This window comes from Humulus lupulus, chromosome 4 (assembly GCF_963169125.1).
Source record: "Humulus lupulus chromosome 4, drHumLupu1.1, whole genome shotgun sequence".
In the NCBI taxonomy this organism is placed as follows: domain Eukaryota; kingdom Viridiplantae; phylum Streptophyta; class Magnoliopsida; order Rosales; family Cannabaceae; genus Humulus; species Humulus lupulus.
The window spans coordinates 109406454-109478542 of record NC_084796.1 but is presented as its reverse complement, the minus strand read 5'-3'; the positions used below and the strand labels follow the sequence as shown (position 1 = coordinate 109478542).

The 72089-nt window shown below is 36.0% G+C and overlaps 2 protein-coding genes and 1 long non-coding RNA gene across 7 annotated transcripts; 1 reads left to right on the top strand and 2 right to left on the bottom strand.

The window, feature by feature from the left end:
• Nucleotides 1–36500: 36500 nt before the first annotated feature.
• LOC133830714 (tip elongation aberrant protein 1-like) lies at nucleotides 36501–42753 on the bottom strand. Of its 3 annotated transcripts, none has more exons than XM_062260763.1 (11): nucleotides 42307–42753; nucleotides 41553–41702; nucleotides 41109–41276; nucleotides 40419–40571; nucleotides 40194–40271; nucleotides 39694–39858; nucleotides 39433–39600; nucleotides 38662–38848; nucleotides 38334–38544; nucleotides 37461–37653; nucleotides 36501–37178 (listed from the first exon to the last, which is right to left on the bottom strand). In XM_062260763.1, exons 1-11 carry the CDS (start codon nucleotides 42509–42511, stop codon nucleotides 37123–37125), a joined length of 1734 nt encoding a protein of 577 aa, XP_062116747.1. In that variant the 5' UTR covers nucleotides 42512–42753; the 3' UTR covers nucleotides 36501–37122. The 3 variants fall into 3 exon arrangements, with proteins under 3 accessions (XP_062116747.1, XP_062116745.1, XP_062116748.1); XM_062260761.1 differs by having other exon boundaries at nucleotides 40119–40271; nucleotides 42307–42751; XM_062260764.1 differs by lacking the exon at nucleotides 42307–42753 and adding an exon at nucleotides 42159–42179 and having other exon boundaries at nucleotides 40119–40271.
• Nucleotides 42754–48092: 5339 nt separating this feature from the next.
• LOC133829117 (uncharacterized) lies at nucleotides 48093–62791 on the top strand. Its single transcript, XR_009891541.1, has 2 exons — nucleotides 48093–48437; nucleotides 62729–62791. It is a non-coding gene; the product is annotated as an uncharacterized LOC133829117 (long non-coding RNA).
• On the bottom strand, nucleotides 49563–59905 carry LOC133830713 (uncharacterized). Of its 3 annotated transcripts, none has more exons than XM_062260759.1 (10): nucleotides 59794–59905; nucleotides 59359–59427; nucleotides 58629–58685; nucleotides 51685–52347; nucleotides 51385–51582; nucleotides 51204–51293; nucleotides 51011–51118; nucleotides 50659–50913; nucleotides 50004–50557; nucleotides 49563–49855 (listed from the first exon to the last, which is right to left on the bottom strand). In XM_062260759.1, exons 4-8 carry the CDS (start codon nucleotides 52330–52332, stop codon nucleotides 50755–50757), a joined length of 1203 nt encoding a protein of 400 aa, XP_062116743.1. In that variant the 5' UTR covers nucleotides 52333–52347; nucleotides 58629–58685; nucleotides 59359–59427; nucleotides 59794–59905; the 3' UTR covers nucleotides 49563–49855; nucleotides 50004–50557; nucleotides 50659–50754. The 3 variants fall into 3 exon arrangements, with proteins under 3 accessions (XP_062116743.1, XP_062116742.1, XP_062116744.1); XM_062260758.1 differs by lacking the exon at nucleotides 58629–58685 and having other exon boundaries at nucleotides 50004–50422; nucleotides 50501–50557; XM_062260760.1 differs by lacking the exon at nucleotides 59359–59427.
• Nucleotides 62792–72089: the final 9298 nt, after the last annotated feature.

Below are 72089 nucleotides of genomic sequence, written 5' to 3'. Positions count from 1 at the left end.
CTACCATTTTTATACCATGAGCTTGATATTCACATAGGACCTGGTTAACAACCAATTGAGTATCACTGTAGCAATGGATGGCCTTTGCTTTGAGCTCGAAGGCTATCCGAAGACCTACTAATAACACCTCGTACTCATCCTCATTATTCGATGCCTTAAAGCCAAACCTTAACGTCGAATGGAAGCGATTTCCCATTGGGGTGATCAAAATGATTCCTACCCCTGACCCATTTTCATTAGAGGATCCATCGTCGTAAAGTCTCCACAGCTCGCGGGCTGAGGTTACGACTTCCTCGTTGGAGATTCCTGTACATTCAACAATGAAGTCTATCAAAGCTTGCCCTTTGATCGTTGTTCTAGGATGATAGCTTATCTCGAACTATCCAAGCTTGACAGCCAATTTCAACAATCTCTCAGATGCTTCGAGTTTGGATAATACTTGTCATAGCGGCTGATCAGTTAACACATGAATATGATGTGCTTGGAAATAGGGTCGAAGCTTTCGAGATGTATGTATTAGGCCCAAAGTCAGTTTTTCCATTAGTGGGTATCATGATTCTTCCCCCAGTAACCTTTTGCTGATGTAATAAATGGGTTGTTGTACTTTCTTATCCTCCTGAACAAGTAGTGCACTAATGGCATGCTCGGTTGTGGCAAGGTACAAGTACAAGACTTCCCCTGTGATTGGATTAGACAAGATTGGTGGCTTGATGAGATGTTTCTTAAGGCTCTGGAATACGAGTTCGCACTCGTACGACCATTCAAATTTCTTGCCCCTTCTCAAAAGATTAAAGAAAGAAAGGCACCGATCTATAGACTTCGAGATAAATATACTTAAGGTCGCCATCCTTCCAATTAGGCTCTAAACATCTTTATGTTTTTTAGGCGAGTTCATGTCAATTAATGCCTTAATCTTGTAGGGATTAGCCTTTATACCCTAAGCATTCACTATGAATCTGAGAAACTTTCCCGAGGATACTTCGAATGAGCATTTATATGGATTAAGTCTCATATTGTATTTTTGGAGTACATCAAAACATTCAGTGAGATCGTCCACATGGTTACAGTGATGTTTGGACTTCACTAACATATCGTCCACATAAACTTCCATATTATTCCCTATCTACTCAGCGAACATCCTATTCACCAGTCTTTGGTATGTAGCTCCTATGTTCTTGAGCCTGAAAGGCATTACATTGTAGCAATACAAGCCTTTATCAGTCATGAAGCTCGTATATTCTTGGCCAGGTGCATGCATGGCTATCTGGTTATATCCAGTATAAGCGTCCATGAATGACATGATGTCGTGACCTGCAGTGGCATCTACGAGCTGATCAATTTGAGGCAAGGGAAAGCAATCCTTGGGGCATGCCTTGTTGAGGTTTGAATAATCAATGCAAGTTCACCACTTTCCATTGGGCTTCGAAACCATCACAGGATTGGCTATCCAATCAGGGTAGAAAGCATCTCGGATAAACTGATTTGCCTTAAACCTTTCAACCTCATCTTTCTGGGCTTTCTTCCTATCGTCGTCCAGGAGCCTCCTTTTTTGTTGATTTGAAGGGAAACTCTTATCTATGTTGAGTGCATGGCTTACAATGCTCAGATTGATACTTACCATATCCGAGTATAACCATGCAAACACATCTTGGTTTTCTCTCAAGAAGCGAGTTAATTTATATTTCCCATTTTCAGAAATATTTTTCCCTATTCTCACCACCTCCGTGGTATGTTTCTCATTGAGCTTCACTTCTTCAAGCTCCTCAATTAGTTCGAGATTGGCCCTTTCTTCTACCCTAGGGTCGATCTCTTCTTCGATTTCAAAGATGGATCCGTTCATTTCCCAAATAACAACAAGTGCTTGTGCACTTGTTTGGTTCTTTCCTCTCATGGAAATGTTATAGCATTCCCGTGCAGCGAGCTGGTCTCCCTTCAGCGTCCCAATGCCACAAGACATCAGGAACTTGATGGCTAAATTCCTAACAGACGACACTGCCCCCATCCCAATTAGGGTTGGTCTCCTGAGCAGTACGTTGTAGGCAGACGAGGTTCCCACCACTATGAATTCCATCATCTTGGTCACCAAGACTAGATAGTCTCCCAAGGTTATGAGGAGCTCGATGGATCTCGTGTTGGCAATCCCTTCTCCTGAAAATCCATACAACATTGTTGCACAGGCTTTCAAATCTAGAAGAATGAGTCCCATCTTTTCTAGAGTGGACTTATAAAGGATATTGATTGAGCTCCCATTATCTATTAGGACTTTGCGCACCCTTTTGTTGGCAAGCTGAAGCGTGATGTCCAGAGGGTCGTTGTGGGGAAATTGAACTTGCAAAGCATCTTCTTCTGTAAAAGTAATGGGTTGAGACTCAACCCTTTGTTGCTTTAGAGCTCGTGGTTTAGGCTCTTAGGGAGAATCGTCTCCAGTCTTGAACTCGTTCACGTATCTCTTCTGGGCATTTCTGCCTGATCCAGCAAAGTGTGGGCCTCTGGAGATGGTTACCACTTCCTCCCCATCTATTGGGGGAGGTCGATCGTCCTCCTGTGTTTAGGAGGTGTTATTCTGTGGGGAAGGTTGCGTCGAAGCTACCCTCTATCTAGTCGATGCCCTAGTGGTATTTTGGTTTCTTATGTATTGTCTGAAATATCCTCTCGAGATCAGGCCTTCGATCTCGTCTTTTAGTTGTCGGCACTCATCAGTGGTATATCTGACGTCCCTTTGGAGTCTACAGTACTTGTTGGGGTCTCCCTTTGACTTCTAATTTTGCATTGGGTCAGGTCGCCTAAACGATACCTGATTCTCATTTGCGACAAAGATATTCTCCCGAGTTTCAGTGAGCTCGGTGTAAGCCGTATAAATGGAGAAGTACTTGTTTCCCTTCTTCATTTTCCCCCTGTCTGCCTCTAAGTTATTCCCTTCATTTTTCTTTCTTTTTGAAGGTTTATCTCCTAAGGGTCGAGATGTTGATAGGGTAGCCGAGGTCGAAGTTGAGTAAACATTCTTCGTTGTAGTTATAATGGGTTGAGGGGTCAATTTTAATGTTGACCTCGCCTCTTCTATATTGACGAATCTCTGAGCCTTTTTGTTGAGCTCGGTTATTGTTCTTATCGGTTTTCTCTGCATATCATCCCAAAGGGGACTTCCTGGAAATATTCCATCTCGAACAACCATAAGATGACCACTGTAACGCCCTACTTCCTTAGAGCCGTTACCAAGTGAGTTTTAAGACAAAACAGTGTGCAATGAACTCGCTAACCGAGGTTTTTAAAACGAAAGTGTGACTAATCAAAAGTTAAGGCTGTAATCTTTGAAAATGCGTTGTTTCATTAAAAACCTCTAGTATTAAACATTTGGGATCCCAAAATAAGGTTTGAAAACTAGTTACATCTTAAAATAAGTTTACAGTTGATTAGTTATAAAAATCATAGATTATTACAGCCATTTCTCGAATAAACCCCCAACCAAAGCAGTCGGGCAGGCCAAACATGTACGCGTCGCTTCACGCTCTCCGTACTCATGGTTGGTTGACTCAATCTATGCCCTTACCTGCAACACAGAGCACCCGTGAGCCGAAGCCCAGCAAGAAAACTCATGCAGTTCATAACATATGCAAATTATACAGTTAATCATATCAGATAGTCCACAGATAAACAGGTCAACCATTTGACTTAAGCAACCGGCCATGCCGCCCCAGAAGCCTTACCAAAGCCTGGGGCTCGGTCCTCACCGTAAGGATATCACCTGTATCCATGGGGTCCCACCCTGACTACAAGCACTTCACGTGCTATGTGGTACTTCCGGCCCCACTGTCGTTCTCGGCCTTTCGCCGTTCTCGGCTCCTCGTCGTATCATTCAACTATAATCACAGATAGTCTAACTCAAATAACATTTGAACATATATCAATTCAATCAAGTCTGCATCCTAACATGTAATGCAATATGGGGCCGTGCCCTGCAATCACACTATGGGCCCATGCCCTGTCCTATGGGTGCTATAGTTTTCTTACCTGTCAATTTGATAGCTTTCAACACTTGACTCCTTGAGCACGATCCCACTCGAGCCTTAGCGCACACCTAAACACAGCCATAGGTCAAAGTCAACACCGAACCCCAAGTCCGAAAACCTAGCCTCGGGGCCAATCCCGAGCCCCCCGGGAAGTCCTAGATCCACAAAACAAGGTGGTGGAATCGAGCCCTGAACCCTAGGTCAAAATCCCTCAACGAAAGCCCAAAAACCCCTTTCTGTGAACAGTGCAGCGCTACAGCGCTCTAAAGAGGGCGCTGTAGCGCTACAAGCAGAACCACACATCCCCAGAAACAGGGCCTAGCGCTACAGCGCCCAAAGACTAGCGCTAGTTGCAGGCAGGCAAAACCCAAATTCCATTTCTGCGATTTCTTTGAGCCAATCTCAACCCAAACTTCCCCAAATCTTTACCAAACTCAAAATCAAGCTTATAAACACCCTCCACTCATCCCAAGCATCCCAAATCCTCAAAACCCAAGCACATTCAACCCAAATCTCAAAATTCACCATGATCAACCCTAAACCCAGAAATTCAGTCAAACAACAAAGTTAAAGGCTTAGAATTCATACCGTTGATGCAATTTCGACCTTGATTCATTTCCTAGACCTTCATAGCTTGCTCTTCCTCAAAGCTTGCCCAGAATTTCCCTATAATTCCCATCATCTCAGCTCAAAACACAGCTCAAACCAGCCAAACCCTTAAAACTGAAGACTCTAAAAACTTACCTCAAAAGTTGATGTGTTCTTGCTAATCCTTGCCAAATCTTCAAGTATAACCTTAAGATCCTTGATGCTCAGCCTATCCTAGCTCTCCACTGAGCTTTGCCCCAAGAAATTTGAAGAGAGACGGTGCTAGAATCCTCAAACCGCCCCTTTGGAAAAACCCTCTGTTTTTCTCTCTTTTCTTTTCTTCCTTTTTCTTTCCTTTCCTTCAGATTTCTCACACTATCTAACAATCCCACTCACTATATAAAGCCTCATTAATCAATCTCTAAAAGCCAATTGACCAAAATGCCCTCCCTATTAATTCTAAACCCTTTTTGTCCAAGTAGGGCCATTTTAGTCATTTTACCCAATTCCCGCTAATCCTCAAGTGTCTCTAATATTTTCCCGCTTGCTTCCCAATACCTGAAAAGTCACCAAATAATATTCCTCGATATCAAAATAAACCCCAATATACTCATTAACTTCCTATTTATACCTCCAGGCTCGCCCCGAGCCGGGTATAAATCTCCGCCTCGACTTTCCGCTAGTCTGCTCACTTGGATCGTCTCGAGTCATAACTCACAGATACATCCACATACCAATGTGGTCTCAACAATCATCACATATCAATTCAGTTATGCCCAAAATGACCAAAATTACAATTATGCCCTTCTAACACAATCCGGGCCTACATGCATACTAATATACATAGTCATGCATCTCAAATAATCAAATAGTCATATAACACGCCTTAAATCATAACCATGCATTTAACTCATAAAATCACACATAAATCCCAACATGCCCTCCTGGCACACTAATCAAGGCCCTTAAGCCTTATTAGCGATTTTGGGTCGTTACAACCACTATCATCAACATTAAGGGCTCGCACCACCTTGCCAGGTAGCTTTTTAATGACTATCCCGGCTGTTTTCTGACAATGGTCAAGGTTGAGGCCTCGGGCTTGATGCCTACCATGGCCTTGAATTGTTTTTTAAATTCCTTTGTCAATTGATCCTAAGACGAATGTCTTTTGAATTTATCAAACCAGTTTTTCGCTGGTCCTGTTAAAGTAGTTGGAAATAACATGCATCTGAGCTCTTAGCCAACGCTGCTGGCTCGCATGATGGTTTTAAATGTGCTCAGATGGTTGTACGGGTCTGAGTTTCCGTCAAAAGGAGCTACATGTGGTATCTTGAATCCATAAGGGAATGGTGTGTTTGATATATGCGAAGCAAAAGGCTCGAGCTCGTCATCGAAGTCATCGGCCTTGTCCTTATTCCTTTCATCCTGAAGGAGCCTGAACGCTCTTTCGGGCTAATTAATTCTCTCCTGGACCAAGTTCACTGGAGGCTAAACTTGTGCTTGTGGTAGCAGGTTATTGTTTATGAAAATTCTATCTCCCTGTTCCGGTATAGGTTTATACTGGTTCCCATATATTGGGTGCATAGGTTCTTTTTGGTTGTTCAGATGTGCACGTAAATCGGGGTTCGAGGGATTAGCTCGCCCCCGGTTCTGGTTTAGATGATCTTGAAGATCAGGATTATTGTCATAATTCCCAGTATTCCTAGGTTCGGAATTATATGTGTAACGTCCCAAATTTTCAAGACTCGATAATGCAGAAATATAAATGTTTTCATGTAACAAAATGTCTCAAAAACCCGTATAAAAATAACTTTTTAAAAGTCGTATGGCCATAATTAATATTTAATTCAAACATAGTTTATGAAGAGTAAACTGAGCCTAGTTTATGAAAATAAAACAACATTTCCAAAAACAAAACAGCTTCCCAAAAGGTTGCTCCACGTGTACATCCACAAAGTAGACTCCAACGCTCACTGCTCTGCTTTGTCCTTGTTCTTACCTACAACGGGAAACAACTAGGTAAGCGAAAACGCTTAGTAAGTTCAACTTTAAAACAAAAGCATGCAAAGAAGAAACGTGGTCACTAACCACTGGTAACAATATCTTAACAGAATTAGGGTTCTGAATCCATCCAGACCTTAAACAATCAATTCCAAGAACACAAACACAGTGTGACAGGGATCAGCTGTCTAGAATATGACGGATATCTACCAATCATATTTTCTGAATCAGCACCCACTAGACTAACGTCTCTAAACAAACTTTCTATGATAGTGTATATATGTTCATGTGTCTCTATACTAACATACAATACAATAGTCGTTTCATGTTGTAGCCACACAATAGAAGTTGAATTACTTGGAGTCCTTACCTCTCAGTAGGATTTCACCCTCCAACGTACAGTCCAGTTACGCTTAGCCAATACTATAGTTATCCATACAGTATACTCGGAGTAATTATGGCACTCATAATTCATTATTATTATTGTGGGCAATTTGGTCATTTTCAAAATCATTTGTAAGGATTAAAGATCCTTATTTGGTTTCAAACCCATTCAAGGAATTCATACAAAAATGTTTGAAACTAAACCCTAAGTCTCGGGGAGACCTATCCTATGGTATTGATACCTAGGCTCGGGTATCACAATAGTATTTTCCCACAATCCGCTAAAATTCTAATTCTTTAAAAGTATCGCTATTAACCCGTACTATCAAAAAGTCAGTTAAATATATAGAAGATTTTAGTCGGTATTATATCCAAAAAATACTAATTAAATTCCTCAATTATTTTTCAAGAAAATAATATCTTAATTTTCCTTTTATTTTTCTTAAGGTTTTAATCTTTAAACACCGTTTTAAGAAAATCGCCTAATTTTAACTTAATTAGGAGAAATCGTTAATAATTTCTTATCTTGACTAGTTAATTCTCCTAAGTTAATTAATCAAGTTTTCTTACTAGAAAAATAATGTACTAAATGATTTTCTCAAAATGTAGGATTTTTAAACCCTCTTTTTATTTATTAACTTATTAATAAATTAAATCTTTTATTTTTAGAAAGAATAAAAATTCTTTAATAAAAATAATTCTCACTAATCTCAAAGTGGTATTTTAGGTCAAAATATTTTTAAGACTTACCAAGTTTTTATCTTGCAATATGCAAAAATGTACTTTTATCTTATGTTCCAAAATCTCATTTTTGCACCAAGTGTGAAAACCTCATTTTTTCACATTTTTAACTACATACTTTGTTAGGTCATAACTTGAAATTTACTTACCCAATTTCTACCAAAATTTCTCAATCCCATGTTTGGTATACCATTGAGGTCTTTGTAAAATATTAGATGAAAGGGAGCATTTTTTATAGGTGAAAATATTTTCCAAACAATGAGGTAAAAATGACCTTATTTTCAAGTCTTTATATTTCCCAAACTTTAGCACTTAATAACTCTCAAACTGTTCAGTATTTTGTTACCAAATTTTACAGTGGAATAATAGGTTATGCCAAGAATATGTGCACCAAAATTTAGAAAAAATTCGGTTTATTTGCCCTATACAGTGGCTGTCCAAACTTGGTCCCGAAATTAATAATACGAAAAAAAAAACTGTTTTTTACCTAAACTTTGAAATAACATAACTCACTCATTTCTAAACGTTTTTTAGTGTTTCAAAAGCTCAAATTTATGTACTCCATCTCAAAAACATCATAGTATAATTTATTTTTACAAAATCAGGTTATAGTGGATGCTTGAACACTTGGAATCACGGCTCAAATCTTGTATTTTTGTTTTAGGGTTTTCAACAAAACCCTTAGGGATTTTGGGTTCCTATTTTCAAAAATCAACATACAAGCATCATAATTATTATCAAGCAACTACCATAGCCTTATTACATCACCAACAAGAAACTTTAAGCATTAAATACACAAAATAATGCTTTAAAATAAATCTATACAAAAACAACCGTAAAAAAGTAAACTTTTTACCTCTTGTTGTTCTTGCTTGGGTTTTTGATGTCTCTACTAGCTTTAGATCCTTCAAAACTCTTTCAAAACCTTAAACCAACTCCCCCAACAACATATATAGTTAGTTATTGAAAGATCTATGGTTAAAAACTTTGCAAATGTCAAGTTTTTGAAACTTTTACCTTAGGGAAACTCTTCCAAGGTCAAGGCTTAAGCTTCCAAGGTTTCTTAGGGCTTTTGTTAGTTGAAAATGATGAGAAAACTTGAGAGGAAATTTTTGAACAAGATGAGAGTGAGAGGAGAGTGGGGAGGTCAGTTTTGGGGGGTTGGAAGAGCTTATACAATTCTAAAAATATCTAAAACATTTGAGTGTTTTTCTTTACGTCACTTTGTGTCATTAACCTTAATCAAATGTGATTAAAGCTTAATCACTTTTCTATCACCTTTTTCACTCATATAAAGTTTTAAAAACAAAACTTAACACATAATAATTAAATTAAATGTCTCTCACATTTAATTTGATTAGTCACACATTACAATTTAACCTAAGGTCCACATATGGAATAAAATTCCCCAATTCGGTAAAATTAAGCATTTAACACAAAATGCCTGAAAACTTCCATTTCCTCTTAGGTTTATTATTTTTTACCAAACTTTAATTTTTATGAATGTACTTGATGCCCAAATTATATTTTCCATAGTTTTTCATTTTATTTTCTGAGATTTTTACCCGATTAGAGTTTTTATGTCGGTCCAAGACTAAAAGTCTTTTCTTGACTTTTAATCACAAACTTCATAATTTGGCTAGAAATAACTCATGGAAATAAATTCCAAACAAAATATAAAATTATTTAAAATAATATTCTTAACTCGGGGACAACAATCGCGACCCGAGTCAATTAATGGTACCCGAAACACAGGGCGTTATAATACCTACAATTTATAGAGGTTTCATCCTCGAAACTTAAAACTAATGAGGATACAACTCCCTCATCTTGTCTTCTGTTTCCTAGGTCGCCTCTTCTATGCCATGGTTACTCCACTGAACTTTTACCAAAGGCACGGTCTTGTTCCTCAACACTTTTTCCTTCCGGTCTAGAATCATCACCGGCTTCTCCTCATAGATGAGTTGAGGATCAACGCTCAGCTGCTCATAGTTGAGTACATGCGAGGGATCGTGCATTTATTTTCTCAACAAGGATACATGAAACATGTCATGCACCTTAGACAGGGCAGGCAGAAGAGCTAAACGATAAGTTACTTCCCTGATCCTCTCTATGATTTCGAAAGGTCCAACAAACCTTGGGCTAAGCTTTCCTTTTTTTCCCGAACCACATAGCCCCTCGTAGCAGAGCTACCTTCAGTAGCACATTATCGCCAACCTCAAACACTATGGGTCTCCTGCGTTGGTTGGCATATTTGCGTTGTCAATCAACCGAAGTTTGCAAGCGTTGCCTTATCTGTCGAATGTCCTTGGTAATTTGATCAACCTCATTCGATCCGAGAAACTTTCTTTCACCGGTCCCGTGCCAATGAATCGGTGTTCGAAATTTCCTTCCGTACAAAGCCTCATACGGAGCCATCTTGATGGAATCATGATAGCTATTATTGTAAGTGAACTCTATCAGTAGAAGCTTCTCATTCCATGACCCTTGAAAGTCAAGCACGCATGCTCTTAGCATATCTTCCAGGGTTTGAATTGTTCGTTCGCTTTGACCGTTTGTTGGTGGGTGGAAAGAACTGTTGGACTTTAGTTTAGTACACAACCTCATTTGAATTCTACCCCAGAATGCCGAGGTGAAACATCTGTCGTGATCTAATACGATGGAGTTGGGTACACCATGCAGTCTCATTATTTCTGCAATGTAAATATCTGCTAACTTATGTGCCCCAAGTTACCTTGATTAGCAAGAAATGAGCAGACTTAGTCAGCCTATCTACGATAACCCAAATGGCATCATGCCCCTTAGGAGTGGTTGGTAGACCTGTGACAAAGTCCATAGTGACCATCTCCCACTTCCATTCCAGAATTTCTAAGGACTGCAATAATTCGGCTGATTGTTGATGCTCGGCCTTTGTCTGTTGACAAGTCAAGCAGCGTGCCACATATTCTACCGTCTCCTTTTTCATCCCAGGCCACCAAAAGTACTTCTTCAAGTCTTGGAACTTTTTCGTGTTGCCCGAATGCATGGCATAAGGAGCATTATGTCCCTAAAAAAAGATCTGCTTCTTGATCTCGTCATCGTTCGGAAAACATATTCTGCCCTTGAACCCAAACACTCCATCTTCAAAGATATGAAATCCTGGTCTCCCCTCATTCCTCACTTCGTACATCAGTCTTTGTACCCAATGATCGACTAACTTCCCCCCTTTTATAGCTTCCATAATGGTAGGCTCGATAGAGAGATTAGCCAATTGACCAACTATTATCTCTAAATCCAAGGTAGCAAGGTCGGCATGTAACTGCTGCGAAATCTCTTTCACTGTCATCACATAAGCTCTCGGCTACCGACTCAATGCATCTGCTACCTTGTTTGCTTTTCCAGGGTGGTACAGAATGTCTCAGTCATAGTCGTTGAATAGCTCCAACCATCGACGCTATCTCATATTAAATCCCTTCTGAGTGAAGAAATACTTCAGGCTTTTGTGATTAGTGTAGATGTCGCAGTGTATCCCATACAGGTAGTGCCTCCAAATTTTCAGTGCAAAAACCACTGCTACCAGCTCCAGGTCATGAGTGGGATAATTCTTCTCGTAATTCTTTAGCTATCAAGAAGTATAAGAAATTACTTTTCCGTGCTGCTTCAGCACTGCTCCCAACCCTTGGCCTGAGGAATCTCTATAAATAGTATATCCCTCTGTGTCGTTAGGGGTTGTCAGCACTTGGGTAATCGTCAGTCTTTTGTCAGTCCATTCATACTTGATGTTTTTGTGGGTGAGGGCAGTCATTGGTGTAGCTATTTTGGAAAATCCTTCCACAAATCGCCGATAATATCCCACTAACCCAAGAAAACTTCTAACCTCATGAGCATTTTTCGGAGGTTTCCACTGCTTAACAGGTTCTACCTTGGCGGGATCTACCAAAATTCCGTCTCCTGACACTATGTGCCCCAGAAAACTAACTTTCTCTAGCCAGAATTCGCACTTCAAAAACTTTTCATAAAGATTTTCATCTCGCAGACGCTGGAGGATCAATTCCAAATGCGTCGCATGCTCTTCCTGGCTTTTCGAGTATATTAGAATATCGTCAATGAACACAACGACGAACTTATCCAAATACTCACAAAATACACGATTCATGAGATCCATGAATGTTGTAGGCGCATTGGTTAGTCCAAAGGACATCACTAAGAACTCATAGTGACCGTAGCGCGTTCTGAAGGTCGTCTTTGGTATATCTGTCTCCTTAACCTTGAGCTAATGGTAGCTTGATCGAAGATCTATTTTGGAAAATATTGATGCTCCTTGTAGTTGATTGAAAAGACCGTCAATCCTGGGCAATGGATATCGGTTCTTGATCGTCACTTTGTTCATCTCCCGATAGTCAATGCACATTCTCATCGAGCCGTCTTTCTTCTTCACGAATAAGATCGGGGCTCCCCACGGAGAATGGCTTGGCCTTATGAACTTCTTGTCCAGTAACTCTTGCAGTTGCAACTACATCTCCAAGAGTTCAGTTGGCGCCATCCTGTAAGGAGTCTTTGGGAACGACACAGTTCTGTAATGCCCCGACTAATTCTAGACGTCGGACCATTAAAAACTACTAAACATAGCTACTATTTTGGAATACATACATAAGAAATATCATAACTATATTTAAAACCCAAAATATTGTGCTAAATACTAAGTAAAGTATGGGTACCCATTGTTTAGTGCATAAAACATAAAAACATAACTTTAATCAATTGTTTAAATACCAAGTGTGAAAATACATAAAACATAAATTAAAAGACTTAAAAATAATGTCATCCTCGATCTTCCAGCAATCCATTCATCCTCAACACACATGCCAAGCTGCCACGAATCCTTCCCGCCTTCCATGCTCATTTTCCTACACCATCTTAAAAGAAAGGAATGAGCCTAATGCCCAGCAAGGAAAATCTACTAAAAAACATATATGTCATAAATCATAAAACATAAAACTATATCATAAAGCATATACTATAAAACATATGGCTATAAAAATGTATATCATATAGGACTATAATATTAATGGCCATTAACTCATTAACGTGGTATGTGATAAAACCATCTAGGTCCTTAGTCTACTAATTGAGGTAGGTTAGATCACAACTATAGTATATGATAACCCATCTAGGTCCTCTGTCTACTAATCGAGGTAGGGTAAATCATAACTCTAAACCACAAAAATGATAAATATTCTTGGGGCTTGCTATCTAAGCAAGTCATATACCTAAGTGACTACAAAACATATATCATATCATAGCATAAAACATATCATAACATAAACATATAAACACATAGAATCTAACCTATTTTCCTTACCAAAATCGGGGTATGGAGACAAGAACGGGATTTGCAACACTCCTAAAACCAACAGTAAAAACCATGAGTTTTCTAAAGAAAAGAAGATGAAAAGAGAACTAAACCATTAAGATAGAAACTTACCGAAAAACCTTAAGTTTCAAGGTACTTAAACACCTAACCAAGAATCATAACAAAGAGTTAGGATCTGAATGAAAACTAAAGAACCATGAAGAATTGATCTTAAGGATAAGAATACCTTGGATGAACTATGACTTTGATCTACACCTCAATACTGAAATAACACTATATCTTACTTCCCAAGTGTTTAGAAAAGCTTTTAACCCAAAACCCAAGTGTTTCTCTCTATATTAACCTTAGCAGCTTGGAGGCACTGAACAATGCTTGAATGATGAGTAGAATGGCTGTGTACTAGGTCATATTTATAGAGTTCAAGGAGTGAAACTAACCCCTTTTAAAATGAATAAATAAATGAATATAAAATGAAAAAGATTTGAATTTTCGTTCAACAGATGCCCAGAACTCGGTCAAAATCGTTCAAGAGCAAGTCCAAGTGGTTAAGGATGTTTTCAAATTTAAATCCTCAAGTTTCAAAAATGTCTCCCAGAGGCGCTATATTGCCTACCATAGGCGATATATCGCATGGACCTTTACCCCGAGCTTTTGTGCTTTCGTTCGTACGAAGTCGAGGTGTTTTTCATATCTCCCGTAGGCGATATATCGACCCCTATAGCTGCGATATATCAACATATGTTGATATATCAAACACGTATTTGTACTCTTTCAGCATATTTTGAATTGATTAAACAGCTTTAATTGAGTAAATCGTGATCCTAACAGCTGCTGGAAGGTTCTAGAGCTTTTAGATCTTTCTTTTAATTAAATTATTCATAAAAATACTTAAATCCTTAATAAACATGCTTGTGACAAGTGTCGCGCTCTTATAATTCTATCTAAACCTTAGGTTATAATAAACAATATTTCTAGGACCAGCAATATTAATCAAACCTTATGTTATAATTAATATTCTTAAACTATAGGCTAAACTTATAAAATCCATAATTGTTGCTATGAGTTTCCAACTAAGTCCCGGCTTGAACCAAAATCCACGGAAACTAACATACTAATGGCTACTACTAGCTACTACTACTACTATCTAGCTAAGTAAAATTCTGAGACACTACATTTTCCTGGAATTAGCTCTATCTCAAACACGATCTCTCGGTCTGGTGGAATCCCTGGGAGATCTTCAGGAAATACGCACTACTACAAAAAAGGATTTGTAGGACTTGCATTGCGAGTCCTAAAAAAGTTTTTAGGACTCACGGGGCGCGAGTCCTCTATTTGAGAGCCTTAAGAACTGAGGTTTTTTAGGACTCGCAACGCGAGTCCTAAAAGAATGTTGTTAGGACTCGCGTTGCGAGTCCTAAAAAGTTTTTACTACTACAAAAAAAGGATTTTTAGGACTCGCAATGTGTGTTCTAAAAAATTTCTTTAAGTACCTTTTAATTAATTATAATTTTATTTTATAAATCAATATTTGGGTAAAATGCCCAAATTTTTTTAAATCCCATTATTGCTGAATGAATAATAAATATATTCTTATATATTTAAAATAAATAAATTATAAAAAATATTAGAAATATTATTATGATTAGTTGAATGAATATATTAAAGATACACAAAAACAAAATCAAAGCAAACATTGTTGAGATAACTACAAGCATATGCAAACATTAATCCATACCAATAATATTATATGATTATATACAATCAACCTAAATAACATATCTGAAACTTTTCCATTGACATAAAGTTCCAAACAAAACTTTTCCATTAACATAAAGATCAAAATAAATACAACACCTGAAAATCCAAACAAACACAACCTGTCAGCCACCACCCGAAAATGATGACCCACCTGCGAGCCACCACCTGAAAATGAAGACCCGCCTCCAAGCCACCACCTCTGTGAGCCAGCGTTGCAGCGATCCCCTCCGAGCCACCGCCTCTGTGAGCCAGCGTTGTAGCGAGCCCCTCCGCGAGCCCCTCCATGAGCCCCACCGTGAGCCACCGCCTCATCTGCTAAAGCAAGCCACGGATCTCGTCCACGGCGTTGCAGTGAGCCCCTCCGCGAGCCACCATTGCAGCGAGCACCACCGCAAGCCACCACCTCATCTGCTTAAGCAAGCCACGGATCTCGTCGACGGCGTCCATGTGCAGCGTCTTGGAAAGGCTGAGAGAGACAAGGATATGCATGGGTCGGCAGGGGAGAAGAGGTTTGGGAGGGAGACAAGGATATGCATGGGTCGGCAGGGGAGAAGAGGTTTGGGAGGGAGACAAGGAGATGCATGGTCGGCAGGGGAGAAGAGGGTTGGGAGGGAGGCTGAAACTTTTAGGGTTAGGACTTTAGTTTATTAGGTCAGATTTTTTTTTAAATACAATATTCGGGTATAACCCCAAATAAATAAAATTAAATTTTCTTTTCTTTTCTGAAAAAATAAAAATAAAAGAAATCTGTTTTTTTAATTTAGTTATTCAAATAAAGCTTTAATTTATTCATTTATTTATCATTTTTTACTTAAAAGTTTTTAGGACACCCAAAGTGAGCCCTTAAAAGTCACCACTAATATTACACTTAAATTTTCTATTAAGGTTTTTTAGGACATATATATGTTTTTAGGACACTTGTTGGGAGTCCTAAAAACAGTTTTTAAGGAAAATTGGAGGGAATTTGAAATTTTTTTAATTTAAACTTTTATGATACACATAAGTTTTTAGGACTCGCAATGCGAGTCCTAAAAGCACTTGCGAGTCCTAAAAAGTCTAGGAGGTGTTTGTTTTAAAAAAAAACTCAAACATTTAGGACACACAAAGTTTTTAGAACTCGACACATTCTTTAAGGGCAACGCGAGTCCTAAAAAGTCCAGGAGGCTTTTTTTAGGACTCGCATTTAGGTGAGTGTCCTAAAATTGTGTTTTTGTAGTAGTAGTGACGTCGGGAAACTTGCACACAATCAGTACATTAGAAGGATGTTGACTCATCTCTTTATCCTTATCCACTATGTTTGCCAGAAAACCGATGCATCCGTCACTCAAGGTTTTTCTCACCTTCATTGCAGAAATCATGGGCACTTATTTTCTCTTGACGTAACCTTGAACTCGAATGGTTCTTCTCCTGCTGGGGTGAAGACCACTTTTCTGCGCTTGCAATTGATAATGGCTCCATATCGGGTTAACCGATCCATCCCAAATATGACGTTGTATTCATGTAGGTCCAAGACTAACAGATCCACCGTCAGCTCACGACCTTAAATCCAAACTGGTACGGCTCTAAGCCATGTCTGCACCAGCATATTCTATCCCAAAGGCAAGGATACCCCACAAATAACAGGCATAGGCTCAAGCCCTCTATTTAATTTTTCCACAAAGGATGCAGATACAAAAGAATGTGATGCACCAGTATCCATTAATGCATATGCCGAGGATTGGGCGATAGAAATCTAACCTGACACCATATCAAATGGTCCAGCTCCTTTGTCACTTTGCGTAAGTGCATAAACCCGAGGCGAAGCTCCAATTTGTTTCTGCTGGTCATTTTTGTTGCCCTTGGCTGGCATTTGGCACTCTTTAGCAAAGTGCCCTGGCTTTCCACAATTATAACATACCCCACACTCGCCCCGATGGCGTCAGTTACACTTGTTGCATAGTGGCCATTGTTCAAACTCACGTCTCGGCTGTTTGTTGGGACTAGCCATTGCCTGATTGGGAGGTCCCCCTTTTCTTTTGTTATTTCCCCCAACAATCGGCCTTGTGCCTCTTGGATTGTTTTTTCGCCCTAAGCTCTGGCCGAACCTCGGGTTGAACTTTCCCCTTGGGCCATTCTAATTGGCCTGAAACTTTCTGGGGTTTTTGGGAGTGTACCTCCTGTCTTCGATCTTCTGTGGTTCTGGCTTGTCTGACACAGCCCAAGACTCTTGGCGAAGTGCCCGTTCCGCAGGCCTTTCATAAAACTCTAGGTCTTATTTTCTTCAATATTCATCTGGTTCTTTGTGAACCTAGACAGCTGGTCAAATTTTCGAACGTAGTCCTGCACGGTCGACGTTTCCTACTTCAGATTAGTGAACTCATTCACTTTATGCTCGATCACTGCCTTACTAAAGTACTTTCCATTGAACAAGGTCAAGAACTCTAGCCATTCCATCTTGGCAACATTATGCCCTTTCTTGGCTGCGTCCCACCAGATGCGGGCATCTTTTCTCAGCATATAGGTCACACAAACTACCTTTTCTCTCTCGGTAGTTCCAATGAACTTGAAGATCCTTTCCAAAATACTGATCCATTCCTCTACCATTTATGGGTCACTGCTCCCCTCGAATATAGGTGGATTCTGGTTGCCGAACCTTTCTGATATAGGTTTCGCTCGGGCCGCTCTTGGTGCTTCTACTGGCAGTACCGGTTGCTCAACGACAACCTGCAGGCCAGGGTTCTGTTCTTCTTTTTTTTTTCCAGGTGGTATTTCATCATTTGCGGGTGGTACTTCATTGTTTTTAGCATTATTGGGTGGCATGGGGAGTCGTCCCCAAAAGGGTATTAAACCTTTTAGCTTGGAGGGCATCAAAGTACTCCTGTCTTTTTTGTCCTCTTTCAATTTGGGCTCTCTGCATCTCCACTAGCCTTTGTAGATTATTCATCTGCTCAGCTATCTTGCGAATTCTAGCAGCTTGGATTGGAGCTCTGGCGGCAGGGGCGTTCTGAGCTCTAGCAGCAGGTGCAGCCTGGCCCCGGCCAGCAACACCCCTTCCTCTCTAAGCTCTTCTCCCTGCCATTTTTTTTTATTTAAAATCAAAAATCTCCTAAGCGCATAGGGAAGAGAAGTTAATACCAACGCAGATTACCTTTTCCCTTTCGGTAGCCGCCACAAAGTCAAAAATCATCTATCTGAGTTGCCAGATTTGGTTCCGGCTGTATTCTTTGTCCTCAGCCTCAGCCATGACCTACATCTTGGTCAACCGTCACTCTCTCGGCTGGGTCTGGTTGATTAACAGCTCAACCTCCCCTGGCTCGAGTGTTAGGCACCATTGCAAGTCTTTATACCACATATAGTAGGGAAGAATACTAACCTAGAATAAATAAGCATACCAGTTTTGCTCATAAACAAGAAAGAAGAACCATAATGATTCGACTCAAAATAGGTAGTCATAATATTTTGGGATATAACCTAGCAATTCAAAATGATCATGAAAGATCATGCCATAGGATCATGGGTACAACTACACGTTAGTTAGCAAGACAATAAATCCAAAAAGAGAACCCTAACTACACGTCAGGTTTCTACATCTGCCTGCTACAACTACACCAAAGTCCTACAACCTAGTAGGTTTGCGAAGTCTTTACAAAAAGTATCAACAAGACTCTCACAACATAACCTAATCTAGGCTATCCATCAGGATATCCAACTTTATGTTGGTATCCTCGTCTAGCTTCTCAAGATCCTCCTTTGCCTCGAGGTATGCTATCGACCACAGAGATAGGCCAATCCATGGACCAAACGCTAGCTCGATCTGCATACGGAAGTCATCCCATGTGTCACGAATCAGTCACCAATGTCTGTGACAAAACCAAATCTGTGTCAAGACTCTCAGACAAGTGCTAGCATATCGCACTCTTCGTCCCTCAGGTGTGTTGGCCCTATCAAGGACTTCTGTCATGCAATCAGTCCATTGCCAAATAACACCCCGATGTTGTTGATCGTACTTGAAGCGTCATGGATTCTCATCGTTGAAGATTCTATAGTAATCGATCCTAGGCATAGGGATCATGGGTAGGTTTCCTATCACAAGGTCACCTATCTCAGGTATATCGACCATAACCTACAATTTATAGAATTGAGGTAAATAAAAGAAAGCAAAGGAAACATATATGAAAAGACAGTACTTACAGTGAGTGCTTGTTTATCTTTGCAAAATGTACATGTGGGTTGTCTACAGAATCAGCTCAACTTGAGCTTTGATACCAACTGTAACATCCCAGATTTTCAAGACTCGATACTGCAGAAATATAAACATTTTCATGTAACAAAATGTCTCAAAACCCCGTATAAAAACACTTTTTAAAATTAGTATGGCCATACTTAATATTTAATACAAGCATAGTTTATGAAGAGTAAACTGAGCCTAGTTTATGAAAATAAAACAACATTTCCAAAAACAAAGCAGCTTCCCAAAAGGTCGGTCCACGTGTACATCCGCAAAGTAGACTCCAGCACTCACTGCTCTGCTTTGTCCTTGTTCATACCTACAACAGGAAACAACTAGGTAAGCGAAAATGCTTAGTAAGTTCAACTTTAAAACAAAAGCATGCAGAGAAGACAAGTGGTCACTGACCACTGGCAACAATATCTTAACAGAATTAAGGTTTCGGATCCATCCGGACCCTAAACAATCAATTTCAAGAACGCAAACACATCCTGGTAAACTTATGGTCATGCCTGACAACCAATGGCAAACTATTTCATATAAACATATAAATCCCTGCACTTAGAAAATCCCAGAGCAAGCAGATATAATATATCACAATATAATTCGAGACCAACACTCAACAATTTCCAACAATTCAAGCATATCACGCCCACCAGCATAATTGCTAATCTGTAAGAGAGAACTGAGTCTCAACACTAAGATCTAGCCAATAAAACTCCCCATTAAGGGTAACTATCGAGTTACCTAGAGCATCGCCACTTATCCAAGAGTAAATCCCTCACAAGGGTAACCATCAAGCTACTTAGGGCATTGCTACTAATCAAGAGTGTAATCAAAGTTACACGGGTTTACAGAGACTTCTATGTTAATCAGTGGTGCTGGTGAGCAGTTTCCCCTAGGGTGTTCAGCTTCACTCAAACTTGGCAACCCCTAGTATCTCTAGGCACTCTCACTGAATGGCCAATATTCACGATCACTATCCAGGAATAACTTATCAGAGCACTTGCTCGGGTTCTAACTGTTCACTTATTAAGAAAGCATGAGGGCCCCTAGATCCCATTCATTTTGGTGCCCCAAGGTTTAAACTAGCTATCCTCACATCTTGGCCCCTCGTTGCGGTAATGAACCAAACATAATAAAATCAAGCAGTGTGACGGGGATCAACCGTCTAGAATATAACAGATATCTACCAATCATATTTTCTGAATTAGCACCCACTAAACTAACGTCTCTAAGCAAAATTTCTACGACAGTGTATATATGTTCATGTGTCTCTATACTAACATACAATACAATAGTCGTTTCATGTTGTAGCCACACAATAGAAGTTGAATTACTTGGAGTCCTTACCTCTCAGCAGGATTTCACCCTCCAACATATAGTCCAGTTACGCTTATCCAATACTGTAGTTATCCATACAGTGTAATCGAATTAATTATGGCACTCATAATTCATTATATTATTTTCGGCAGTTTGGTCATTTTCAAAATCATTTGTAAGGATTAAAGATTCTTATTTGGTTTCAAACCCATTCAAGAAATTCATACAAAAATGTTTGAGACTAAACCCTAAGTCTTGGGGAGACCTATCATATGGTCTCGATACCTAGGCTCGAGTATCACAATAGTATTTCCCCACAATCCGCTAAAATTCTACTTCTTTAAAAGTGTCGCTATTAACACGTACTTTCAACAAGTCGGTTAAATATATAGAAGATTTTAGCCGGTATTATATCCAAAAAATACTAATTAAATTCCACAATTATTTTTCTTAAGGTTTTAATCTCTAAAAAACTGTTTTAAGAAAATCGCCTAATTTTAACTTAATTAGGAGAAACCGTTAATAATTTCTTATCTTGACTAGTTAATTCTCCTAAGTCAATTAATCAAGTTTGCTTACTAGAAAAATAATTTACTTAATTATTTTCTCAAAATATAGGATTTTTAAACCCTCTTTTTATTTATCAACTTATTAATAAATTAAATCTTTTATTTTTAGAAAGAATAAAAATTCTTTAATAAAAATAATTCTCCCTAATCTCAAAGTGGTATTTCAGGTCAAAATGTTTTTAATACTTACCAAGTTTTTATCTTGCAATATGCAAAAATGTACTTTTATCTTATGTTCCAAAATCTCATTTTTGCACCAAGTGTGAAAACCTCATTTTTTCACATTTTTAAGCATTAAATACACAAAATAATGTTTTAAAACAAAACTGTTATCCAAAAAAACAGGCACAGATGACGTGGCAGGTGATTTCTTAACACGTGGAAGACACCTGGCAGAGTTCTGTTAGAGTATCAACCAGTAAGATATTGCAAGCATAACGGTTGAGTTTTTCTTACGACCAGCATGGTCATACACTCCGCATATTTCAAGATGATTTTGTAAAGATCATAGTCAATCCCGAGATTGTCTTCAATAATTCCTGATGATCCGATTAATTAGGAGAGAAAATCTTTAAGAAATTAGTGTAATCCTCTTTGAGCCTATAAATAGAGAAAGATAGTTCAAGGAAGGGACTTTTTGGCTTTTTTATTACTTGAGATATAGATTTACGAGAGAATTAGAACTATTACATTACGATATATCGTTTATTTTTCAAAGGTCTGTGAAACTCGGAGAACCCTAGTTCTTTGATCACTCCTTTGAGATCCCATATCAATAATAGCTCAAGTGGACGTAGGTTATTACTAGTTTCTGGGGCCGAACCACTATAAATTCTTGCATGCTTTACTGTTTTTGTCATTATATTCATTCCAACATATCTGTCCACATCAAGCATTTTGACTCCGTGTCAGTTGACCAAAATCAGGGTCAACAAAAACTACACAAAAACAACCATAAAAAGTAAAGTTTTTACCTCTTGTTGTTCTTGTTTGGGTTTTTGATGTTTCTACTAGCTTTAGATCCTTCAAAACTCTTTCGAAACCTTAAACCAATTCCCCCAACAACATATATAGTTAGTTATTGAAATATCTGTGGTTAAAAACTTTACAAATGTCAAGTTTTTGAAACTTTTACCTTAGGGAAACTCTTCCAAGGTCAAGGCTTAAGCTTCCAAGGTTTCTTAGGGCTTTTGTTAGTTGAAAATGATGAGAAAACTTGAGAGGAAATTTTTGAACAAGATGAGAATGAGAGGAGAGATGGGAGGTGGGGATTGGAAGAGCTTATACAACTCTAAAAATATCTAAAACACTTGAGTGTTTTTACTTTATGTCACTTTGTGTCATTAACATTAATCAAATGTAATTAAAGCTTAATCACTTTTCTAACCCCTTTTTCACTCTTATAAAGTTTTAAAAACAAAACTTAACACATAATAATTAAATTAAATGTCTCTCACATTTAATTTAATTAGTCACACATTACAATTTAACCTAAGGTTCATTTATGGAATAAATTTCCCCAATTCGGTAAAATTAAGCATTTAACACAAAAAGCCTGAAAATTTCCATTTCCTCTTAGGTTTATTATTTTTGACCAAACTTTAATTTATATGAATGTATTTATGCCCAAAATATATTTGCCATAGTTTTTCATTTTATTTTCCGAGATTTTTACCCGATTAGGGTTTTTGTGTCGGTCCAAGACCGAAAGTCTTTTCTTGAATTTTAATCACAAACTTCATAATTTTGCTAGAAATAACTCATGGAAATAAATTCCAAAAAAAATATAATATTATTTAAAATAATATTCTTAACTCGGGGAAAACAATCCTGACCCGAGTCGTTTAAAGGTACCCGAAACGCAGGGCGTTATAATATGTGCTTACAAACCTAGTAAAGTCCAAACTCCCACTCATAAAACTAGCATTTCTTTCTGGATGAGGGGCTCACTCCAATCATCAGTGATCTCGACAAGTGGCTTCCTGCTGGTTTGGCTGCCCTATGTCCTCGGGTTTTCTCTCACTCGCCCTCGTGCCCGAGTCGAGTTTGACAGTTCCCGTCTCAGCTGCCACTTCGAGATGGCCTTTGTGGTGCATGATTTCCTTCCCGGTTCCTATTAGGAGCAGGCTGGGGTGCTTCTCGAATTGGTGATGGGTGCCTTATGGGAGACGGTGGATGCCTTATAGGCGATTGTGGAGGTCTTCAATTGTTTGGCCTGGAGGGTCCGGAATTGGCCTGGACTGGTTCCGGGTTATTTCTGATAGACTTAGGGTTAGTGCTCTGAGCTGTTGGGGGAGCTCGGTTACTCCCTGTTCCTATAGTTACCTCTACCATAGGATTACCAGTAGTAATAGCTTGAGTATTCCTCCCAGGGAGATTGTCGCCAGTGTTTGCCCTGGGTTTTGGCTGGGTCTGTTGGGCCCTTTGTTCGGCCCTCCTAGCAGTCATGCTCCCACTAGGACGCCCTCTTGGCCTCCAAGGTGGCGCCTGGATCTCAGTGGCCTGCCTAGCCAATTCTTCATTACATCGCGTGGCTTCTGCCAATTGTTGGTACAATCAACGATTCTCTAGTACCACAATGGGAATGTACCTCTCAGGATTATAATAGAGGTCCTCATCTAACCTGGGAGCAGGCATCCCCCTGGAGTCAAATGATGCACTCCCCTCGTCTGGGCCATGATCTGTCATTGGTTGTTTTCCAAGCCTCTGGGGATAATTCTCAGTTTGAGGAATCAGCTCCTCGAGTATTTAGGGCAATGGTCGCCCACCAGCTCCTAGGTTGTTCGCGGGGGCCATTGATGCAATGAAGGAGATTTATGATTAAACAATATAAAGATTTTCTTAATGCTCTCAATGAAAGCACCAAACTGTTGACGTTGTTTTTCGTCAACTTGAATTTGAAGAGCATTAAACAATATTTCAGGAAAGAAAAAAAGAACAGTAGAACTTTTACGTGGTTCAGCAGTTAAAATATGCCTAGTCCATGAGTCAATATTATTGATCTTTATACTCTCTCAAAGCTTTCTCAGACCAATTCGACAGAGTATTCTCAGTACAAATTTGTGCCCGAATACAAATGAAAATTACCAGGCTATTTACAAGCCTGGTTGGGAGAATATATTCCCCTGATTCAAGGAAGTTACAACCAATTCTTCCAATCTTAAATAAATGTAAATAAATACTGTAAATACATAATATCCCATGATAATCAGGATTTAATATCATATAACAACAAATCCCTAAGGATTAGGGATCTCCTAACAGTTGATGTGTGCAAAATGCATTGCTGACCTCGAACGCAAGGTTAATGCACTTTCGAGATAGTCCAATACTTTGAGCTCGTGATTCCAGTCAGCCTCCTCCTTAGCCAGTGATTTCATCAAAATCAATCTTCAAAGACCAATATCTTCAAGCTTACAACTAAGGCTCGAATAACACCCATATGCATCGAAGAAGATTCTTTCTTTCGAGCTTGAAGATTGAGCTCGAACCTTTTAAACTTGTGCTCGATCGCCAACAAGAAACGACTAGGAATCATGCATATTTATACAAATGTTCAACCACTGCTTGTTATTTTTGAGCTTATGCTTTATGAGCCTATATTTCGAGACTCATTTATTCATCCTCGAAATTTGAGTGTAACAGAGATCATAAAAAAGATTTTCAGTATTATTAAATAACAAGCTTTGCAAGACCTATTGCAAGTATTGTGGGATAAAAGTACTTTCATACTTCCTACTATCATCATGCCGTAAGAAAAAGTTCAGCTAGTTTTCAAAGCTCCAAGGGAGATCACCAAAATGTGAGAAGCAAGTCCACAACCAATGATATTTTTTTATGATTGGCATTGGTTTGTCTAAATAGCTTCCAATACTAATAAGGTAAGATTAGCTTCACCAAGAAGTACCCTACAATTTCAACAATTAATATCCAATTATGATGTGCAAATAGGGAATTATTTATAGATGTTCAACTTATAATTAAATTGTAAATGCATTTGCTTCAAGTTCTAACACAGTACTGTTTCTATCATTTATGAAAGACCCAACCCAACAGCCCCAAAATTCAATATTAGGTGTCATATGTCCTTCCATTTATTCATTGCATCACATGTCCTTCAATACTCAACATTATCAGCTTTAATAATCCTAAAGGCATAAACAAAAATGAGTTATAGTATGGGATAATCAAGCATCAACTCTTTTAAAGTAAATTCACTCATTTTACAAACTCAAATAGATTTAATTAAATTAGAAGCATGAAAAAACCTTGTATTTTGGGAACTCTATTGCAACTTTGGTCTCTCTTTGGCAAACATAACTGCTTAAGTACTATTAATATCTGCAACAAATCAAGTCACTCCACAAATCGTTGCAACCACTTTCTAAATTAGTTGGGCATGTTTGTGAACCAATAACACAAAATTAATTACCAATGTTTTCTTGGTAATATTAGTTAGTTGCCATTTGCCGAGAATAAACACAATTGATTTAAATGGTCTTGGCCCACTTTCAAGAAAATGAAATCATACTAGAACACAAAATCAAAAGATTTCGCACCACAATACATAAACCAAATATGCATACAACTACAAATATGTATATATATATTTTGTGACAAACCTGTCTTTCAATGACCATGAGATTCACCATCATTACTGGAATCATCACAAGTTACAACTGAAAATTAGGGGAACTAACATATAAGGTAACTAAATTGTGTTGATTTAACTTTTATAAATTGAGAAAAGTGTAATATACACAAAAGTGAGTGACAAGGCTCATTATATATATAGCAATTCTTTCGTCCCTCAGTTCAGTTTGAAGGATTTAGTCCCAAAATGGTTTTAAGTTGTTGGATGTGTTATATTTTAGGTTGGACTGTTGGATTGTAATGTTTAGAGTGAAAAGTGTAAAAATACTCAATCACCCTCATCAACCCCCAAGCAACCGGCGATTGCTTTATCTCTACCCTTTATTTGGTCATATTTTTGTTTATTTTATTTGACCATTCATTCCCTCGTTCTCAGAATAATCGTTTGGAATACAAAATTTCTTGAAAAATTGATCAAGTGGCTTTGTGGGCTTGAATTACCATTGGGGCTCGGCAGCTGTGTTTTGAAGTCTCCAGCTTCGTGGAGTTTTTCCATTCCTGGTAAGTTCTTATATCTATTATTTGTTTGTGTAGTTTTGGTTGGGCATTAGATATATGTTGATTCTTCTTTTGGATATACTCCATGAATTAGTAATTTCTACTGGTTGTAAAATATCTCCATCTCTCTCATTCTCCTGGGTTGGCGACGACAAGGAGCAGAGTACAGGCACGGGGCTGGAAACGGTGGCTCAACTTCTCCATTACGGTGGGTTGAGTTCTTCACTAACGGTGGCTGACGGAGCTCTTCGCAGGTGATGGTGGCCTTGGGTCAGTTCAAAATAAGGTTTTGTGTGCAATTTTATAATTTGTTTCTATGAATGATGTTTAAATTTTTCGTATATGTTGTTGAAAAGGAGATATATATATATATATGCATATATATTTATGCTTGATTAGGGGGGAGGGGAGTTAGGATTGTTGGGGCTTTGGTGAAAGTGGTGGAAATGCTAAGAAATGAAGATAGTTTTGAAGACTCAACACTAAAAATCAGTCATCTTCTCAACAATCAAGAGCAACCATCCTTGACACTGAAGATTTCTCCATCCAAAGATCTCATCTCGGTAGCAAACCTCTCACCTTCTAAAGCATCCATTTGTGATGATGAATCTCTCCTCGTCCAAAGAACCCATCCTTGTGGCCAAAGCAATCATTGTCCATCTAAAACCCTTCACAAATTTCACTATTTAGAGGTTATTTTTCTATCCAACAAAGGTTTTGCTTTTTTTCTATATTGGATTTCTAACTTTTCTTTTCCATTAGGTTTTCTGTTTTCAAATGTCTCTGATGTGAAATTTCATGTTTTTAATTATATTTCTCTAATTTATATCATGAAATTCGGTATCCCTTACTAGAGTTCATGTTATTTATTGTGGTTTTTTATATGTAAAAATTAGGTCCTTTTGAACTATTTTGATGCATTTCATTATAATTTGGGGTCTTCTCCTTTTATTTCCTTCAATTATTAGTACACATGTATCCATGTTTAATTAAGTTATGTACATAAATATAATACACTTTGAAAGAAGAAACACTAATTGTTGAAAGCTTTAGTTTTAGTTATTGTTTGGCAATCGGTGTTTGATTTTTTTATCTTTTTCTTTTATTTGGGTACATCTTTAATTCTACACAAACCATTGTAGAAGTGTCAATGTTATTCTGGTTGTACTATGTATTGTACTTTATGCTTTTATTTTCCAAAGCAAATGATTATTAAAAATGAAATGAATGAGAAAAATATAGAGTGGAAGAGGTTTGCATATATGTAATGGGTTAGAGAGATGAGGGAAATGCATGTGGTAGCCATTGAATTGGTGTGAATAAGTGGGTGAGTGAGTGAGAAGAGGTTTGAAATTATTGTATAAGCATTTTATATGTGGTTGTGACCATGTATGGTTTTGTAAGTTTCATGTAATTGTGTAATTATAACAATTTTATCAAGATTTTATATACATCATCATGTATATTGTTTATTTTTTGAATATTTGGATTTAGAATTGCATCATAATTCTATGATTTAGGATCTATGGTTGAAATAAAAAGCATGTTTTGTTCTTATATTATTTGGGGTTTGATCTCAAGGTCATCTTTCAATAGACTGATCATGACTTTATATTTCCTAATGTTCAACAGTCTCTAATTTCAAACTTGAGTTTCATTAATGGATTATGATAATTTATGGGTTATGATAAAAGAAAACTGAATCATCATGTTTACACGTTTACATTTAAACTAAACTCAAAAAAATATAATAGAAATAATTCATAATAAAGTATCTTCTAAATATTGTCACATTTATTTGTTTCTTCAATTACACAAAAAAAAAATGTCAATAAAAAATAAGTGCAAAATATTTCATTCATAAAAAATAATCAAACAAGTAATGACTCCTAATCAATCAACCATCTAATTAATATATGTTCATCCTTAATTCAATTGTTGATTCAATTGTCCCACAGTAGAAGAAATAAAGCTAAATCAAATTTGTTCAATGAAACTTAATGCAAAACTCACATACAAATCAATAATAATATATATATTATTTTTTTTCTTATTTTGCACTCTAATTGTGTTACACAACACATCTTTAAAAATTACTTATCAGCTGCCGAAGTCTTACATACCAATTACCATATAATGGCTAAAATTCATACAAAATAAACTATACTATCTAATTAATAATAATTCAGTCATCTAAACATTAAAGAAATAAAACAAATTTCAAATCAATCCTAAGAAAATTATGTTGCGAAATTAATAGTGTGTACAAGTGTACACAGTAGTCAAACAAGTAATAAAGTGATAAGTTAAGTATCGTCTCCGCAGGGATTGAAAATTATAAATTAATTCTCAAAACTAATAACTCACAAATTGGTTTCAATGAAAATAAAATAATGAGATAAAATTAAATTAATGAAAAGTAAATAAAACTAACAAACAAAAACTAAGAGAAGAAACAAGCTAGAATTATTAAATTGTCTTAAAAATACAATTATGGTAACAATGTTGCAGAGGAATGCTATAGCAACTGGGCTGAGTTGACTAGGAATTCAAATGTCATAATCATTTTTCCAAAGTGTTTATGGTTTAGTTTTTTAATTAATTAACATATTCCTATGCCAAATTAATTTCAAGAACACCAATATAAGTACAATTCCTCTAAGTCATATAAGGTGATAATATATCCATATACAATCACAAATCCAAATCTAAGAAATTAAGAACTTGCATCATTCAAGTTTTTGTCCATTAACATTAACCTTTCCAGAATTAATATTAATTAATCAATCCACAATTGGTGATCAATCAAAATTAAACATTAGACAATATACACACTTGAATGAATAAAACTCATCCACCAAAATATTCATGCAACAAAGTACAAAATCACAATTTCAAATCAAGAAAATAATACTAGCAAAATAGAAATTAACTCGTAAATAGATGTGCAAAAATAAAAAAAAATCTAAATTAGAGAAAGATAAAAAGAAAAATCCATACAAAAGTAAGCATTAGACAATATACACACTTGAATGAACAAAACTCATCTACCAAAACATTCATGCAACAAAGTACCAAATCACAATTTCAAGTCAAGAAAATAATACTAGCAAAATATAAATTAACTCATAAATAGATGTGCAAAAATACAAAATTCTAAATTAGAGAAAGATAAAAAGAAAAATTCATATGGAGTTTGTCACGAGACTCCAAGCTTTTCTCCCAAAATTCTCTTCTTCTTCCTCTTGCTTTTTTCCAAATCTCTAAATAAAATTGCTAAAGAAAATACCAAAACCTAAAACTAACACTCAAATAAAATATTTTTTCTTTTTCTTCATTTTCTGGGTGTTTTTCTCTCTACAATGGCAACTCCCTCTCTAATGGTGGCTGCTCCAAGGTTGAAGAAGCTTTAGTTATGATTTTTTTAGGGCTCAAAAATGGGTCAAAACCCTCTCCATTCTCTCTCCACGTGGGGACCACATCTTTTTCCTCAAAATATCAGCTCTTTTCCACCTCATCATCCAACTTTTCATGTCACTCCACCTCATTTAATGACTTGCCAAGTACGCATAACTTATGTTGCTGGTTGTGCACACTTTGCTGCAGCAAAATTTAAATGATGTTACAGCAAAGTACCAGGATTTCAGCTCCAAGATGTTTTCTTTGCACATTTTTCACCAAGCTTTCCAAGAATCCTTTCTTTTTTCCTTCAAAAATAGATATCACATTTTTATATCATAATCCTATTATTTTCCCACAAGATTTATCATTAATTAAAACAAAATACACAAACAAAAATTAAAATACGAAATGATTAAAACCACACAATAACAACACAAACACTCTATTTCACTTAGATTTTTAAGTTCAAAAGCTCAATTAATAACTCTAAAATATAGAGTTATCAAATTCATTTCTTATACACAAAACAATAATAATATAGTTGCGTTTTTGTTACGTTCGACTTTAACAGTGTTACACAACAGTTCATTAACCATTACTTATCGAGAGCCAAACGTTACGTACCCAATATCGTAAATAAGTCTCAAGTTCATATGAATTTTACCATAATTCCTTCAACTATAAAGTATTTTTAACACTAAATTACAGTTATACCCTTACTTTTCACAGCCAAACAAGCTCATTTTTTTTAACCGGTTGAGATAACCAGTTACACCAAGTCAAAAGCTAAAAAATAAAAAATTCTCAAAATGTTGATAATTTGATACTTGGCAAAACAAATGGGACCCACATGAAGGACTAAGTCATGTGAGGAACTAAAGAATTTGCCTAAATATATAGATATCATTATATATATATTATATATATATAAACATAACATTGAATCAATGCTCTGCATATTTCAACATCATGTCAAAGTTTTGAAAAACTCTATAGTGCTCCACTCATTTCAACTATGCTTGCTTGCAGACCAATAATTTGTACCAGTATTCTCAAGAGTGACCACACTAGCTATAGCTATTCTATCACCTTCATCACCATCTTGTACTACTACCCAATTTTCATTCACAAATTATGAAACATAAATAAACATTAAAGAGAGCTTTTACTAGGAAAGGAAGTAAGCGAACCAAGGTTAGTTTTGGATTCAAAATCATATTGAACCTAGTGGAAGAAAAAGATGTTAAGAAAAATGAGAAGGTTGTGAATAAGGAGTGGAAATGACTCGCCGGAGGCCTTCAACGCCAGAGCACTTACCTGCTCAACGAGGTCTTAGAGCTATTAATTGAGAGCTAAATGAAATTTGAGGAAGAAGACTTGGAAAAAAAATGTTTTTAGGACTTTAGGGTTGTAATGCCCCAAATTTCCTAATAATGTTTAAGACCTTGATTAGGAGGCCGAGAGGGCCATAATTGCTTTATTATGATATTTAATGATAATATGCATGTTTAGGTGTATTAAATATGCATGTGAACCCATTTGTGATTAACGGGGTGATTTTCATATTTTGGCCATTTCGGGCATTTTTGGCATATATGTGAAATGGGCGTGGTGCTTTGTTATTATTTGGTTATGCCAGGGTTACCCAGCACAAGACGATCCTAGGAGGTAGGCTAGTGGGAAAGTCACAACGAGATTTAAGCTTGACTTGGAGTAAGTCAAGGGGTATTTAGAGCATTACCGGGTTATTGGGTAATGGGAATTAATATTTTGTGATAAATTGGGAGTTAGTAAGATCAGGGGGAAATTTTGGAAGTTTTGACTATAATATCCCCGGGGGTGTTTTCGGGACCCCGAGCATTAGGTTTTATTGGAAGCTACTTAAGCTTGAAGTAACCTTTTAAGAAATAAAAAGAACGTTCTGTACGTTCTCTCTCCTTAAAAGTTTCCTTTTCGTCTCCCGATCGCGTTTTCAAAGATAACTTGAGTTCTAGGACTCGGATTCAAGCGAGGATCGAGGCATAGCAATCCTAAGGAAAATTAGAAGCTTATTAGCCAGAGGATTTAGTTGGAAACAACTCAATCAAAGGTAATTCAAGTTTTAAGTTATAAGTTTTTAAAGTTTTTAAGCTTGAATTAGACTTTGTGTTTTGATGAGTTTTTGGGTGATTTGAGACTTGGGTTTTGTTGGTTTTGGATAATGGGGATGTTTGGGAACTTTGATTTTTGAGTTTGGAGATGTTTGGATATGCTTTTGGGAGGTTTTAAAAGGTTGGAAACGAGGAAAAATGGCTGGTTCGAGGTAGGGTCGCGGCCCAGGCTTGAAGAAACAGGTGGAGGTTCTGTTTTGCCTAAGGGCCGCGGCGCTTGTTGTCATTTTTGGGCAAATTAATGTTTTGAGCATGGGAACTTAACTCTAAGGGCCTGGGATCGATCCCACTACCTAGTTGAGTGGGATTCGATGTCTCGGAGGCTTGGGTTGGGTTTGGAAGTATTTATTTACTCATTTTGATGAGATTTTATATTATGGTTGTGACTAGGTTATCACTAGAAACTTGGAATCAGGGTCGTGCTTGTGGCTCGTTTATTGGTAACATGTGCTTGGACCAAAGGTAAGAAAACTGCACCCTGTGTATATGTGACATGCATGGCTATTCTTGATGCATGTTGGTTGATTATTAAGTATGACATGCATGGCTATTATGGGTGCATGTTGGATTGTTGAATATAATGCATATGATTCACAAGAAACATGTGATTAGGACATGCTTTATATACTGAGTATGATATCGTTCAGAGCTTGAGCCTCTGTGTTCGTGCATGGTCCTAATTGTACTAGTACTGGGTAGGTAAGCATGCTGAATACCTTGTTATGGATATTGGATATGTGATACATGTTTGGTGGCATGGCTTACTTGTGTGTGGCACTGACTTATTAGTCAGAATCGGCAATGGTGTTAGATCCATCTATGAGACTGGGATTTATTAGTCAAGTTCACAATGGGTTGAGCACTGGTCGTGTTTTACTGACCTAAGAGTCAGAAATGGCATAGCGTTGTGAACGCCGAGCCAAATGAAGATTAGATCTAATCGATATCAGCATTGAATGACTCGTATGGGGTTTTAATGCTGGACCGACCGGAAGGTCAATGAAAATTATAAGTGCTTGGCTAGTCTGAGACTAGTTATTCAGAGCCAGGGCATATGGCCCGGTGACTGTTTGTCACATGGCTAGGGAACGCTGTTCCATAGTTATGACTCTAGAGTCAGGAGGAAGGTTATGTTGGTGACTAATCACCATGCACCTATCCTGCTAAATCTAGTGAGATGCTCACCTATCTGTTAAGCCCTGGTGATCCTATCGTCACATGGCTAAAGGGTGCTGTCCCCATATTTGTGACTTTTGTGATAGTCACCTATTTGTTTGGACTGTTGGTCCTGAATAATTAATATAATCACTGTTGATATTATATCATGTTATATTGTGTTTTCTTGCTGGGCTTCGGCTCACGGGTGCTATGTGGTGCAGGTAAAGGTAAAAGAAAGTTGGACCATCCTTGAGTTGGAGAGCTTAGGTGATGACGTGTACATATGCAGCTGCTCGTCCGCCACGGCCGAGGTTTAAAGGGGAACTAGGGTTAAACCCTCTTTTGCCGCATAGAACGGCCTGTTGTAAATATTTTCTTGTAATAGACTCTGAAATTATAATTTTGGGATCCCAACATATATATTAAACGTTCTAATGAAACATTACATCTTAACCAAAAATTTTAATCCCTAAACCGCTAATCATACTTAGTACACGTTTTTGGCCAAATGACTCGATTAGCGAGTTTAACACTGTTTACAAGGCACACCGTAACGGTCCCTGGTGTTTAGGGCGTTACAAGGGTGAAAAAATCAGAAAATAGAGAAAACGATGTGTTATCCAGATTTCCGGATAGCGTTTAGATTGATGACCTCGGGGAAGCAGAATTATCGATGTCTTTCACGGAGGGTGACCAGAGCTCGCGGATGGACAGAAAGGCTTCGCCTCTCCTGTCTAGTATCCGGATTACTCTTCCAAACAAGCACAACACGGAAACTCGTCAACTCTCCCGGACTCCCGAAGGATACCCCTCGGGGAGGCCCCTTCCAGGAGAGGCTCTTCGAGTGGTCTCCGCGGAAACAGTTCCGTGCCCCGCACAGAACAAAACCGAACGGTCGAGTCCGGGAGAAGGCATATTTGGAATGATATCCGTCTGACACAGGATCCCGCCTGACACGCCCGTCAGGTCAAAGCCGCACACATCCCAGCACGCCTAAGGGTACCTTTTCGCCTACTGTTCCGCTGACAACTTGGAAAAGACGGCTGACTTTGTGTGTTCCCCATACTTTCACGTAAATATACCCACATAGAGTCTGGTAGCCATGCTACTATAGTAAGTGTATCCCCTATTTATGGCTGGTGTAATTAAGACTCATGTACGTAGAGAAAAACCCTAATCCGAAACCCTAGCTATAAAGACTCCTTCCTTTTACAAGAAGGGGGAGAGAGGGATCAGATAGCAAAAGACTCTACCAAAATCTCTCTAGCTTCATCTTCTTCAAGAGAACCCGAGAGAAACATTGTGAGTGTGTGAAGTTCTTATGCACCAGCCATCTTACTGTAATCTTTTCCAAGTATAATAACATCGACTCGTGGACTAGGGCTTGTTAACGCCTGAACCACGTAAAAACACTGTTTGTTTAGTTACATTTCAGTATTTCTACGGTTCTTATCTTTTTATTATTCTGTTAGTTATTCGTTTCCGAAAAACTCGGTAAACACGATGTTTTCTCGTTTTCAATTTGACAGGAAAAAGTTTAAAATCATATTTGGATTTTCTTTTAGGAAATAACTAACCAATCGTGGATTATGGGGGGGGTCCTACTTATTTTTAGTTTTTGGAATCATAAAATTGAATCCTAATAAGATATCAATTAGGCCCTTGGATTCCATTCTTGTAAGATCATGCTCCCAACCATTCATACTATTGAATCTCCAAAACAAAAGTCACAAGCCTAATTATACTAAGAGATTTTAACAAGTGAATCAAAAGACCCAATAGAGATGAACAAGAGTTCATGACTACTCAGGATTCAGACTGATCTACATATGATCATTATTTTGATATGAATTAAATGTTTATGGCAAACAGTATGTTTATAAAGAAATTAATTCATAAGCCTAGTCATATATAATCTAATTATATAATGTACTTTTACTAAGATGTCTATCCACACCTGCAAGCCGGATCTAGACCACGTGCATTATCGAAAAATGCTTATTAAATCGTACTAGCAACCATTGATTAAAGATTCCATACTTTAATATGTTGCTGGCAATTTTCATCATTATCTATGATCTTAATCATCTCGTACTTATACAAAATCATACTCTAATTAATGAATGTGAAATTGTATGATATTTATAATAATTATTCAATAATAATTCAAACATTCAATTATAAAGAAAATATACTTTTATTTAATTCCAAACAAAAATGTCTTTTAACATGCTTTTAGGGCACCAACCCTAACAATCTCCCACTTGCCCTTAAAGCAGATGAAGCATGTCTTTTAATCTCATATTTCGCATGTGATCCTCAAACGACTTAGCAAAAAGTGTCTTGGTAAATGGGTCAACTAAGTATTGTTCCAACGCTATCTTCATAACTGTCACATCACCTCTATGCATGATCTCTCTAACCAGATGGTATTTCCTCTTTATATGTTTCCCCTTGTATGACTCCTTGGTTCTTTAGAGTTTGCTCTTGATCCACTGTTACCACAATATAGGATTAGTGGCTTATCCATATTTGGATCGACTTCTAGATCATTATAGAACAGTCTGAACCATACCGCTTCTTTAGATGCTTCACAAACTACTATGTATTCGACTTCCATGGTAGAATATACAATGATGGATTGTTTAATACTTCTCCAAACTACAACTCCTCCACAAAGAGTGAACACTGAGCCAGACGTCGACTTATGACTATCCCAAACTGGTTGGGAATTGGAATCAGTGTCTCCAATGGGATTCGGGTCACCACCTGAATACATAAGCATGTAATCTTTCGTTCTTCGAAGATACTTGAGAATGTGCTTTACCACAATCCAGTGTTACAAACCAGGATTTGATTGATAACGACTGACTACTCCCATTGCATAGCAATTATCTAGTCTTGTACACAACATGACATACATTAGACTACCAACTACTGAAGCAACTTTATCATATTCTCTTCTTCCTAAGGTGTCTTGGGACATTGCTCATTGGAAAAAATAATTCCACACCTAGTCGGTAATTGACATTTCTTGTAATTTTTCATAGAGAATCTTTCAAGCACATTATCAATATAAGAAACTTGAGAAAGTACAAGCAGCTTGTTCTTCCTATCTCAGAGGATTTGGATGTTGGTCACTGATTTCTAAGTGTGCAGGGGAATGCACGGTGGTGGGTCCAAGGAATAACAAAAATTAATTTTATTTAAACATCTTTTTAAATATCCAATGTATCAGTTGAAGTCTATTAAGTGGTATTGCTTCTCGAATATCCAATCTTACAGCTTTGAAAACTGAAAGAAAAAAAATTGTATATTTAATTTTTAAATATTTTACTGATATTATTATTTCATTTTGTTTTAAATAAAAGTTATTTAAGTAAATTTTCATGAACTTACTTTTATAAAAACTTTTCACTTTTATTCTTCTCTCTACTTTTCCATTCTCTCCTCTTTTCTCCCCACCAAACAACTTCAAATTTTGATCTCAATCCAATTTTCTCCTCTAAATTTTCTTTCCACTCATTTTTATCCTCTACCAATCATCATAAGGTTAGCTTATTGGGCGATATTTTAGGAATATCAGTGGCACCATTCAACTGGAGGGTATTCCAGGTGGACTTTTATGCTACTCCTCTCAATGGCCCCTGCTAATTACTAACTTTTATTTAATAAAAGACGATTTCAATAATAATAACAATAACAATATACATGTCGAATATTTAAGTATTAGGACCAAAATACGGCTTCCAGTATAAGATACCCCCTATCGTAAGCATTGGCGAAAAAATACTGTGGGGAACGCCCACCAATTCATTTAAATAATAATAAAATAAAAAATTCACATGAAGCTCTAGGATGATCACATTTGAATTTACTCTTGAAAAAACAAAACAAAACCTTCTCCATTTCCACAAATTTTTTTCCTCCTCAATATAGAAATTGAAAGAAGAATAGGCGCTTCAGGTAATCTGAAATGGAACCAGCAGAAAATTTTGACGGTGCTACAAGTGCCATTATTTTTCTGGTTTTGATGCAATAACATACCAAGTAACTAAGTCACCATCTTCTTCTGGAAGCAACCTCTTCGTTAAAAAGTTAACAAGACATCCCAATATCTAAAGCATTGGAAGAGAAGTAATCAACAAGTCACCAGTTTTAGACTAGAACTAGAACTAAATACAACTATTACTTTAGACCCAAAAGTGTTAGACGGTGGCAGATTACACCAGTTAGTTAGCAAGTTCTGTATATTCCTGTCCTATGATCACCTTAGATGAATGTACAATAGCTGTTCGGTTGGTTGTGTGTATGCTAATCTCGGCAACAATCAGTTTTGAATTGATGTTGTTGCTTCGATTCGGCCCGAGGTTAATGTCTTGTCATCTACCAACACAGAAATTGAAGAACTGATCAGCTAATCAGAGAGACACACTCAACCAAGTATAGCTCCATTATTTCCGCTAGGAAGATTTAAATACTAATGAAGAAAAGATACATCACCAGAACACAGGACAACAGCAGTAGAAAATATCCATCCATGGCCAAATCAATGTACGGAAGAAATTGCCAGTGGTTTAAGTTGGCAACTTTGTCAACATGGCAGATTAAACAAAGTATTCTATGGATGTGGAAATTAATCAAAAGCTTTTTTTAGATTCATCATACCTGGATCTAGGGACATAGGATCAGTAGTGTTTTCAGGAGCAGGCACAATGTCTTTGAGAATTTCTCCACTACCATTATTAGGTGGGCTACTTGTCCTATTTTCTCCTGGAGTTATGGGGTTCGATTTTGGTGCATTGTTTAATTGTTCATTTCCCAGATTTGGAGTCACCAGTACTTTGAAGTCAGAAGTGACCTAAACAAAAACAACTTCAGACTATGTCATTTGCAGCCTTGCAAAAAAGGAGAAAAAAAATGGATGATTTTTGCAAGCAGATAAAAAAAGAAATAGTTAAAGCAGGGCTAGTGGGATTCAGATACAATAAGACATGATGCTCTCTGGTCAATGGAAGTCACTCTTGATTAATAAAGCACTAGCTACGGGGAACTGAGCTTAAATTAATGCAACATATGTAACTAAACTCTCATAAAAATGATAATTGTAACTATAGAGGTACATTGCTTTATCAAAAAAATTTATGGAACAATGTGATACACAATATAGACAGAAAAATATAGCAGCTAAAATCATAATTTCTTGCTATATTTAGTCCGAGCTGACTATGACAAATATCATGAAGCAAGGAGTTTAAGGTTCAGCTTCAATATATCATGCCATCCCATGCTAATTATTTAAAAGACACTTGTATTAATTAGTCAAAATATGCAAAGTTGGAAAATATACAAGTCATGCCATGCTATAACCTGCTTATTTATTCTTACCCTGGCTTATCATAACACATAATTTCTTGTGAAGAAATTACTGAAACTGGAAAAAGAAACACAAACACACCAAAAGTAACAAATATAAATAAAACAAACAAAAGAAGCAAGCATTGACTAATCTGCCATATAAGACTACAAGAAAAATCTGACCTGTTGCTGAGAAGTATCACAAGGTGCTTGGTCCTTGACTATAGGAACTGCAGCCCCTTCACTGCACAGAACATGAGATGTTGATTCCTCATAAACATTAACAACTTGTTTGTTCTCTGCAGCATCCTGCTTGAGGACCCTAAAACTTTTTGTTTTGCTGCTATAATCACCATTTGACATAACACCTCCAGTTTCCGCAGCAACCCGCTTCCTGTTTAAAGAATAACACATTCAAAACTTGAACAACATTTATAAGGGAAAATATTGTTTATTATAATAGCCCAAACATATTGATTAAACAATGAAGGAAACATGCCTATGTCCTTACCTACTAGGAATAGGAATAGCTTTGTGGTGATAGTCTGATCTATTGGAAAATAAGATTCCACGAAGAGGCTTTCCATCAATGATTGTTTCTATAGTATAACCATCTGATATTCTTTCAGTCACCTTGGCTTGAAAGGTTTTCTTGCTCTGAAATGATGGGGACTGCAATAAACTGAAGTTCTGTATGCCTGCATTGAGAAAAAAATTAGATCGTTAGGCACCAATTAAACCCTCCAAGTTATCCCACAAGTATAACTGCGGTCATTACAAGGAATTTCTGATGAACCACAAACGTAAACCACTACCTCTGCATACACATTCACCATAACAAAAGATACTCTCAAACACAGCCTCAATTATTTTTAGAAATAGTATACCTTAAGAAATTGTTTATAAATGCACACATAACTCAATTATGCAGAACAAAAGTTGTGTCAAATCAGGAAAACCTGTCAAACACACTTATTTAATGGTTTGGTTAGAAATTGATCCACTAGACTACACGGTCAATGTGTAATTCACACATCCATGACCCCTCTAGTATGTATCAGATCAATAAAAAAACCAATAATTGTATAATATATTCAATGAAAATAGATGAGGATTAATTTAAAAAAGTTACATCATGCCAACCAATTTGTCCAATACTAATTATTAATAGATTCTTGACATTTGACAAATCAAATATGTACAAGTTGAACTTTTTATTTTCAATGAACTAATGATGTAATCCAAGCACAACTTGTCAACAGAAAATGTAATTCATACTCACCTGCTTGGCCATAAACTGGCACAGTCGAGGGTTGGTACATATTAGCCCCACCTTCAAGTCTAGCAGGAGTGTTGTCCTGAATAGGAGCGAGTTGTTCTTGACACTTAAGCTTCAATTGCTTCCTCAAAGATAATTTATCTAGTCTTAACTCACTTTCCCTAGTAATCCCTACAAAGAAAATATATCATGTCAGTAAGACAGCATAGTGTTTCAAATTCAAGAAACGTTCCAATAATTGCTGGAAACTAAATGTTATGTAACCTGTGTACAAGTAAAACATGTCATCCAGCGCCTCAAGACTTTTATTGCAGCCACCCAAAAATACAAGAACACCTCTCTTCTGTGGATCCAAGCAATCTCCTGCCACAGAAAATCTAGCAGATGGCCCATCACCTACTGTTGTCACCTTGGTCCAGACACCTGTATCTGCACAAAAGTTGGTACATATTTGTTGACATTTATAGTCCAAAGGAAGAGAAACACGAAATCAGAACACTATATGGTATAGACAGTCAATGACATTGATTAGACTTTAAGATGTTGGACTCAACCATTAATTGATACAACGATGGAATAGAAGACAATCTTAAGCACGCCAAGTCACCTACTACCCCACCAACAAAAAAGGGGGGGAAGTCAAACAAAAATCAAAGTTCTGGGAATGCTACTGTGTCAGTGATACATACCAATATCTAGCATATAAAGATCATTGTACAGATTTTGAGCATCCGTAAATCCCCCAAAAACAAATAATTTCTTGCCTAAAGCAACAGTTGAATGGCCAGCTCGAGGGGTCAACAATTGACCTGAAGTGTTCAGCTCTCTCCACACCAGAGTATCTAATGAAAAACAACACCAAAAATAAATAAATAAAAAGTACACGATTTATTGCTGTATACTCAAGCCACAATGATACCTTCTAATCAAGTAACAACTTAAAAATATTTCATGGCAATGGGATAGGTAAGTTACAAGAATCATGGTACCTGTATCAAGGATATGAACATCTGACAAATAATAATCATGCCCATCTTCACCGCCAATCACAATAACATTGTTCTTCCAAGAAGAGCACGTGTGGCTATCGCGTGGGGATGGTGGAGTGCCTGATGTTGTGGCGCGTTTCCATACAAATGTCTCTACAAGATTAGGAAAAAGTGGAAACTCAGTTTTTTTTCCCGCTTTGCTATCCACATTGGTTAGCCACTATACCAAGCATACAAGAGTTGAACAAAAAGCCCTCCCCAAAAAACAAGCTACAGTGTAACTACACCAGCCAACCCGGCCCAAAAACTCACCTTCACTTATCAGAGGTGGGGAAAAGCTAGCTGGTTGGCAACCCTATCCCATTAACCACCCACAACCTTATTAAAATTGGCAACAAGCTGGACCCAAAAGCCCTAAAAGATATTATTCAGGCTTAAGCACGAAAGTTACTCATTAGCTAGAGAACCTCCATGTGTTATTTCAAACAACAATCAAGCATGCTCAGATATAGAGTGCCAATCAACTAGACCTATACCATCGTATGCTCAGATATATAATGCCAATCAACTAGACTTATACCATCGTTTGAATAGTATCATGCGAATGCATAAGTGAGATCAAAATATTATCAACCAAATTTATACTCAAAATATTTAATAACTTGTGAATGAAGTTAAATAGAAACTTACCGATATTTAATATGTAGAGATCATTGTAATACACCTCATCATTAGTACTAAAAGATTTGCCACAACCACCAAATATAAACAATCTTTTACCAACAAGGGCTGCATTATGGCCTTCTCGTGCCTCTGGTCCCTCTCCTCTAAAACATGGGGATATCCATGTATGTGAGGCTACAATGTTTCAAACAACAAATGTATAAACTTCCACTCATGGGACAGATAATAGAGAGATCAGAGCACATTTCTTTAAGCAAAATCCTTACAAAATATGGGTTCATTAATAATCATGGACAAGAATTTTCACTTTTGTCATTTAAGAAAATCAATGCAAACGATATGATAAAAATTCCAGATACAGTGAATATAATTTAGGCAGTAGTAGAGCAACTAGTTGTGTAGACATGTTAATCAACAGAAAGAAAAATACTCAAATTAAAAATTGCTCACAAGTGTCTAATATATGCAAATCCCTGAGAGGGTTCATCCCATCAGTACCCCCAAACACATAGAGATTATCACCAACAGTGGTACAACTGTGGCTGTCTCTGGGAGTTGGAGGTGTGCCTTTTATCACTGGCTGACTCCATTTCTGAGTGGCTGCAAAATCGGTATTCAGAATGAGACCATTAACTTATACCATAACAATCTTCATATGAAATGCAAAAAAATACCCAATACAAATCCAACCCAAAAAAGGGGAAGAGTTTTAATGCCAGTATCTTCATTGGCTGCACTGTACCATATATTTGAATAAGGGGGAAATAAGATTTAATTGCAAGAAACCCAAGGAAGCTGGAAATTAACCAATAATAATCTAAAAATGAGATTAAACATCAAACCGAGAAAACAAAACACTTTTAAAAATGAGATTAACCCCCCCCCCCCCCCCCAAAAAAAAAAAAAAAGATTAATGCTAACATTAACTGAAACCAGAAGAACGCCCCAACATAAAAAAGCAAACCCAACAAAAGCCCTAAGCAACAAGCTCTTATGATTTCGGATATAGATCAATCCACACAATCCATGAACATATAAACATATATGGATACACACCATAAGAAAAGTCTCGAACCGAAAATAAAAATTGCAATCTAAAATGCCAAAACGTGATTGCCCAAAATCGTTAAAGAAATACAAGAAAATGAAATCAAGGGTACAATAGAAATAAATATGCATATATATTGTTTGATGAAAACCCCACCAGTGTCAAAGACGTGTATTTGGTTAGTCTGACAGTTATCTTTGCCATAACCCCCAAACACATAGAGGAACCTCCCTTCCTTAATGGCGTTGCAGGTGTGTCCCCACCTCTTCCCTGGCCCAGAAATCTCACCCACTTGCTGTCGATGTTGAGCTTCTCCCTGGCCCTGTCTCGAATGGAGTTGTTGCAACCTTTCCCACCTCATTCTTTTCCCAGAGAATCAATGAGAAAGTGTTTTATATATATGTATATATATATATATGTATTAATACAAACAAAGGGGGACAAGAGTGATTGGGTGGAAAGAAAGCGAAGGGAGAAAAGTGAAAATGGGAATTGAAAAAAAGAAGCAGACTGAACTCCTAATGGGTTTGGGTATTTAGTGGATTTTGTGAGCTCATGCAAAACAAAGAACTAAAATTGAAAATAAAAAATAAAAACGGCAAAACAAGTGTCATGTATGTAAACTGGAGAAAATGAGAGAGAGTTTAGTACACTACAAATATACTATACTATTATGGGATGTGCTAGAAGGATGGGATTGTTGACACGTGGCTCGCAGACAATGGTAACCATTCATGTGGGGTCCAATTCAACCAATAAATGTCCACGTCAGATGATTTCACACGTGGCAATTGACTGATTTTTATTTGTTTATAAATTTCACTCCCCAATTTTTATTTTTGACTAAATACTGAAGGATAGGCAATCCAAAAATACAAGGATATGCCATTCCACACACTCATTTATTTAATTATCTACTTTTTCTTATTCCAAATGTTTTGAGCTATTTTATGTATAGGGAAAAGAAAAACATGGAAATCCTAAGTGGTCCCCGTCCCTCCCTCTAATTCCCCAAGTGAGTTAGAGTACACGTAATATTATTTTTATTATAAAATTTTGATGAGGGTATACTGTTATTATTCCACACTAAAAACCAAAAATAAAATAGGTGAGAGAAAAGAAATAATAATATTGAATGAATAATTGTATTAGTGAATAAGAATGAAGAAGTCCGTACTCTTATCTATAGAATAGGATGAACAAAAGGGATTTTTATCGGAGTGGCAGCATATGAAAACAACTATTCGTGGACTAAGTAAAATAATATTTTTATATTTAATATTGGCTTAACAGAAATGTATAAATAATAATAATAGTAATTTGAAATTTGAAATTGAATTAGGGGACTGGACTGAGCTGGATTGACTGAGTAGTGAGTAATGAGTGGTAGGAAAATTTTAGCTTTATACATAGTCGTAGTACAGAAACTAGGCTGAAACAATATGATATAGTCTATATAGGGGTAGAGTGCCCTAATTAATTACTCAGAAACAGGTTTATTGGGATGCCAACAACTACAACTACAACTACAACAGTACAGCACTCCTCTTCCCCCCTCGTTTGACTTTTTCAGGTTTATTTATTTTATTGGCCCCTTCACTTTATTTTGAGGTATGTGAAATTTTTATAGAGTTTTATAACCGTTAGATTGAATCAAAAGGTTTCTTTTCGATATCCGACGAGTGACAGACAAATGTCCAAACAAAAGGAGGGCTAAAAAAGAACAATTGAAATTGAGAAATGCTCACCCTTGCCGAGTACGATATAATTTGGCATACTGATGTTGATGATGGTGTAATTTAATATTGAAACTCGTACAATTTAGTTTAATACTTAAAAAGGAGTATCGCTACCTAATTGTAAAAAGTCACATCATATGGTATTCTGCTTCTTAAAATACCTAATAACAACACATCAAAATTTGGTCACTGATTTACATTTTACTATTTTATTGTTTGATTGAGTGTTTAGTGGGTTAAAAGAATTTTAAAAGAAAATGTTGAATATTGATGCAAAAAAGGGGTACTAAATCAAAAGTATCTCGTGCTAATTATACATCATTCTTTTATGATAATATTCCCCTTGATTCCAAAAATGCCTCTAGCATTTATGAAGGGATACTTTTTTTCTTATTTTGTCTTCTCACTCCCTTTCTCTCTCTCAAGACTCTTTCCCTTCTCTTTTTCTAAGCTCTAACTCAAAAAACAAGGCAGCCACTATTTATAAATGTCAATCTATAATAAGTTTGGAGCACATCTAATATTTGTTTTGAACTTATTATTTGGGCAAGATTAAATCTTATCAAGGCAAGAAACTTCACTTTGGCATTTCAGATCTAGGGGCATAAATCTTAGGGGTAAGTATATTTTCGTGTTATGTAGTGAGGAAACTTGTTTCTTTACATTGTTTTAACTATTTCAAACAGATTTGTGTATGCATTCGTGTTTTATTGTACTTGTTTATCCAAAAAAAAACAGCTGTTGATGACGTGGCAAGGATTTTCGACACGTGGCAGAGATATTGCTCACCTATCGACCAGCATTATTTCCACATGAAAAGATCAAGTCTTATATACAACCAGACTAGTCGTATACTCCGTTCATTGTTAGGAAAAGATAAATTGTCTCAATGGAAATTGATAATATTACAACTCTATGCAATATATTACAAATAAATAATGATTGATTGAATAAGATTACAACTCTATAACTGAAAATTACAAATAACCAAAGGAAATGAAGAAGATGATGAAGAAGAAGAGAATAGTGAGAATACAACTCTAAGCAAAAGATTACAAGTAAAATAAAGTGTTTGGACCAAAAGAAAATATTACAACTCTTAAACAAAATATACAAGTAAATAGAACAAGAGAATAAGAAGAAAAACAATAGAATAAAAAGAAGAATAGAAACACAAGTAAACTCTCACTTACACAACCTAAGTGAAGAGGGTTGGGGATCACCAACTTGAACAAGGTTTAAAACCTTTGTCCAAAAGCTTATTTCCCCCTAACTCAAGCACTAAGGGATCTCTCTCAGATATTGGAAAAGCTTTCTGGAATTATCAAGCCTCAAGGTGTTTCTAGCCAAGTGCTCTAATGGATAGAAATGTTGTGTCTTACAAGTGAGCTATAGGCTCCTATTTATAGAGTTTAGAGACACCATTTGAATTTCAAATTCCACCAACTCCCATGTCTGTTACCAATGTTTAATTGGATTAATATGGAATTAAAAATGAGATTTGAGAGTTATTTGGGTTTTTTGAGCCGTTCAACAAAGATTGAAAAAACTGAAAATTTTGGTTAGTTTTGGCCTGTGGCCGCGGCCAAAGACATTAGTGGCCACGGCCACTGGTCTCTGACCCACAGGTCGCGGCCACTGAATGTTGGTGGCCGCGGCCACTGACCAAATTCAGCACAAAAAATGTGATGTTTTTCCAAACGGTTCCAAACCCTCCCAAATGATTTTGTAACTCCCAAAACACATTATTGGGGTTAAAATCAGATCTCTAACAGCCATATCACATATAGCTTTATGAAATTCATCTCAATGTTGTGTAACAACAATTTACACAATAAAGGGTAATATTTGGAGGTTACAAATTTGTAACACCAAATATGTTACATTATTTGGATATATCTCATATATCTAAATATTGTAACTCTCTATTATGTGTTACAATATGTGACACACTTTGTCACATTTATTTAATCTAAAACATTATATTATAATATAACATTATTTTACATTATATTATAAAATAATATAGCATTCATTTATGTAAAGATCTGTACAGTCGTGATGATATTCGAGAATATCTCTTCATTATGACCTGCAGATCCGTTTATTAATGATAGATATTATTTCCTAATTCATGTAACCATTCTTGAGCCAATAAATACACAAGAAATAGCTCAAGGAAGGAGATCAATCTTTTTTCTCTTCTTCAGAATTGTATTACTGTTATCCATCGTTTGTTTTGTTTTCTTCTTCTAAGGTCAGTGAAACTCAGGAACCCGAGTTCTTTGATCACACCTTTGGAGCTCAATACTAATAATAGTATCAAGTGGACGTAGGTTATTACCAATCACTGGGGTCGAACCACTATAATTTTCTGTGTCCTTTATTTTCCATTAGATCATTTTCTCATGCTCTATATTATTTTCTGTCGTTTTCTAGACTCCGTGTTGTTGACCAAAACTAGGGTCAACATTACTATTTAAATATAGCGAGTAGAGAGAAAGGATGGATAAAACCTTAGCTCACAGAAATAAGAGTTTCCTTGTAATATTTATAGAGATGGATTCTATTGGAAAAGGTACAAGAGTCGTTGGCTCATCACAACTGTCATAATACAAATAATATTCTAGTAATTATCCACAAATGGTTGCAATAGATTTTCAAGACCACACTCTCATCATTGGGCACAAAATATCATAATTAATTCGGTTATGCAGGGTACCATTGAGGTGACATCACAGCAGAGGAATTTTATATTCCTTAACAGCCCCTCTCAAACGAAAGGGTGAAGTTCTAACCCCGAGTTTGTCAAATATGGAATGTGACAATCCTTTAGTAAGGCAATCAACTATATGGTCATGTGATGGGATATAGCGAACTTCAAGTTGTTTCTGCAATACTTTGTCTCTGACATAATTCACATCAATCTCAATATGTTTGGTGTGAGCATGGAATATTTGATTTGAGGCTAGTGCACTGGCACTGATGTTGTCACACCAGGATATTGAAGGCATTTGGAGAGGAAAAATGAGCTTCTAGTAAGGATAACATGGGCTAGTGCTCAATACTCTGATTCAATATTGATCTTGATACCACTGCTTGCTTTTTGGAAGACCAAGACACCAATGTTTCTCCAAGATAGACAGAGTATCCAGCTATAGAGTGTCTATCATCTGGGCAGCAAGCCCAATCTACATCAGAGAAACATGTTATACTCAGTTTGTCACTGCAGCTAATATGCAAGCCATGTCTCATTGTCCCTTTGAGATAGCAAAGCACTCTTTTAGCACCACTCTAGTAAACGAATGTTGGAGCTTGTAGAAATTGACTTAGCTTATTTATTGCATAAGCTATGTTGGGTCGTGTATGATAGAGGTATTGAAGAGCTCCTATAATACTTCGATACATGGTGGGATTCTGCATTGGTTCTCCATCAGTAAGAGACATTTGTTTGCCTACAGTGATTGGTGCGAGGCAAGGTTTCAGATTTGTCATATCAGCTTTCTTCATCATTTCTTATATGTATCTTGTTTGAGTTAGATAGAAGCCTGAATCATCTCGATATACTTCAATCCCAAGAAAGAAGTGAAGAGGTCCCAAGTCCTTTAAAGTGAAATGCTTGTTTAACTATGTGATGAAACTCTTAACCTTGCATGCATCATTCCCTGTGACAATAATGTCATCCACATAGATCAGCATTAAAATTATCACCCTGGCTGTCTGAAAATAAAACAACGAAGTGTCTGCCTTAGAGTGTTTGAAGTTCTAGTCCAGTAGTGTGTTTTTAAGTCTGTCAAACCATGATCTTGGTGCCTGCCTTAGAGTTTTGTCTGCTTTAGAGTGTCTAACTCTGTGATGAAACTCTTGACACTACACCAAAAATCCCTTTTTGCAACACATAAGTATAACAGTATTTCAACATTATTATAATAGATAAAAATACTAAAATATCTCAAAAAACAAAATAAGTGGCAAATGAATTATTGTTTCCCAAAACAAAATATCTCAAATGAAAACCCTATCTCTTTCCTTTCCAAGCCGCTCTCCCCTCTCACTCTTCCCCGATACCTCTCCTTCTCTGATCCCTCTCCTTCTCTCTCTCTCTCCTGCTCGAAATACCAGCAGTTGTGGGGGCTTCAACTACGATGGCGAGGGGATATACGAGGCTTCAACCACGGTGGAGGCCGATGGGGCTGACAGAGGCTCAGCGGGACTGCCGAAGGCTCGACAATGCAGACTCAGAGACTCGTTGGTGCAGGTAAAGATCTCTCTCTCTCTCTCATTCTATTTTACAGTTGACGTCGACTGGGTTGCGTGGACTAGAGATGGTGGTGTGACGGGGTGCCATGGGTGTTCAATTCCTGGTTTATGTATTTTTTTTATTATTGTAATGCAATTTATTTATTTCTTTTTGTTTAAATTGTTCTTGTATCTTGCTCTGTGCAGTCAACTTGAAGGAGTGAAGTCCACTCGACTTCCCTCTTACGCCACTTTTCCCCGTGTTTTGGCTCCAAACGGAGTGAACCCCTAGAGACCTTGAAGGAAACGGTATGGAGCTCTTTTGTTGTAGCTTCTGTTTTATTTTGGATATTTGTATGTGGGTTTTGATGTTAATTGATTTGGGTTTACCTTGAAATTTCTATGTTCTGTTTTCAATAGGGATAGTTAGTAATATTTCTTATTGTATCATTAATACTTGGTTTGTTGTGACCAAAAACTTTTCTACTAGGGATCAAAATCTTGTATTCTTTTGTGATTCTAAACTGTTTTTTACTTTCTAGTAATTTATGAGATCTGTTATTTTATTGTTCTGCACTCTACAATCAAGTGATCAAATTCTTTATTTCACTACCCCTTGCATATATTGATCACAAAATTTGACTCACGAAAGTGTGATTTTGGTGCCTTTAATTTGTACAATATTATGATAATTACTATCTCATTTTTATTGTTACTATGTCCCATAAGCTAATCTCAATAATTTTATTACTATTGTGGTTGGATTAGTATTGCAAGTAAATTTTGTTTAACTTCTCTATCATTTTCCCCCTGTTTCTCTCTCACACATATATACATGAACACATATTTCTTATTATTAAGTCATTAAAGTATACTCAAAGTTTTGATGCATACCATCTGTTTGAGGAAAAGTTTGACACTACAAGAAAAAATATTATGGATAACTCTGAAAAAGTGTTATAAAAAACAGTTTATAACACTTTACCCAATGCTAACATAGCCCATGTTATTAAAATTAAAAGTCTGGAATTTTTTATAATAATTTTCAAGTGTTATCAATAGTGTTATAATTAACTATTCCACAACAGTTTTTCTTTGTTACAAAATACATACAATATCTATTTATCAAGCTTATAAGTATTTTGTCAAGAGTCAAACATTATGCTTATTTCATGATATTATTTAAGTGTTATTATAAATTCTTTTATAACATTTTGTGCTTGTTATATTTATTCAATAGTCAAACATTATGCTTATTTCATGTCATTATTTAAGTGTTATAAAAAATGTTATTATAGAATTTTTATAACATTTTGTGCTTGTTATTATTATATTAATGATAACTTTTGGTTATATTTGTTTTTTTTTATTTATATTATATTTTAATAAAATTTATTTTTTTTCCTTGATAACAATATAATGATAAAAAAAGCATTAGATCTTAAAAAATGTCAATATCATCATATTAGGTAACTCGGTCCAAATACATATTTCACTTAAGTGAACCATCTTTCAAAAAGTAAAGTTTAGAGAATCAAAGTCATCATAATAAACTTCTAGCTAAAAGGTTTAGCTAAAATTTGAAAAAACTTCCATGTTTCACTTTAAAAGTGAACAACGAAATCTAAAGATATTTTGATGCTTTGTTATTTGCACTAGATTTGAAAGCCTATTGCCGAGCCCAAAAAGTGTGCCATGACCTTCCATTTGTTTCCATCTATCTGTGTCTTGGTCAGAAATGAAACAACAACAACAATATTAAAGCACTATTAATGTTAAAAGACATAAATATTATATTCATGCATGGTTTATACTACTAAAGCAAGCCAACAAGATATTTTCCATTATAAAGAGTACAAGGAAAAGAAAACACACCTCAAGAGCCTAACTATATGAAGATGTATGGCATCACAACCACCTGCATTAGAACCCAAAATAAACATAATTAAATTACTTAGACATATATAAAAAAAAAAAAAAATAGTAGAGTAGTAATGTAGAGTTTGCAAAATATACTTACTTGGTTAGTTCATTCTCACTTTTTCAGTTGGTCATGCAATTATACTACCAATAGCATCTTCCATATGGAAAATGTTAGATGTAGGCCTCCAAACAAATGCATTGGGTTTCCTTGCAAAATCTATTCCCACTTTCATGGCATTTGGACCAAGAGGAACATGATGGACCTCATCTTTTGGGTCACTTGAAATGAAGTATCCATCTGCAATAATATCTCCAGATCCATTCCAATCCAATATTTTGCATTTTTGGCCATATATGTTATCCCTTACACTCTTTAAGAATAGTGGCAATAGTTAGAATTCATTTATAAGAAGTGGAGAAAGTTTAAGACTTAATGATTAGGAAGTTACCACGGGAGATGATGGAACATGGGCATTTGATTGCTCCCCACTTTGAACAGGTTCATTCTATAGTGATATTATACATTAGCCATTAGTTGAATGGAAAACTAGTTAAACATAAAAAACACTAATTATAACCGAATTCATGAAAAAAAAAAATAACTTACCTGATTTTTTAGTAAAGATTGAATTAGTTGCTCCATGTGTGACATTCTATCCTTCAACTCATTACATCGATCTTTTATTTGAATCATGTGATCATCTCATTCATAAAAAATTGCCAACTTTGACCGAGTAACTCCTCTTCCAAAAGCCCTCAAATATGTATTCTTTTCAGGGCCAAGCACCTTTGTTAGAATGTCATCATTAACACTTGTAGTTGAAGAAATAGTTAGATCTTTTTTATATTCTTCCACTAAATCCTGAAAATATATATGTAAAATCAACAATGGTAATATTTAGATGAAAATTATGTAATAAAAACAAATAAAATCATAATTAAATAAAGTTAGTTCATACAAAAGCTTCAGCCACTTCTAAATTTACAGGTTGACCATTTTTCTTCTTATGTGCCTTAGTCCAAACATCAACTCTAGAAGGTGCTTCTTTGCTTCCGCTATTATTAACCTAGCAAAGGATGTAAAAAATATTAATTAAAATTTGGGATAAAATCAATTTCTTATACATCACATACAAATAGATCTAATTTTACCAATTCTTCAGTCAAGCGTGCATATCCTTTACGGCTACAAATGTGAGGCAATTGCTTTGTTCGTATCTTTCTGAATTTCTCACTTTTGGCCTATTAGAATCCAGGATTAATGATAATAGTATTAATCATTAATGAACTTGAATTTGTAATAAGTTTAGAACAAAAATTGAAATTAAGGTACCTTAAACTCAATTTCTCTAACATAACTTTTCCACTCAATTTCTGAGTTGATGTTATCAGGTTTCAGGTTCATTCTTGCTTCTTCATTGGGTGCCTTCCTAAGTTTAGAAACCAATCTTGATTTCGAAGCTCTCCAAAGATCAGCCATTGTTCTAAAGACATAGTACTTTTGCCATTCTTTGTCAACCTTATATCTTGCCTAGTAAAAAATTAAACATGCAAATATATTAGTGTCAATAAATTGTAGCAAACTTTATGATCATAAAAAAATAGTACAATAAATATTGATTAGACTTTATACCTGTATAGATTTCCATAAAACTTCTTTCATTCCTGGAGTGATCTTCCTCCAATTAGTTATTGTTATTGGCACAATTTCTCTCACAGGTGCTCCTAAAAAAGAAGACAATTTTACCGATGTTGTACCAATTGGTTGTCCTTTGGAATTAAACTTCACTTCCAAACGACCACCACTATCAGTTGCAATAGACTTCATTTTAGTTGGACCTCTTGTTCTCTTTTTTGTACGTTCTTCTACGTGATCAACAACTTCTTGATCTACTGCACAGTTATCAGCAATAGATTTTGATGAGCTTCCAAGATCTTGTGCCCCTAATGATTGTAGGCGAGGTGACTTTCGTGTTGCCATTAATGACCCACGATTATCTTCTATAGGAATTTTATGTGTTTTCCCAAGCACCCTTTTGTGAGATCCCCTAGTATTGGCTGCTGATGAATCTAACATTGGAGTAGATGAAGTTTGAGTGGGTGTTTTCGCCAATGTATAATAAAAGCTAATGAGTGGTGTTAATTGCTCTGTGTCAAATGTTTTTTTCTTAAGTGACCTCTTTCTCTTAGTGGAGCTTATATGAGTTGTGGTTGTTTCTATATCTTCATAAGAGTCTTCTCTTACTATCATCTTTCGTTGTGATGTCATTTTTGGAGGCATATCTTGTGGTAGTACCTGATTTAATGTATGAAACTAGTTAACTCAACATTAATGTATGAAATCAAGTCCAAAAAACATAAATATATGTGTAAGAATGATAATTAATTAATGGGGGTAGTACACTAAAATGGAAGAGAAAAGTCAAACTACACACAATCGTTAGATACCATGAATTTAAGAAGTACAACATTCTAATATCAGTCTCAACAAACTTGTACATCATTCTAATATCAATGTTGGCAACCATGTACATCATGATATTCCAAATAACAAGTACAAGTACTACAAGATTAGTTCAATTGTCAATAAAACAACATGATATTCAAACTAACGTGCCCTCACAATCCACTCTCACATATTGATCTTCTTCAAGTACATCATCCAACTCAGTTTCAAAATTTTCTTCTGAAATGATAGGCATATACTCATGCTTATCATAGTATTCCAAGTCATAAAATCCTCTGGGGGGTGCCCTCAACACCACATACCAACTGGAAGAATCATGTTCTCTAGAGTAGAAAACTTGTTTAACTTGTGAAGCTAAAATGAAAGGGTCTTTAACAAATTGTGATTGACTTTGGTGCAGGTTAACTAATGTAAGACCATCTTCTACCCTAACACCATTAGGAACATTAGCCCAATGACATTTGAAAATTGGAATATGAAATGTGTAATAATATAACAAGATTATCTCTTTTAGGACCCCATAGTAGGAAACTACACCAGCAACTTGCGATATATCTTTAGTACTAGATCTACACATGGTTATGGAAACACCACTATTTTGTGTAGACTTCTCAATATCCTTTACATGGAATCTTTCCATTGATAATAAATCCTGTGTAAGATATTGCTTGTTTTCTGGGTCCATATGCTAGCCATTTCAACAACAAAAATTATTCAGCCACATCAATAGGAACCTGTTATTAAAAATAGTTTTCAATTAGTCATATCACTCAACTTAACACACTAAGCTAAATCAGTTAAGAATGAACTAGTATACCTTTTCCTTCAGCCATTTTGGAAATGTCTCTACATGTCTTTTCCAAAGCAAGCCACTATTTCTCTCATAAATTTTGTTTATTTTCCTTAACTCCTCTATATGCATCCTAATTTATTCAAATAAAATGGCTAAAATCACTTAATTTTGAACATAAAAACTAACAATTAGGACCCATCATGGACTTACTCTATAAAAGGCTATACAATAGATGTATTCAGCAGAACATATCGGTGTGCAATTTCTATCCACTCATTTGTTATCGTAATTTCTTTTTTCCCAGAAATTGGATGACCTTCAAGTATCACATCATTGGCCCACTCTTCATTACGACCTTTTTTTGTGTTCAATTCAACTGTTCTGTTATTGAATTCATTACAAAAAATCACACACTCATCTGCAAGATAAGACTCCGCAATACAACCTACAGGCCTTGCTCGATTTCTGACATATTCTTTTAGTGTTTTCATACGTCTATCACATCAGATATTAGTACGTCATTAATAAACTGTCCATATATCACAATAAATATAAAAGAATAATAATTTTTTTTATTGATTCACCTCTCAAAGGGATACATCCATCGAAACTGAACTGGTCCACATAATCGTGCTTCTCGTCCAATATGAATCACCAAGTGAATCATGACGTCAAAAAATGATGGTGGAAAGAATCTCTCAAACAAGCATAATGTTTCAGCAACTTCATTTTCAAATGTCATCAAGCTCTCCCTGTCAATAACTCGTTGACATATTCGATTGAAGAATGCACATAATCTTATTATAGCATCCCTTGGACCCTTAGGCATCAATCCTCTTATTGCCATTGGTAGTAATTGTTGCATCAAAATGTGACAATCGTTTGACTTAAGACCCACAACCTTGCATTGTTCCATTGAAACACAATTTTGAATATTTGAACTATACCCATCTGGTACCTTCAACAAGAACAAACGTTCACAAAATAAGTGTCTCTCATCCTTTGAAAGTGTATGTATAGCTGGTGGAAGGTAGTTTCTACTCCCTTGCTCTTGTGGGTGTAATCCACTGCTAATACCCATATCTTGTAAATCCAAACGAGCTTTGATTCCATCTTTAGTCTTCCCAGCAACATTTAACAGTGTATTAATAATGCTTTCGCACACATTCTTCTCTATATGCATCACATCCAAATTGTGACGAACATATAACTCCTGAAGTAAATATTGAAAAGATAAATAATTAAAAATTCTTCTAAATACAATGTTATTTTATCTAGATAAATAACTTTATACATACTAACCTTCCAATAAGGTAACTCAAAAAAGATTGATCGTTTTTTCCACATCTCTTTTTTATCATCATCACAACCTCTCTTTCTTTTCTTTAACTTAGATTTACCCAATACATCCACAAAATTTTTTAGATGCTAAAAAATTTTACTCCCATTCATTATCCTTGGTGCACTTCCAAGCTCTTCTTTTCCATCAAACCAACTTTTTTTAGTTCGAAATTGATGGTTTGTTTGAAGAAATTTTCAATGGACTCGAAATGAAAACTTTGAGCTATGTTTTAACCACTCTGAATGTGTATCTTTACCACATAAAGGACAACTACAATACCCCTTAGTTTTACATCCAGCAAGATTCCCATAAGCTGGAAAATCTTGGATGGTCCACATCAAAATTGCTCTCAACATGAAAGTCGGGTTATCAAAAGCATCATGAACTTCAACTCCCTCATTCCATAATACATTCAAGTCCTCTATGAGTGGTTCTAAATATACATCAATGTCATTTCCAGGTTGCTTCGGTCCTGGAATTAATAATGACAATAAAACATTTTCTTGTTTCATGCATAACCATGGGGGCAAGTTACACATAACCATCATCACAGGCCAAACACTATATTTACTACTCAAATTACTAAAAGGATTGAATCCATCTGTAGAAAGTCCAAGTCTAAGATTTTGTTCTTCTTTTGAAAAAGAAGGCCATTTCTCATGCACTAACTCCCAAGCAATAGAATCTACGGGGTGACGCATTTTCCCATCGTTACTCTTATTATTATGATGCCACCTTAAATTCTTAGCCATTGTTTTTTATCTAAACATTCGTTTGAACCTTGGGATTATAGGAAAATACCTCAAAACTTTTGCAGGGACACCTTTCCGAACCTTGCCAGTAAGCTTGTCTGACATCCAATGAGAAGTTCTACATGTTGGACAATTTTCCAATGTCTCTTTATCTTTTCTAAATAGACAACAATCATTTACACATGCATGAATCCTTTCATATCCTAACTCGAATGCTCGAAGAAATTTTCTCACTGAGTACGTAGACTTGAGGAGCACATTATCAAAAAGTAGCATATCATGGAAAAGCCCTAGCATTTCATCAAAACATTTGTCCGACAATCCATTAGAAGTCTTAAGCTTATACAAAGCAACAATTGCAGATAACTTAGTGTATTTTGTGCACTGTGGATATAATGGAATTTTTGCATCTTCTAATTTTTTGGTGAAATTGTCATCAGGGCCTTCTACATGTTCGTCAAAATCACAGTCATCAAGATTTGTAGCACTAAACACATTATAAGCATCAAAATAATTCATTTCGTCAATATCATCACTTCTAAATACTTCTTCCCCATGATGAAACCATATTTTGTAAGTTGGATCGATCCCATTTATGATCAAATGCTCATAAAGAATGCTGACATCTTGGTGACTTAAGTTTCGACACACTTTGCAGGGACACAATACTTTTTTTGGATAATTAGCCTCTTTCTCTATTGTCTCTACAAAACTCTTAGCGCCTTGCTTATACTCATCTGAGGCTCTACAATTAAATGAAAAATATATACTCAAAATTATTAGAGAAAGGTATAACCTATCTATCTATGAATTTATTAACTTAATATTAACTAAGTCCTTAATTCTTATTACCTGTTGAACTGTAACCAACTTTTATCAAACATGATGTCCAAAGTTGGTAATAAGAGCCTATATATCTTCCTTTTTGAAACCTTTCTTCTGTGAGAAGGGACAAGAAGAAAACTAACATATATAAAACAAGAAGTACAAAAGGCTATGCTATATGTGTATGCCAACACACAATAAGTACATTCATACAAGTATATGTTATAATGAAACCAATCAAACAAACAAACACAATTCAATTATAGGATATCAAACACTGTTTTTGTTTAATTGTCAAATTTTTAATTAATTAAATAAAAAACTATTTTTTTTTTAAGTGTTACCAATCAGCACCCAAATGTTATTATCTTTTTTTGCATGAAATGAAGTTGGAAAATGTAGATATTGGCTGTGAACGTGATATAAAAGAGGACATTATAAAGCCGGGGTAATTTGTTTGATGGTGGTGTGTTTGTTTGCAATAGAATGGAAGGGAGACGTCCCAATGCTCAACTAATTACTCGGGAAATGGGTTTTATTTCATATATTTTTTATTAAATAACTTATATTTTTAGTTTCTAATTATCAATTTAATTGAATGTTCAGTACGATTCTCGGTTTGAAAGAGTGGGATTACAGAAGAAGATTATCATGACTGAATTCAATGACATGACATGAAAGGTTTGGTGATGAAAAAGGCAATTCGACATTCTAATAATGAGATGGGATATAGGCCTCAAGTTCTGACTCTGAGACAAGTTTTGGAAAAAGGCCTGTGTTGGAGAAAAGGCCAATGGGAGGGAGAGTGTACTTCCAAATCCAAGAGTATTATGAGTACACCACCTCCTTGTGGTGTTGGGCACCACCGGTGCCCCTTAACAATTCTCGTATTCACCAAAACAAAATAATCTCAAAACTAGTGGTTACAAGTTGTGTATACTTTTGACAAAGCAACAAATCCATTACAAAAGTCAATAAGTGTTTATTTAAGAAACTAATCCATGCCATTAATAGTCCCAATGAAAGAACTACAAAGACAGATTTTTTAGTAAATACTGACACTAAAACAGTTACTTATTCTGATCTTCACTACCACATATGGTTAAAACAGTCAACTATAGAATTAAATACCCTAACCATTGATAACATCAAAACTTAATATTATGTATAAATACATGAACTAGAGAGATCAAAAACCATCACTCTTTTCTCTCTGGTTTACTACTTCATCTCCAATAATGGTCAGTAAGTAACATTCTTTCTTCTTCTGATAATAATAATTCATTTTGTATTTTCTTTTTCTCTTTGATTTAATTCTTAATAATTATGCAGGACCCCAGAAGCTGCTTAATAGTTCTGGTATCATTAGGTATCACTTTGTCAAGCTGTTTTGGCACTACATATGGCCAAAACATACACAATGTGCTTGATTTTGGAGCCACTAGAAATGGCACCAATGATGACTCACAAGTATAATTAACTTTTCTATCTTAATTATCATGAAATTTAATTTAATTACTGATCATGTAGTAATAGATATATTTATATATGTATGAATAAAAGGGTGTGTTAAGTGCTTGGAAAAATATATGTGGAAGCAAAGCAGGCAGACCAGTCTTGAAATTCCCAGCTGGAAGAACATACTTACTTAAGCCAATGTTATTTGAAGGTCCTTGTGTCTCCAACAATGTTCCAATTCAGGTAAATTATTAGTATTACACACATAATTGTATAAAATCTCTTTAAGTAGTAAATTAATCCTCCAAGTCCTTTTGTTGAGATTTTTTAAAGTGCTTTTTAGTTAGATTTTCACTTAAAGAAGTCTCTTCTATACAAAGGCTTGTTCTATTAGATACATAGTTTTTGATACAAGGGGGCCAAAATATAAGAAGTTTATATAAGGGGGCCAAATTCATAATTTTTGAAAAAAATGGGAATTATTTATAAAATGGGAAGAAGAAGAAGAAGAAGAAGAAAAGGGGTGTCAGGTTGTCCTTGATGATTCAGATTCCAGCTTCCAGATGCAAAGTACGATAGGAAGGGTCATTCAAAAAATGCAAAGTAGTGGTGGGAACAAAAGGAACAATTACGTAATAATTTGAAGAGTAATGATATGTGTACTCAAAATATGCACTCAAATATTATATATAGTGATATGTCACTAGCAACCAACCATCTGCCAATATCAATTCAAACAACACATAAGTTTTCTTCCTTATCTCCACAGCACACAAATTTCTCAGATCTTACTTCACTAAAACACACAAGTTTTCAACCTTCCGTTATCACCGCAGCACACAGTAACAATCCCAGAACCTACTACACTATGGATGAATATTTAAGATATTCAAACTCCTCTAACATTTGCATAGTATTAAAATAAAAGTTAGAGGCATACCTCTTGCAAACTGTTGCCACAAAAGTTTCTTTGAAGTTCGTCTCAACACATAAACACCTTTACAATGTAATAAGATATAATGAAAGTGAGTCAAATTTGAATTAAATAATTAAATAATAATGGAAAGAGGGAAACATAAAATCTAACTAAGGTATGAATGGTAATATTAAAATTTTATATACATTTTGTTTTTTCAATTGAAAGTTGATATAAAGGTATGAATAATAGTGAGTCAATAAATATAAATTTAAATAATTAATTATCACATATCTTTCGATCAATGATAGCGAGAGCATACTAGCTAGCAAGTGTACCAAACAATAATTAGAATGAAAGTGACCTTTTCTTTTTCTTCTGTCTAAATTCAATATGAGAGAGCTTAATTAAACTGCTAAATACAACATGTGATTAACAAGAACTATATCATCACGTGAAACATAAAAAAAGAAAAACTTTTGATATTCTATTTTGGATTAGACCTGACTTTTCTTCTCTTGAATATTAAATAACTATTCATGTAACACAGAAATATTAATAACTAGAGGACACAGTGATCATTTAATTTATTTACCATGAACCATAATATTTGTGATGAAGACCAAAAGGGGCAAGGATTTAGGATTTAGTGCATATAGTTTTCTTGGCAACCAAACAGGGGAAGCTATATTAAAACCAAAAAAAAAAAAAAGAAACACATCCATTAATACTAACGAGATAGCAGAAAACTCACCATCTCCATCCTTGTCAAAAAGACAAAAAGCTTCTTTAAACTCAACAATTTGTTCTTCACTTAGTACATCTGCCATGTTATTTCCCATGAAAACTTAATCAGGACACTTAACCTTATAGAGAGAAAGATAGAGAGAGAAAGACAGAGAGGATAGGGAGAGAAAGGGTAATAGTAATAGTATATGTTATGATATCGTTGAGTATATACAATTGGTTTTAGAGGCTACTACCACAAACAAAATTAATTAAATCAATGATTTAATGCCTCTGAGCCTTCTAAAATTCTTTCAGAACTGACTGAAAATCATTAGCTAGCTCGGGATATGCAATTGTCTTGTCAGTTTGCAATTTATTAACAAAAAAAAAAATCAAAATCAAATGAGAAAGAAGAGAGATTAAAGACTTTCCATGAATTAAAAATAATAATAAGACTTACAGTAATTTGATTATTATGTTGGTGATCGGCCTCACTGGCTTGCCTGAGTTTGGATGAAGTCTCCTTCACCAATTGTGTGATATGGTTCCTCGTTTTGTGTTTGTTTTTAAAAAAAAAAATAATAATTAGTAAAAATTGAGAAATCAGAAGATGATGAAGATGGTATAGATTAATAAAGAGGGAAGGGTTTGTTTACAGTTTTTCTCAAAGTTGAAGAGTATCTTTGGGGGTGCCAAGGGAATTGACAAGGTAGAAGAAGGAAGAGAGGCGGTGTTGATTTGGAAAATCCCCGAAGCCAAAGCCTGAGATGAGATGGATGATCGTGGAGAGGATAATCAGAGGCGTACAACACTGATCGGAGAAGCCCGACGACTGATCGGAGGAGGCGATGATGACCTAGGTCGTATGGTCATCTGGAAATGTCACGTTTTGCTACAGTATAAGAAAAAGTCCAAATAGTTAAAAGGCCCAGTATTACTGGTTTTTTACTTATATGCAGCCCATTTAGTAACTATTTTATTACTGGCCAAATCAGTATTCCCGTGTGTTTAGTTTTAGGTTATTAGCCCATTTTTTTAATAATAACACTTTGTTAAAAATGTCATTTTTTCAATGTGATATATACTCACAAGTGTTGTAGTGTGAGTTAAAATCAGTATTCTTTTGTTTTCATTCTTCATTCTTATTTGTAATTGTACACTTAGCCATTTTGAAACACATAACATATAACATATATATGTCTAAGCATGGGAGTTGCGCACTGTGTAATCTTGCTTTACACCACCATTATCTTTTATTATTGTCCTAATAAGTTACCATTTCTAGTATAGCTACTAAAGATGACTACTTTTAATACAAATATTCTAATGGAACTTTCTTATGAATTAATCTTTCATTTAACCACAAATTGCATCTATTTATTGATTTATACTTGTGTCATTGATGCATCATTCTTGATTATATTTCATGGATTATAAAGATGAACCACGTAATTTTAGAACAAAGTCTTCTCTTTTTTCAATGCTCATACCTTATTATGACTTTCTTGCTTTTAGACAAAATAATGTGTAAGACTTGGCACCTGATCATGCTATCCAAAATATTTTGACTATTGTACAATGACTCTTTATGAAATAACATGTTGAATGCATTTTATAATTTAACATATTTTTGTTTGTCTAATTATATGACATATTGAACTTTTTTTTTTTAACCTTTTGACCACATATATTTATTAGACATTATTTAACTTTGTTTATTTCCTTTGTTTGGAAAGCGTCAGTATTTTTGTATTATAACCTTTAATTTATACAATTTCTCTTGCTTTTTCTACTATAACATGTGCTTTTTTTTAGTCTAGTTGAGAAGCCTTGTTCTTAAGATCAATGCTTTGATGCGATTGTTTTTCTTGGTTTCCATCAAGCTCATGAGACAGCAACACGTGAAGCCTCGTGTATTGAAGTTGTTATAAACAACTTAACATTATTTATATATATACATTTTATATTAAAGAATAAGTTGAACAACTCTAAATTAACGCATGCATTAACCTTGCTTTTTAGGTCTCTCAAATTTTACATCCTTAAAAGAATGGAAGAAGCTAGCATGTTTAGAATGAACATTATTTTAGTTGTTTAAGTTTCCTCACCTTGTGTGTTTATCACTCTGGTATTTCTATTTTTGTATCGTATAGTCTTGTAAACAAATTTGAACATCAATATTCATTTGTCCATATCTTAGTTTGAGTATAGTATATTTTTGCATCATATATAGGCTTTGCTTTTGTTCAAAAAAGTATAATATTTTTTTTTACTAGTGATTCACAGTCTCTTGTGTGTGCTGCATGTACCTCAGTCCCACCACCTGCATGGCTCCTGAGTTTTTATTGGTGAGGGAAACAATTAATATTTTACCTTTTAAGTGTGTTGATATTTCTGTTTTCAAGTTACATACGTATTTTTTTACTTTAATATTGCACATAGTTTTTCTTGATTATTTTATTAACAAAATGTCATTTTAGTTGTAATTGACTATCGAATTGCTGGATTATAAATTGATATCTAATAATTATTATTGTGCCTTTTCTTTTGCTTAGGTTTGTTTCTTTGCTTTGCACTTGTGTTTGCCTCTAGAATATTAGTTTAACAAGGTCTATTTAATCCCTTTTAGATTTATGTTTACATTTATATTTAAATTTTTAATCTTTCAATAAGTAACCGTAGTTTGAAGTACTGAATGCACTGAGTACCTTGATAGCAAAGTCAAACAGGTTGCACAAACTTTTGCTTGAAAATGTTATTGTTTTTTTAGTTGCTATATCATTAACTTGCATCCTAATATGATGGTGGGAATAAGCAAGTTAGGTTGAGAATTGTAAAACCAAACCATAAGTTAGTTAGCAAATAGTTTCAAGTGTTCTAAGGATACTTTGTCTATGTTATAATTTGATGTATTATTAGGATTGGATTTTTAAATTAATGCTCCTATATAAAACACCTAGTTTTTCTCTGTTTGTGGCTCTGGAGAATAAATAAACTTGCTTGAGCTTTGTCTAAACTAAGACAATATTAAAGATTATGGAATTTATTTAAAGTGACTTTATATATTGTATATTTGTGGAGCTTTGAATTTTTTTAGGCTGGTTATACAGTTCTCTTATCTGGTCCTGTATTGAAGGTACAAAAAAAAGCTCATGCTAGTTCATTACAGTCACATATATTGTACTTAGATGTATTTTTTGCTCTTGTTATGGATCCCCCTCTATTTCAAATATAAAAAAACTGTAAATATAAGATTTGTGTATATATTTTGTCTTCATAATGATTGTTGTTTTGGTTCTTCCACTTTTATCTATTATTTCACATTACCTTTGAATTTTGGGATATTAGGTTTATTTTATCTCTTGACTTAACTTTGATGTGTTTGGTTTTTGTAGGTTCAATTTCCACGAATCTTGGATCATGGAAGTCTTGTAAGAAATTCTCATATTCCATGAGAAGTAAGTACACTTATGACTAGTTTATGTCTTGCATAGAAGCATTGTCATGTTGAATATACATATCAATATATATGTCATACATTATTTGAAGCTTGTATAGAAAATAAGAACCATCCATCATGCATGTATTCATGAATGAAAGATCAGTATGCATGTAGAAAATCCAAGTATAATAGAGTGATGCATGCACTAAGATATCTTTGTACAGATTCTGAACAATTCTTGTCACTAAATCCACCTCAACCATGTTTTTCCAGCCATAGTGATGCATCCAAGTATGAATATTGTTTTTGTTTAGCCATTTTGTAAACAACAAACTACAGATTCTCATAGTTATGTGTGTGTGTGTTGCTGTAACTGATAGGATGTAAACTCATGACGAATTGGTGCATTGTAAATACATATGCCTCAAATTTGCAATTCGATAGGTTGAAGTACCAAAAAGGAAAATTTATAAAATGCTAAAGTCATATGAGAATCTAACGATAACTATCCATAGTTTGGGATCTTGATTGACACTATATTCTTCACTATTGAGCATTGGACATTAGTCACACACTGACTTTTTAGATTGCCAATTTCATTAGGAGACACCATTTAATGAACAAGTTTTTCACTAGACTCTCAAATATTCATTTCCTTATGATACACAAAACTTTAGCATTGTTAAACATAAAAACCTAATTTAGATCAGACTCTCACAATAGTAGCTAAATTTTGCAAAATAAAATGATTGAAACTTTATTTTTAGCTACCAAAAAATTAGTAGGTAAATGTTTTTTCTTTACTACCAAAATAAAATGGTAATGCCCAAAATAATACATAAAGTTTTCAATTATATATTTAGGCACAAATAGATTTAGCTACCAAAAGAAAATTGAGATGTGAGATGTGTTCAGAACTAAAAAGTCAGTTTTTATTTTTTATAATACAGTATCAGAATTTCATATTTTTGTCTAGGAAAGTTATCGTATTATATGTACTTCATTGTTTTGATTTTTTTTTTATTGGAGTAGTTGGCTATATTTGGAAATGTGGTCAGATGCATATCAATGTCTGCTTTGCTTGGGAGAGGACATACTTTTACTTTTCCTTGCATGTAGTAGTTATTTATTTATTTTTTGATATGTTTTATCTGGATTATATGAGGTGTGACAAGCGGTAGAATATTTTGATATTCCAAGGGGTACATTTTCATACTAAAAAAAGAACCAATGTCTTATAATTTAGTGTTTGGTTTCTTTGTTTGCTTTGGTGTAGTTGTGAATTCATTATTTTGTATGTGGTGTCCTCTCTTGGAAATAATTTCCATAGCATTTTTCTTGAAGTAATTTGTGATGCTAGATAATAACAATAAAATATTTCTTTGTTTATTTTGCAGATGTGACAAGCGAAATAGAAAATGATACTTATTTTGAAGGCTTTGTGTTGGGCAGCTGTAGAATATTTTGTGTTGAAAGTAGTAACTTTTCAATATGTTGAATATTCAAGACTACTTGAATACTTAAAGAACATTTTGTTGTTGATGACAGTGTTGAATGTTTTAAACTAATTTGTGGATTGTTAATACAATGTTGAATGTTTTTACTTTTTGTTATTTGAAAATCAAGTTCATTTGATGATGCTAGTATATATTAGAAAGCTAATTTTAATTATATAAATAACAAATAAAAATATAATAGAATAAATTAGTGTTATATAAATGAATATATAATGAGAATTTAAACTTATCTAAATATTAAAATAATACGAAAAATGTGTTATAATATCTATTACAATAACACTTTTTATAAGTAAAGAATTTTGTTATGCTCTAAGGCTGCTTCAACACTCTCTGGTTCTTCAATAAAGGATGGAACTGAACTTGACTGATGAAGGTATGTGGTTTGAAGATTCTTGCCTTGGCCCTGGTAATCATGGGATGAGAAGGTGGCCTCTGCGATGTAGGAAGTGGCTACTCAGGTTCAGGAGCAGTGTGATCATGCGCAGGAGACGTGTGTTCCCCCTCTGAAACTGAAGTTGGGCTAGCTGCTGCATCAAATTGATCAAGCTCAGGAAAAATAAGTTCATGTGAATTTACCTAGTATGTTTGTGAGGATGGGGTGTGAGATGCCTCAGCTTCAAGGGGTGCAAGAGATTGATCGCTAGTAGTGGCATTAGAATTAGGAGAAGGAGACACAGGTGAAGGTGATGACACAAAGAAAGTTGGAAGAGTGGACCAAGAAGAGCTATGAATGATGACTGGTTTTTCACCTTGGTAGTTGTTAAGGAAGCCGTATTGGGAAGGAAATTCGAGTACATTAAAAACTACATTTTGAGAAATATATATACGACCAGTTGAACATAGGCATTTGTATCCCTTGTAAGACTCACTAAAGCCTAAGTTGACACATTTTGCTAAGTGAAACTGGAACTTGTGAGCTTGGTATGGTCTAAGGCAGGGAAAGCAGGCTGAACCAAACATTTTGAGGAATGCATAGTCAGGTTTGTGAGAGTAATGAACTTCATATGGTGACTGGTGGGATAACACAGGAGTAAGCAATCTATTTATGAGATACAAGACTGTTTGGAAAGCATCACACCAATACTTTAATGAAATGCTTGCTTGAGCAAGAAAAATGAGTCCCATCTCGACTATATGTCAGTGTTTGCGTTATGCTCTCCCATTTTGAGTTGACGTATGTGGGCAACAATGATGAAATTCAATGCCATGAGTTTTTACAAGATCAATAAAAGCCTGGAATTCTCCTCCCCAATCTAATCTAAGGAAATTAATTTTCTTCTCAAATTTATTTTCAACAACAGCCTTGAATTGCAAGAAGGCATCAAGTGCTTCAAATTTAAATTTTAGGGGATAAATCAATGTGAACAGACTGTAGTCATCCACAAAATGAATGTAAAATCTGCAGTTTATATTAGATGCAACTGGAGCAGGTCCCCACAGATCAGTGTGGACCAAATCCAAGACATCTTTGGCACGATTTTGAGAGGATTTGAAAGGTAGTGCATGAGCTTTTCCATACTGATAGGCATCATAGAAACTTTTCATTTCAGTTTTGGAAAGTTTTACATTGTTGGACTCTAAAACTTGACCCCAAGACTCTTGAAGAAGGATTTCCTAACCTCATGTACCAGACATCTATTTTTGAAATAAAAGACTTATCAGTCATAGACTGATTTACATTGACTCGAGACACTACTGCTATACCAGAAAAAAATAGTGTTGTTGCTGCTTGATTCAGAACACGGACTTGATTCAGATTTTGGTGAGTTGAGTTGATATAGGCCATCTTTAAGCACCCCTTGGAGTAGCACCTTCTTTGTTGCTTTTTCCTTCACCAAACAAAAACCAAAATAGAATTCAATGAGTATATTATTATCTACAGTAAGCTTAGACATACTTATGAGGTTTTTAGCTATGCTTGGAACATGCAACATTTCTTTCAAAAGTAAGGGTCTACCATTTGTTGTTTGCAAGTAACCACAACCAATATGAGAGATAGCAAGTTTATTACCATTACCAATTGTAACGCCCTAAACTCCAGGGACCGTTACGGTGTGCCTTGTAGACAGTGCTAAACTCGCTAATCGAGTCATTTGGCCAAAATCGTGTAACTAAGTATGAATAGCGGTTTAGGGATTAAAATTTTTGGTTAAGATATAATGTTTCACTAGAACGTTTACTGTATACATTGGGATCCCAAAAATATAATTTAAAGGTCTATTACAAGAAAATATTTACAACCAGCCCATCTAAGCAGCAAAACAGGGTTTAACCCTAGTTCCTCTCCTTCAAACCTCGGCCGTGGCGGTTAAGCAGCTGCATATGTACACATCGTCACCTAAGCTCTCGAACTCAAGGATGGTCCAGCTTTCTTTTGCCTTTACCTGCACCACATAGCACCCGTGAGCCGAAGCCCAGCAAGAAAACTCAATATGCTCATGAACAATCATATCATGATTTCAAATCATATCTGGCATGCCTAGCAAACATAGCTATATTCAAGCATGCAAATAGTATCATATAATGCTAGGGAATCAAGGATAAGAAATCCTGCCCTCCTGATTGGATGACTATCAAGTCAATCCTAATCAGATGAGTGATTTAACACTTGAGGTTCTGGTAAACCATACTGAGTGACCGTCAAGCAAGTCACTACAGGGCTCAGTACCCAAAGCCATGCAAATGATGATCAAAATGATCATATAGAGCTTATAACCCTGAACAAATGAGTGAATATCACTTTGAGGTTCTGCTAACCATAATGAGTGACTGACAAGCAAGTCACTATGGGGCTCGGTGCCCATAGCCGTGCAACGAAACCGTTACTTGGGCTTTCCTACAATGGCTCTAATTAGATGAGTGACTGATGGGTAGTCACTAGCTTAAACAGATGAGTGACTGATGGGTAAGTCACACAAGCGCTTTTAGTTTTCATTGAACTTGAGGTCGGTCTGACATTGATGCTCTTGTTGAGTCATCTAATGCAGATGTCGATTAGATCTAATCTTTGTTGGCTTGCGTTGAATACGCTAAGGCCGTTCCCGACTTATGAGTCAGCACTGTGTGACCAGTGCCCAGTACCACTGCGGAACTTGACTAATGAGTCACAGTTTCACAGTTGATACTGGCACATTTGCCAATTCTAACTAATGAGTTAGTGCCATACACAAGTAAGCAATGCTACCAAGCATATGTCATATGTCAAATATTCAAACGTAGGGCATTCAGCATGCTTACTTAACAGTTGCTAGCACAATTATGGTCACACACAAACACAGACACTCAAGCTCTGATCAGTCTCATAGTCAATATTCATGGCATGCCCTAATCACATGTTTCTCGTGCATCACACTTAATCATCCAACATGCCTCAATAATAACCATACACAAATGAGCAAGATTGCTATCAATATTCACATTTAAACATCCAACATGCATCAAGAATAACCATGCATGTCACATATGGGGTGCAATTTTCTTACCTTTGATCCAAGCACAGGTTACCAATAAACGAGCCACAAGCACGATCCTGATTCCAAGCCTCTAGTGATAACCTAGTCACAACCACAAATGGTGATCCAATGAGTTCAAGTTCTAAAACCAATCCCGGAACCAAGACCTAGCCTCCGAGACATCAAACCCCACCAATCCGGGTAGTAGGAATGATCTTGAGTTCTAAGGTTTGAGTTCCCAAGCTTAAAACATCATTTTGGCCTTAAATACCCTCAAGTGCCGCGGCCCCAACTCCCTGAGCCGCGACCTCCAGCCAAAACAGAACCAGCAGGGGCAAGCGCCGCGGCGCCCTTTACCTAGAGCCGCGGCCCCCAGAGCTCCCAAAGCACTCCACTTGCTTCATCGAGCTTGGGCCGGGACGCCCAAGAATAGGGCTGCGGCCTGACCTCGGACCAGCCATTTTTCTCCATTTTCAACCTTTTAAAACCTCCCAAAAGATATCCAAACATCTCCATACTCAAAAATCAAAGTTCCCAAACATCCCCATGATCCAAAACCCAAGCTTCAATTCAATCAAAAACTCATCAAAACACAAAGTCCAATTCAAGCTTAAAAACTTTAAAAACTTAAAACTTGAATTACCTCTGATTGAGTTATTTCCAACTAAATCCTTCGGCTAACAATCTTCTAATCTTCCCTAGGATCGCTATGCCTTGATCCTCGCTTGAATTCGAGTCCTAGAACTCAAGTTACCTTCGAAAATGCGATCGGGAGACGAAAAATGGAACTTTGAGGGAGAGAGAACGTACAAAACGTTCTTTTTTATTTCTTAAAAGGTTACTTCAAGCTTAAGTAGCTTCAACCAAATCCTAACGCTCGGGGTCCTGAAAACACTCCTGAGGGCAAAATAGTCAAAACCTCCAGAATTTCCCCCTGATCTTACTAACTCCCAATTTACCAACAAATATTAATTCTCATTACCCAATAACCCGGTAATGCTCTAAATACCCCTTGACTCACTCCAAGTCAAGAATAAATCTCGTTGTGACTTTCCCATTAGCTTACCTACTAGAATCGTCTTATGCTGAGTAACCCTAGCATAACCAAACAATAATAAAAGCACCACACACATATCACATATATGCCAAATATGCCCGAAATGGCCAAAATATGAAAATCACCCAATTGCTCAGAAATGGGTTCACATGCATATTTAATACACCTAACACATGCATATTATCATTTAATAGCATAATAAATCAATCATGGCCCTCCCGACCTCCTAATCAAGGTCCTAAACCTTATTAGGAAATTTGGGGCATTACACCAACTGTGATAGTTTCCTTACCATCATACTCTTGCTTCTGGTTCAAGGTGGATGCATCTGCTATGAAGTGGTTGCTTGCGCCACTGCTGGCAAACCAAGCGTCACTGTCCACAACTTCAAGAGCTGCAATGAATGCATTTAAATTTAGCTTTGACTGAGTTTGGCTTCCATTTGGATTAGATCCCATATATCTATCACTATATCGGTTGTAGCAAACTGTAGCAAAATGGCCATACTTTCCACATACTTGACAAGTAGGCCTTGATCCGAGTGACCTTACTCTTCCACGGGATCTGCCACCATTTCCACTACGACCTCCTGGGAAACGACCATTTCCACTACTGAAGTTTTGATTTCCATAGTGACCTCGACCACGACCAGTTCGAACAGATTTGGCAGCCATGTTAGCTTGAGGTGTGAAAGATGACCCAAGAATTTTGTTGGTGGCAATCATTGTTTAGAGTCTTTCAATCTTGCTGTCAAAACTCAGCAGGATATCCTGAAGTTCCTGCCAAGTGGTTTTAGGTCGAGCTTCAACTTGAAAAATGATGGAGATGTAGTCAGCATCAAGCCTCGAGAGTACATTAGCAACAAGATGAGCTTTTGGGTAAGGATCACCAGCCAGTGCAAAGATATTTGTCCAGTTTTTCTTCTGTCAAAGGTATTCTGGCATTGTAACACCCTACTTCCTTAGAGTCATTACCATGTGAGTTAAAAATGTGTCATTAGCTCGCTAATCGAGATTTTAGGTTAAAAGTGTGACTAAATTGAAATAAAACTCGTTTAATGACATTAATTATAAAAATTTGGACATTTATTGAAATCATAAAAAAGTTATACAGTCGCGGTGCCTGGGCAATTCTCTGAGGCCCCCAAGCCTAAATGTTCAAGTGGGCTGCGATGCCTGATGAACAGGGCCGTGACTCGAGCCTCAAAACTCAGATATATCACCATTTTTAGACTTCTAAATCTCTTACAAATCAATCCAAACCTATGCTAATGCCAAAATTAAGCCCCAAATCACCTATACTATGCTCAAAGCAGCACTTAACCTCAAAGAAATTGATCGAAAACCCATTACAACCCAAATCCAATCACCCTTGTTTCCAAACCCCCAAAACTCTAACAAAACAGAAAAAAATAACTATAAAAGACTTGTTCTAATCCTTACCTTCGTGTTGATCTCGCCTTGAGCTAACTCCAGTTGCCACAAGCTTTAAATTTCCCCAAGCTTCAGCCTCAAATCCAAAGCTTCAATCACTAGAATTTCCAAAGAATGCTTAAGCCTTAAAGTGAAGGAGAGAGAGAACCGAGAAATAGAGGGAGAGACTACTGAGAATGCTGAGACTGCTATTTCCTTATTCTGTTTTCCTAATTCCAGTGGTTTCTCAAAGTTACTCAGCCTACACTAAACCATTCCTTAGTACAAAATGACCCAATTACCCCTAAGGTAAATCCTAAATCCTTGATACCGCTAAGGGCAATCCTGTCAATTGCCATACCTCGCTAAGTCCTTGAGTGTTCCTATAAATCCCCACTTAACCCCGACATGCTCAAATAATTTTAAATTACTACCTGTTACCCAGTAATTCTCGAATACATATTATATTCCCAAAATACCCCTAGACTCTTCCCGAGCCAGGTATTTGACCTCGTTGTGACTATTTAGCTAAACTGCTCCCTAGGACCGTCTCGGATTGTGCATAAAAAATATATCACCACTCATTCATGGTATCAATCAAAATATACACATATATCACATTTATGCCCTCAACGGGCTAAAATTACAAATATGTCCCAAAAAAACAAATGGGGCACACATGCATATTTAATTCACCTAACACATGCATCTATAATCATATAATCATTAAATTCACATATAAGCATAACTAAATCAATTATTGCCTTCTCGACATGCTAATCAAGGCCTTGAGCCTTATTAGCAAATTTGGGACGCTACAATTATCCCCTCCTTACAGAAATTTCGTCCTCAAAATTACCTCAATGACTCGTGATACCGATCCCACATATTTGTCTCAAGTTCCCAAGTCACCTCTTCCACTTTGTTGTTCCCCCACAACACTTTCACTAAGGCGATAGCCTTGCTCAACAAGACTTTATCTTTTCGGTCTAGAATCTAAACCGACTTCTATTCGTACGATAAATCCTGATCCAGCTCCAAGTTCTCATAACTTAGCACATGCGTAGAATTTGACACATACTTCCGGAGCATGGATACGTGAAACATAGTGTGAACCCTCGCTAATCTATAGGCTACCTCTCCAACCCGTTCCAAAATCTCAAAGGGGCCAACAAACTTGGGGCTCAACTTGCCCCTTACTCTAAACCGTTTCACCCCTCTCAAGGGAGAAACTCCGAGAAACACATAGAGTGTAGTTGTTACAATCCAACTTGAACGAGAATGGTTGGTTTAGTGTGCTGAAGTGTTATGGATATGGATTTGGGAGCTGAGAGGCCAAAACACTTTGTCAGTTGCTTGTAGCTCCGAGCACAGCAGAACCAACAACTTGTGAACTTCCAGCTGCAATAGGTGGACTTCCCTGACATCCGTGAGCTGGAGAAGTATTTTCTTCAATACATTGGCGGTGGCCTGAGGTGGCTCTGATACCAAGATAAAATATAGCAAGTAGAGAGAAAGGATGTTTAAGATCTCAACTCACAGAAATAAGAGTTGCCTTGTAATATTTATAGAGATGGATTCTATTACAAAAGGTAGAAGAGTCATTGGCTCATCACAGCTGGAAGAATACAAGAGAATATTCTAGTAATTATCCACAAATGGTTACAACAGATTTTTGGGACCACACTCTCATCATTGGGCATAAAATATCATAATCAATTCGGTTTATGGAGGGTACCATTGAGGTGACATCATAACAGGGGAATTGTCTATTCCTTGACAGCCACCTCATGTGGTGTTGTGTACCTTAAAATGCGTAATAACAACACTCATTGATATTTGGTCATTGATTCACATTTTACTATTTTATTGT

What these genes read in the sequence shown, in the direction of transcription:
- LOC133830714 (XM_062260761.1), bottom strand. Translation starts at nt 42,511, where the DNA reads ATGAGGTGGGAAAGGTTGCAACAACTCCATTCGAGACAGGGCCAGGGA. An exon ending in TTTGCATATATTAGACACTT is followed by an intron (nt 41,277 to 41,552) that starts GTGAGCAATTTT and finishes GAAACATTGTAG; the next exon opens with CCTCACATACATGGATATCC. An exon ending in TCCTATGTCCCTAGATCCAG is followed by an intron (nt 37,179 to 37,460) that starts GTATGATGAATC and finishes CTGTGTTGGTAG; the next exon opens with ATGACAAGACATTAACCTCG.
- LOC133830713 (XM_062260758.1), bottom strand. An exon ending in TTAGAGAAATTGAGTTTAAG is followed by an intron (nt 51,294 to 51,384) that starts GTACCTTAATTT and finishes GGATTCTAATAG; the next exon opens with GCCAAAAGTGAGAAATTCAG. An exon ending in CACGCTTGACTGAAGAATTG is followed by an intron (nt 51,119 to 51,203) that starts GTAAAATTAGAT and finishes ATCCTTTGCTAG; the next exon opens with GTTAATAATAGCGGAAGCAA.